The sequence below is a fragment of the Cetorhinus maximus genome, chromosome 15 (assembly GCF_964194155.1).
Source record: "Cetorhinus maximus chromosome 15, sCetMax3.hap1.1, whole genome shotgun sequence".
Taxonomy (NCBI): Eukaryota; Metazoa; Chordata; class Chondrichthyes; order Lamniformes; family Cetorhinidae; genus Cetorhinus; species Cetorhinus maximus.
The window spans coordinates 8,080-80,168 of record NC_135893.1 but is presented as its reverse complement, the minus strand read 5'-3'; the positions used below and the strand labels follow the sequence as shown (position 1 = coordinate 80,168).

Genomic DNA, 72,089 nt, shown 5'->3' with positions numbered 1-72,089 from the left:
ATAATGGACTCTAGAATTTTCCCCACTACCAACATCAGGCTGACTGGTCTATAATTCCCTTTTTTCTCTCTACATCCCTTTTTAAATAGTGGGGTTACATTAGCTACCCTCCAACCTGTAGGAACTGTTCCAGGGTCTATAGAATCTCAGAAGAGGACCCACCAATGCATTCACTATTTCTAGGGCCACTTCCTTAAGTACTCTGGAATGTATATTATCAGGCCCTGGGGATTTATTGGCCTTCAATCTCATCGATTTCCCCAACAGCATTTCCCTACTAATACTGATTTCTTTCAGTTCCTCCCTCTCACGAAACCCTGTGCTCCCCAACGTTTCTGGTATGTTATTAGTGTCCTCCTTTGTGAAGACAGAACCAAAGTATATATTTAGTTGGTCAGCCATTTCTCTGTTCCCCATTATAAATTCCCCTGTTTCTGACTGTAAGGGACCTACATTTGTCTTCACCAATCTTTTTCTCTTCACGTACCTATAGAAACTTTTACAGTCAGTTTTTATGTTCCTCGCAAGCTTACTCTCGTATTCTATTTTCCCCTTCTTAATCAATCCCTTGGTCCTCCTTTGCTGAATTCTAAACTGCTCCCAATCCTCAGGTCTGTTGTTTTTTCTGGCCAATTTGTATGCCTCTTTCTTGGATCTAATACTATCTCTAATTTCCCTTGTAAGCCATGGTTTGGCCACATTTCCTATTTTACTTTAGCGCCAGACAGTAATAAACAATTGTTGCAGTTCACCCATGTGCTCTTTGAATGTTTGCCATTGCCTATCCACCATCATCTCTTTAAGTAACATTTCCCAATCCATCATAGCCAACTCCTCCCCTGTGCAGCAGAGCCAACCGTGGTGCAATGAATTTGGCTGTTGCTGCTTTCCCCTGAGAGGCCATTCCCTCAACAGTATCCAAAGCGGTATATCTGTTTTGCAGGGGAATAGCCACAGGAGATTCCTGCACTGCCTGCCTAGTCCTCTTGCTCTGTCTAGTGGTCACCAATTCCCTTCCTGCCTGTGGACTCTTAGCCTGCGGTATGACCACCTATACATGTTATCCACAATACTCTCCACCTCATGGATGCTCCACAGTGCCCCCAGCCACTGCTCCAGCTCCAAAACCCAGGCTTCCAGTAGCTGCAGCTGGAGACACACATGTTGGCCTGGGGCACTGGAAATTTTCCCAGCTTCCCATATAGAGCAGGAGGAGCACACCATGGCTTTGAGCTCTCCTGCCATGACTTACCCCCTTAAATTAAATTAAACCTTTTGGAAGATACTTAATATCAAATAATATCAATTACTCTAGGGCCCTTCTTCCCTGCTCCTTGTTGTTACAGAATATAGCCCTTAAAAATGATGAACCATAAAATAAGACCTTAAAAACTATAAGCGATAAAAGTAGTAAATACTTACCTGACCGTACACACAGTACTCACAGGATCACCTCGTTCCCTCCTCACCAAACTCCCTCAGTCACCAAACTCAAACTTAAGCACTCTACTGCAACCCAAAGCAGCACTCCAGTGCAGACAAAGTCAGCACTGTAAGATGGTCTGTTTTTATACTCTCTAAATCTAGCCTCTGAAAACCTGTCTGAGCCAGTTATCTAATTAACTAGTTGTAGCTGCAAACAGAGCCTATATAAACCCTATTTTAAAGCTGGCCTAAAACTCACCTTCGTCCACCCCAAACAGCAACTTTTAGTTAATTACTAAATTAAAGAAAGACTAGACTTTAGATAGAAATTAACTCTTAAATTCCTTCAGTCACCAAACTCCAACTTAAGCACTCTACTGCAGCCCAAAGCAGCACTCCAGTATATAAAAGTAGGGAAGTTTTACTGCAGCTGTACAGGGCCTTGGTGAGACCACATCTGGAATACTGTTTGTAGTTTTCATCTCCTTATTTGAAAAAAATATATAATTAAATTATAAGCACTTCAGCAATGTTTTACTCAACTCAATCCTGGGATGAAGGGCTTATTTTATGAAGAAAGGTTGAACAGGTTGGGCCTGTACCCATTGGAGTTTGGAAGAATGAGAGGTGATCTTATTGAAACATATCAGATCCTGAGGGGACCTGATAGGGTAGATGCTGGGAGGATGTTTTCACTTGGGGGAGGCTAGAAATGGGGGACAGTTTAAGAATAAGAGGTCTACCATTAAAAATGGAGATGGGGAATTTTTTTTTCTGTTAAAAAGTTGTTAGTCTGTGGAATTCTCATCCCAGAAAGCAGTGGAGGCTGGGTGTCAAGGAAACAAGAAATTGTAACATTTTTCTTCTGGTAATAACCCTGGCATGTTTCCTTATGTGCTGGAAGTCCGTCTGTATTTGGATTAACAGCTGGAGTGATGGCAAGCCTAAAGTCAGCTGTAAGAAGTGGTTTTGATATGTTGATGAACCAGAGGAACTTTAATCAGAGTTTCACATAAAACAATAACAGAAATAGTTTGAATTGAGTTGTTTTAGTTGAAAGGAGGATATATGCAGGTTGTAAAAAGGTGTAAGGAAGTGAGGTAAAGATAGGGTAAGTTTGTTTTTGCAAATGTAAGAGCTAAAGTAAAGAACGATTTAATCTATTCTGGGAAGAAAGCATTTCTGAAGAGATTTGTTGAAACAATAGAGATATCTAAGGGAAGGAATGCATTGAAAGAAATACTGAAGCCTATGCGAAGGGGTAGCTGCTTAGATCTCCCAGAAGACAGCAGGGTAGTTGGTCAGAACTCCCAGAAGACAGTGTGAACAAGGCCAGACTGTAAGAACCAGTTGCTGTCGGCCTCAGAAGGCACCCAAAGGAAAAAGCACTGTGTGATAAAATTACTGGACTTCTAAAGATTTTAAATTCTGTAAGGATAGTTGCTGAACAGAAAAGGGAAAGGTTAGCTCTGAGGGCAGTTGAGATTTGTGGAATTGTTTTAAAGTATTATTTACTGTGTGAAGCCATCCTAGTGTTTAAATGTAATTGTTCTTTTTACTTTATTCTTTTAATAAATGCTTACTTTACTATAAACTCATCACAAGTAGTCAGAGAAATCATTTCCTGATTTCAGAACTGCTCCTCATCCTAAATAAATTGCAAAAACTGTTTTGGCAGCTGTTTCAAGTTTCGATCTGGGATTTGAGCAGTTTGGCATTTACCATCTGCCATGTTATAACGTGGTTCATTGAGCTTATTCAAGGCAGAGTTAGACAGAATTTTCATAGACAAGTAAGTCGAGGGTAATGGGGGCAGACATAGAGTTGAGACACAACCAGATCAGCCATGATCTTACTGAATGGTGGAGCAGGCTTGAAGGGCTGAATGGCCTCATTCCATTCCTAAGTCCTATATTTTTATGTCTCTCCAGCCATGCATTCATCAGGTCTAACCTCTTATTTCTGTGTTCATTAACACATAGCATTTGGAGTTATCCGTACATTACAACCTCTGACATTCTGCTTCATCGACAAAATGATGAAGATTTGAAGATAACAGGATTTTGTGCTATACAAAGGGTGTGTGTGTGAAGAGTCTGGGAGGCAAAGTCCCGCTACAGACAGTGATTCACAGAGCAGTGAAGACCTGATTGGGATTGGTGGTGAATCAGGCAGTCTATTTTGAAATGGGCTGTAGACTCTGAGTCAGACAGTATAAGCTGCAGGTTCATTGCAATGTCCTCAGGTGTCATTCCCACACAAAAGACAGAAAATGCGCAAAACAGTAAAATATACAAGCTCTAGCAAGTAATCAAAAGAAAGAGGAGGGAGAGAAAAAGAAAAACACGCAGCTGCTGCGTTGCTGAATCGCCCCACAGAGCAGAGAAGCTCTAATTCTCTGACACATCGACTGCTTTTATAAAATCCAGAAAACATCAGGGACATGCCCACTAAATTCCCCAGCATGAATTGGAATGCCACAAATGTCCTATCTAAATTTTGGTTTTTTAAACAAAGGATGGAGGTATTCTTTTTAGATTTACCCATCACAGAACTGAATAAATACACAGTAAAAACAATGATCGCCATTGGAAACGAGAGGGTGCACAGAGTGAACACTTCGGGCCTGCTTGACTAGGGTCAGAAGGACCCGGTTAAGCTGTGGAACATGCTGAAGAATTAAATTCATTAAAGGTGAACTTCAGAATATATTGTTTATATACAAGAGCCACAAGGATCAGTGGTTGACAGGTGCCATGATAAGGGCAAGGACTGTGAATTCTCAGAAGTTGAGCTGTCTGAACGAATAATGGAGCAGGTTATAGCCTCAACACCAATTGAAGCTTTCCAAAAAGATCTTTCGGAGAAAATGAAATTGACACACTGCTAAAAGCCATCATAGCTGGACAACACCTTCACACATTAGGTGCAACTACCAGTACTGGTGCAGTAACCAGGACGCAGAAAACAAGCAAGTCGTGTCAGAAGTGTGTTTTGCTGCATCAACAAGAAGCTGTCCTGTGTTCCAAGGTCTTTGTAAGTTATGCAGTGTAAAAGGACATTGGGCTTGGCAATGCAGGAAGTCTGGTTCTGGAGGTGTGACCTGAGATAAGATGCAACCAAACAAAATGTGTATACAGTGTACTGGCAGCAACAACAGGTGAGTCAGAGATCCACATAAGCACACATGCGTACACAAGATTAACATCATATGCCTAAGAAAAGTGGCAGACACAAGCCCACAGCAAAGGTCGACATGGGAGCAAGCATGAACATCTTACAGTCAAAATCCTGAAGACTATGTATCTGAATTGTTGGAAGTTAATGATACAACCTATGACTGACAAACTAACAGTATACAATGGATCACCCATTCATTAGATAGGTACATTGACATGGAAATGCAGCTCCAGCAATTCTGCATGGAAACCACAAGTATTCTACCTTTTCTTTATTCATTCATGGGATGTTGGGCATCGCTGGCTGGGCCAGCATTTATTGCCCATCCCTAATTGCCCTTGAGAAGGTGGTGGTGAGCTGCCTTCTTGAACCGCTGTAGTCCATGTGGTGTAGGTACACCCACAGTGCTGTTAGGGAGGGATTTTGACCCAGCAACAGTGAAGGAACGGTGATATAGTTTCAAGTCAGGGTGGTGAGTGGCTTGGAGGGGAACTTCCAGGTGGTGATGTCCCCGAGCATCTGCTGCCTTTATCTTTCTATTGTGTGTTTGGAAGGTGCTGTCTAAGGAGGCTTGGTGAGTTCCTGCAGTGCGTCTTGTCGATGGTACACACTGCTGCTACTGTGCACCGGTGGTGGAGGGAGTGAATGTTTGTGGATCTGGCGCCAATCAAGTGGGCTGCTTTGTCCTGGATGGTGTCAAGCTTCTTGAGTGTTGTGGGAGCTGCACTCATCCAGGCAAATGGGGAGTATTCCATCACACTCCTGACTTGTGACTTGTAAATGGTGAACAGGCTTTGGGGAGTCAGGAGGTGAGTTACTCACTGCAGGATTCCCAGCCTTTGACCTGCTCTAGTAGCCACAGTACTTATATGGCTAGTCCAGTTCAGTTTATGGTCAATGGTAACCCCCAGGGTGTTAATAGTGGGGGATTCAGTGATGGTAATGCCTTTGAATGTCAAGGGGCCATGGTTAGATTCTCTCTTGTTGGAGATATTCATTGCCTGGCACTTGTGTGGCGTGAATGTTATTTGCCACTTGTCAGCCCAAGCCTGGATATTGTCCAGGTCTTGCTGCATTTGGACATGGACTGCTTCAGTATCTGAGGAATCGCGAATGGTGCTGAACGTTGTGAAATCATCAGCGAACATCCCCACTTCCTATGATGGAAGGAAGGTCATTGATGAAGCAGCTAAAGATGGTTGGGCCTAGGACACTAGCCCGAGGAACTCCTACAGTGATGTCCTGGAGCTGAGATGACTGACCTCCAGCATTGATGTCCCCCCAACCCAGTGTACATTCTGTGCCCTTGCCTCCCTCAATGCTTCTAGCCAAGTGATGTTTAATATGGAGGAGCACTGATTCATTAGCTGAGGAAGGGCGGTATGTGGTAATCAGCAGGAGGTTTCCTTGCCCATGTTTGACCTGGTGCCATGAGACTTCATGGGGTCTGGAGTGGATGTTGAGGACTCCTAGGGCAACTCCCTCCCGACTGTATACTACTGTGCCGCTACCTCTGCTGGGCCTGTCCTGCCTTGGGACAGGACATACTCAGGGATGGTGACAGTGGTGTCTGGAACAGTATCTGTAAGTTATGATTCCGTAAGTATGACTATGTCAGGCTGTTGCTTGACTAGTCTGTGAGATAGCTCCCCAATTTTGGCACTAGCCCCCAGATGTTAGTAAGGAGGACTTTGCAGGGGTCTGCAGGACTAATTTTGCTGTTGTTGTTTCCTGTGCCTAGGTCGATGCCGGGTGCTCCCTCCAGTTTATTGCTTTTTATTGACTTTTTAGCAGCTTGTTACAACTGTGTGGCTTGCATGGCCATTTCAGAGGGCATTTAAGAATCATCTCTTTCCTGTGGCTCTGGAGCTACATGTAGGCCAGACCAGGTAAGGATAACTGATTTTCTCCCCTAAAGGACCAAGATACCAATTGCAGCACAAGAAGCCAAGAATAATTGCATTGAGTCGTCCATGACTTACAACAGATAATTGGATGGCATGGAAGATAAAAGCATTATCCATCATGTACATTAACATGCCGACTGGTGCAGTTCCATCATGTGCATGCTGAAAAAAGATGGCACAATCCAAGTATGCTTAGACCCAAGACATATAAATTTCACTCTAATGAGGTGCCCACACAAGATTCCAGCATTAGAGCAATTGAATCCCAAATTCACAGGAGCAAGGTTTTCCTCCAAGTTAAACACTAAACATGAATATTGGCCAGTTCACTTGGCAGAGGGATATCAAAAAATCTCTACTTTCAGGACACCATTCGGAAGGTACTGCTTCCAGAGATTACCCTTTGGTTTATCCATCAGTTAGGATTTGTTCCAGCAGCACACGGACAGAATCATAGAAAATATCCCTGGATGCGTATGCATTGCCGATGATGGGCAAAAACCAAAGAAGAAGATAACTGAAATCCACACTCACTGAAGGCAGTGGCTCAGCGTGAAGGACTCGTCTTCAACAGCAAAAAATGCCAGATGAATGTGGCTCAGATTAACTTTTTCAGTTCTTACCCACTTAAGTTCCAGGATCCATCCTCAGCCAGGAAAACTCAAAGATGAATGAGACATGCCTACTCCCAAGGACAAAGAGGAGATGCCTCGGATTTTTCAACTTCTTAGCGCCATTGATACCCAACTTTGCTGATAACTTTGCACATAGAGAGCTGCTGAGGAAGGATGCTCCATATCTAAGGCAGGAGGACCATCAACACATGTTCGAGTCACTTAAACAGACATTGTCAGGAGAGACATGTGTTTTACAATACTATGACCCAAGAAAGGAGACAATCTTAGAGGCTGATGTATCTCAAGATGGGTTAGGAGCACGCATTATGCATTTGGTATAAAAGTCTCTCACAAGCCCAATCAACTTATTCGAGCATAGAGAGTGAGACACTCGCTCTAGCATTTGGTATCACAAGGTCCCACACATATCTATTTGGTAAATGATTCATTGTGGAAACTGACCACAAACCACTGGAAATGATTTAGTGCAAACCACTGACCAGTGAGCCATTCAGACTACAATGACTTCTGATACAAACACTGAGCTATGACTTTGAAGCCCATTACAAACCCGGTAACAAAATGGTTACTTCAGACACACTGAGCAGATTATCCAGTCCAAAAAACACTGTAGATGTCTCGCTAGGCCTATCAGTAGATGGTCTAGAATTGATGTAGGGCATGTACTCAAGGTCAATCTGATGAATTTTGGTCAATACAACTGCAACCAACTTCAAGAGGGAACAGCAAATGATCCACAACAGAAGACACTACAGACAATCATTGGAGAAGGTTGGCCTGATAGGATACAAGACGTGCCAGATACCCTCAGATGTTTTTTTGGCTGAACAGAGATGAACTAGGTATTTCGAGAGGCATGATTTTCAAAGGAAAACAGGTGCTTGTACCTGAAGCTCTTCGCCAGGACATATTGTCACAGTTACACCAGGGGCATATTGACATAGAGTGAACAAGATACTTGGCAAGGTATACTGTGTATTGGCCAGGGATCAATATCAGGAAGACAGCAAAGATGTGTGAAGCATGACAAAGCAAAGAACTTTAACACTCTCACGAAGTTCCATTGTACCCTTGGCCTAAAGTCTCAACAGATTTATTCACTATCCATGATGACTACTTCTCCTAACCAATGACTACTTATCCAAGTTTCCAATCATAGAAGTGCGTCCGTGGCAGACGCAATGAGTTCAAGTTTCAGCTTGTTCGGTATGCCTTAAAAGATCTTATCGGACAATGGGCCAAGGCATACTGGCAGACCTTTTAGGGACATGTGTGCTAAATGGGGCATAAGCCACATGACATCCTTGCCACACTATCCCAGATCCAATGGTGTTGCCCAGTGAATGGTTCGCACTGATATATCATTAATCATAAAGTGCAGGGAAACAAAACAAGATCTCTGTATCATCGTGTTATATTTAAGATCAACACTTCTAAAGGTAGGCGCTGTGACTTGTGAGTCTCAATTGCACACTCGTGGGGTGATTGAGTTAGTACTTTAGATAGAGTAGTTCTGCAGACACTTCTTAGGTGGAACTCATTCTGTTTATTTACAAGATACTAAGTAGATACATGTGTGTTTCTACACCAAACTCTATCTACAAACTTCTGCTACTCACTTGCAGATTACTGATTTCCAACTAACTAAAGAGTTAGCCCACGCTACTCTGCTATTGGTTACACAAGATCATGTGATCTTCCTTTATAACGTTCTTCTTAAAGGTATGCTTCACACTTCTCGAGTAGAGAATGCAGGGGTGCCAGTTTTGTAGACAAATTGGGTACGAAACGCCCATAATAATTGATCATTCCCAAAAATGATTTGAGCTCTGAGTCGTTCTTTGGAGCAGGGTGGAGGCACTGTGAATCTACCCAGTGACCCAAATAGATTACCTCCCTCGCTTGGAAGAATTAAACGCACTCCAGCCTGTAAGAAACATTTTAAGACTTCTAAGTTCACCAAATGCTTCTTTTCAGTGAGTCCTGTTACCAGACCAATGTGGAGCAGTTCCTGCAGTAAACTTTCCATTGTTCTCTGGGGGATGCTACAAGCTGAGGAGATGCTGAAAGGTAATCGAGTATATTGGCACAACCCCTTGGGGTATTAATTGTGAAAAATTCCCAGCAGGTCCTTTCTAACTCTAATTGTTGATAAGCATGACTCATATCAAGCTTCATGTAGGTGGTTCCACCTGCCAGCTTGGTATACAGGGCTTTGATTTTTTTGTACGGGGTGTCTGACTAGCTTAGCCACTTTAAGTACAGGGACTATTGGCACTGCCCACTCCGAGAACTGCACAGGTTGTATAACGACCAGTTCCTCTAATCTGTCCAGTTTGGTGTCGACCTTTTCCTGCAATGCATAAGGTACTGGTCTTGCCTTCATGAATCGTGGGGTTGTCTCTGGGTCCACATGAATTTTTGCCTGCAGCCACTGGATCTTCCCAAGTTCATCCTTGAATACTGAGGCATTTTTTTGTAGCAGCTCTGGTATCCCACTTGCTCTCAGCTGGAAAATTTCAGCCCACTCTAGCTTAACCTCCTTTATCCAGTTTCATCCAGGAGACTTGGCGCTTCACCTGCTACCACCATCAAGGGTAGCTTTGCTGATTGGCTTCTGTAATGGACAGTTACTCTACTTATACCTTTGACTTCGATGTCGTCACCCGTGTAAGGTTTTAATTCAGTTTCTTCCAAATTTAATTTATGTTCACCATAATTCAGGTATTTGAAGGTGTGTTCACTAATCACTGTAGTGAAAGCTCCTGTGCCCATTTCCATCTGAATAGGTCTGCCATTCACTTTTACTGTTACATAAATTGGTTCTGTTTTCCCTATCTTCAAATTCAATAATGAATAAATGTCTGAATTTGTTGCTTCAGGTTCTTCTACAGTGTAAATCTCACGGGGTTTTCTCTTTTGTTTGAAAGTCTGCCTGATTCTTTCCTTGCATTGTCTCATTATGTGCCCATTTTGATGACAATAAAAATATTCAGTTTTTTTAGACTACCAATTGTTACTAGTCTGCTTATTTCCACCTCTGTTGCCATTAATCCTCATATTTTGCACTGAGTCAATTCTTATTATTTTTCTGCTAGCGATGGCTGTTTCTAGTTTCTTGCCAGTCTTGCATTTCCGTGCTCTTTTTGGCTGGGGCTTCCTGCCCAATGTGGAGGAGGAAACGCCATTTTGCACTCCCTGTATGGCTTTTGAATCCCTTATTGCACTTTCCATGGCCAGTGCTATTTCTAGTGCCTTCTTAAAATCCAGATTTGTTTCAGGAAGCAATCTCTTCTGAATCATGTCCTCATTCACACTGCACACTAAACGATCTCTGAGCATATCGTTTAAAGATGTACCAAACTCGCAATGTTCTGTTAACTGTTTCAAACTTGCCACAAAACAAGCAATTGTCTCCCTGGGGGATCTATTCCTTGAATTAAACTTGAAACATTGCATCATTACCGAGGGTTTTGGCTGGTAATCACCCTTCACGAGGCCTACCAATTCATTAAAATGTTTTGAATCTGGGGCACTGGGTGCCATCAAACTTGGAATTAAGCTGTAGGCTTTATTCCCACATGTAGATAAAAGGATTGCCTGCCTCTTCTCTATCTCCATAATGTCATTCGCTTGGAAATAGAACATTCAATATAATGAGACCAATCACCCGTGGTTGGAGCGAATGGATCAATTCTCCCGAATTGTGGCATGTTTTATGGGTATTGCGCGACAATTTGAATGAAAACTTCTTACCCGGACTGTGTGAGGTTTAGCCCGATTTTGATTCTTTTGATTTCCTCCATGATTTTACTCTTGACGTTAGTCTGTTGTATGTTTCTTCTAGCTTTGCTTTTTCCTTGTTGCCAGTTTGTTGGGTCTCTGCTTCATCCTTGTTTTATCCTCGCCTTATCCTTGTCGCCAGTTAGTTGTGACTTGTGAGTCCCAATTGCATGCTTGTTGCGGGGTGACTGAGTTGGTACTTTAGATAGAGTAATTCAGCAGACACTCCTTAGGTGGAGCACATTCTGTTTATTTACAAGGAACTCAGCAGCTAAACGCAATCTACCAACTTTTGCTGTTCACTTGCAGACTACTGACTTCCAACTAGCTACTAACTACAGTTAGCCCGCGCTACTCCACTACTGGTTACACAAGATCATGTGATCTTCCTTTATAACATTCTTCATAAAAGGTATACTACACATTAAATAAACCCATAGTTACCACAGTGGGCTTACCGTCACTAACAGAAATCATGTTTGGAAAGTTGATTAGTACAACCTTGCCAAGCTATCACCTGTCCTATTTCTCAGAAGTACAGGAAAAACTTCTTGAAAAACAAAGGGGAATGAAGTGGTGTACAACTGACATGCAGGTACAGAACTGCCTAGCCTGCATGCAGGGCAAAAGGTTTGAGTCATACATCCTACCCAGAGAACTTGGTTATATGCAGAAGTATTCAAAGTGCACCATGAGCCTAGGTCCTATGAAGTCACAACACGAAATGGAGTAATGTTAAGAAGGAACAGAAGCTGGCTAAGGGAATTGGAAAACTGTATAACACCTAACAATCCAGCTGTGTCTAGGACACATCCAAAAAGGACTTGGAGAGAAGACCACCATGAAAACAATCAGCACTCCGACAATGCACAAGATACCAACACACCTAGAAGTCAAGAACACCCAAGTGATAAGTCTAGATCTCAGGAAAGTCATACCATCACGAGAACCACCTATACATTACACAGACTCTTACATCCTTAAATCCTTAAATTCTTGAATAGAGATTTCTTTTTTTTTTGTAAATAGTTTTCACAGCAATCCTAGTGTATATGTATTTTTACTCTTAATGCATGCAATGCTATCTTGGAAAAAAAGGATGTTGTGATATCGCTTTAAGAGAATGTGCAATGAATAAGTAGCCAGGATGTAAACCATGTGACTAGCAGACATTGTGCAGAGTAACTTTTGTTTAGTTAGCAGCATCTGGTGAGAAGGAATTGAAGGAGTACTTTCCTGTTAACAATAGCTGTTGAATCTTTATAGTAAATCTGTCTGCTGAGCAATCTTTTACTAATTCATCAAATAAACTGAACCTAGGTTTAGGTTACAAGTCCTGTGTGAGATTGGTAAGTCTGTACTAAGCAAACATAGAACTACAACAGTGGCCATGAATCGATTGTCATAAAAACCCATCTGGTTCACTAATGTCCTTCAGGGAAGGAAATCTGCTGTCCTTACATAGACTGGCCTACATGTGACTCCAGACCTGGAGCAATCTGGTTGACTCTTAAATGCCCTCTGAAATGGCCTAGTTGTACCAGTTGCTATGAAGTCAAAAAGGAATGGAACTTCCTCCCTAACAGCACTGTGGGTGTACCTACATCTTGTTGACTGCAGCAGTTCAAGATGACAGCTCACCAAGAGCAATTAGGGATGGGCAACAAATGCTGGCCTAACCAGTGAGGGCCATATCCTGAGAAAGAATTTTTAAAAACTAACTGACCAAATGGATTTCACATTGGACTCTTGGCAAGTAGAGGAAAGAGAATTTTATCCTATTACTTGGCAGAAAGAAGTCATAGCGTTTTGCCTGTTGTGCCTTTTGATGCAATCACTTTGTTTTTTAGAAATTTTACCATTTTATTTCATTTCTTTGGCTGATACATTGAAACAGATCCCAAAAATAAAATTAAAAAATTATTCAAGCTGTAATGCATGGTTCCTGAACAGTGAATTTTAAAGGTAAGACAGAAAAAGTCAAATCATGTGTGCTTTTATTTTTTTGAAAAATGATTGGTTAAACCACAAACATCATTAAACCACTAGAAAAATAGCTGTACCAAATAGAAGTGTATCAGTTGAAACATGAGCTTAATTCCTAGTGACTTTTAGTTATATTTCAATAAAATTTGACTATTAATAAACAGGTGCTCAGATAATGGAGAATTCCTCTTGTTTTAGTAAATAAACTATATTACACAAATATGCAAATACAGCAGAAAGAAATTAAATGCAAAGCAACCAGGAAAGTTGCAGTAGATGCAGCATTAATCTTTAGTGTAATATTAAAAAAATTTAAGGTGATTTGCTGTTAGAACTGTTTCTCTAATGCGAATACTAGTCTGAGAGAGAGCCACGAGGAATAAATGTTTCTAATTAGCACTCCTGAGACCTTTTTTATTAAACAGGAGTTGAACTTAGCCAGAGATTATGGCTTGTCCACTCATATTTTGCCATCCCTAAGGACACAAATGCACAGATCATGAATTGAGTGTGCTGATCTCCACTGCAAATCCCAATAAACATTTGTGATGTAAATCTCAGCAATGGGACGTTAAATTATAAAATCTAGATCTGTGCTACAGCCTCTGACTTGTGTTTGTTTTGTTAAAATCTTAAGGCAAAGCTGGTCCATACAAGTGTATTCATAGAGGCTAATGCTAGAAACACACGTGCCTAACTAGGCAAACTTTATATAGGCAAGCTGGGGTTGGCTACCCTAGGCAAGAAAATAAAGCAGTGTAATCATAACCACAGCTTCAATTTTTCAACAGCACATGCTGGTAACTGTTCTATTGTTCCAAATTACAGCTCCTCTGGACCCATCTTTTGTTTTCTTGTCCTATTTACAACCCCAACTCCACATTTGCTTCATCGCTTTTGGTCAATAAATCTCTCTGGTTTTCCGTGCTATCACAGACCTACACTTTCTTCCCTTTGCTTCCACTGCCCCCCGCCCCCTCACCCATTCCCCTTTCTCTGTACTTGCTTAAAACCACATACGTGTCTAAATTTTTCCCGTTCCGATGAAAGTTATCAATTTGGAACATTAACTCTATTTCTCTTGCTGCTGTCTGACCTGCAGAGTACTTCCAATATTTTTCTGTTTATATTTCAATGTGATGAGTAAATTGGTTTTATTGTATACAGTTAGTCAGTATTTTATATGCATGCATAGTGCCTACATTAATGAAATCCAGAACCAATATTCTGAATGGATCAAAATTTTCAGTGGTATCACTATTTCTTGAGATGATACAACAGCTTCTAAAAATAGCTGCACACAAAAACATCACAAATAAAAATACCATAAAAGTGGAATATAACTTTTAGTTCAATCAGGAGCAGGCATGGAGAGTTTAATGAAAGTCTTTGAATTCAGGAATTAGAAGGTCAAGATCTCATTCGCTATGCTTGTGAGTGAAGGGTTTTAAAAGCTATTATGGGTTTGAACAGAAACTCCACCTAAATCAACACAACAAATGGAATTATTCAAAGTACAACCATTTTCCTAGTCCTGTTGTGTATTATGTATAACTCAGTGTTATTAGTAACACAAGCCATGTAAACGTGAAAAGGTCACACTATAACCATGCTGTCACCATATGATGAGTAGATTGAAAATATTGGCCAGGGTTTTCCAGCCCTGACGAGGTGGGTCACGCGGCAGTGGATGTGACAAGTCTTTCAAATGTCCATTCACTGTGGCAGGACCAGAAGATCCTGCTGGCAACAGGGGCTGGAAAATTCTGGCCATAGTCTTATTTCCTTCATTAAAAAATGTATTTTAAAAATCTATAAATGTTTCATTTGAAAGAATTAGAAATGCCATCCTTTAATTGTATACTTTTATAGTTTAAAAGCATTAAATACTCATTTGTCCATCTACATACTGACAAGGCCAAAGAAAAACCTTAAAACGATGAGGCACAGTCACCTGTCTGCATTAAATTAAAATCTAACTTTTTATTAATGGTGCTCCCTCTAAATGTTGGTGGGTGGGGGAGTCGGGCATGCGAGGTTGGGGGATTGGTGGGGAAAGAAGCAAGTGAGCCTATCCCAAAGTTTAAATGCCCCCCTCTGTCACAGACCCTTGCTGCAGCTGATCAAATCACATGTTTTGATCACTATTTCATTTAGCACCAATAATATGATCAGGTTGGACTTTGACTGCCCTGTGATTTGGTTAGAGCAAACATCAAAAATAATATAAAGGGAGTAGCTAATAAAATCATTGCTCCCTTAGAGGATTTGGGCCGAGGAATTAATAATGGAAACAAGGAATAAGCAGAGACTTTGAACAAGTATTTTGCATCTGTCTTCACAGAAGAAGACAGATTAATCCCATTAATGATAGAAGTTCAAGGGGCAAAAGGAAGGGAGGAACTTAAAGCAATCACTAGCAATAGAAATAAAGTACTAGGAAAACTAATGGGACTAAAGATTGCCAAATCCCCTGCACCCAATGGCCTCAAAACAAGTGGTTATAGAAACAGTGGATATATTAGTTATAACTTCCAAAATTCCCTAGATTCTGGAAAGATTCCAGTGGATTAGAAAACAAATTTAACCTCTCTTTTCAAGAAAAGAGGGAGACAGAATTCAGGAAACTATAGGCCAGTTAGCCTAACATCTGACATTGGGAAATCCTGGAATCCATTATTAAGGAAGTAGTAGCAGGACATTTAGAAAATCACAATCAGGCAGAGTCAATATGGGTTTGTGAAAGGGAAATCATGTTTGAGAAATTTATTAGACTTCTTTAAGGATGCAACAAGTGTCTTTGGATTTCCAAAAAGCAATCGATAAGATGCCAAACAAAAGGTTTCTATACAAGATAATAGCTCATATTGTTGGGGTAATACTGTGAATTAGTATGGATACAGGATTGGCTAACGAACACCTTGAATGACAAGGGAGTCAAAGAGGGTTGACAGGAAAATGGAGTTGAGGCCACAATCAATGGCAGGCTATGGGGTAGTGGTATTGTTGCTAGGCTAGTAATTCAGAGACCCAGGGTAATACTCTGGTGGACCTGGGTTCAAATCCTGCCATGGCAGATTGTGAAATTTGAATTCAATAAAAATCTGGAATTAAAAGCCTAATGATGACCATGAAACCATTGTTGTTGTAAAAACCCATCTGATTCACTAATGTCATCTGCTGTCCTCTGGCCTACATGTGACTCCAGATCTACAGCAATGAAGTTGACTCTTAAATTCCCCCTCAACTAGGGATGGGTAATAAGGAGGACATGAACAAATAAAAATAAAAATCAGATCAGCCCTTATCTCATCAAATGACAGAGAAAGCTCAAGGGGCTGAATGGCCTCCTCCTACTCCTATCTTGTATGTTTGTAACAGAAATTTGGGATAATGGTTCATTTTCAAGGTGACAAACAGCAACTAGTGGGGTGCTGGGGCCTTAACTATTTACAATCCATGTTTATGACTTGGATGTGCATTTAGCCAAATTTGCTGATGATACAAAATAGGTGGGAAACCAGTTGTGAGGAGGACACAAAGTCCGCAAAAGGATAGACATAGGTTAAATGAGTAGGCAAAAATTTGGCAGATGGCATATAATGTGGGAACATGTGTGGTTATGCATTTTGGTAGGAAGAATGGAAAAGCAAAATGTTATTTAAATGGAGAGAAACTACAGAATGCTGCCGTACAGAGGGATTTGGATGCCTTTGTACATAAATCACAAATTATTAGTATGCAGATACAGCAAGTCATTAGGAAAGCAAAAGGAAGGTTGGCATTTATTGCAAGCCAATGGAGTATAAGAGTAGGGAACTCTTGCTACAGCTGTACAGGGCATTGGTGGGAGCACACCTAGAGTATATATAGTCTTGGTCTCTTATTTAAGGAGGTATATACTTGCATTTCAGGTAGTTCAGAGAATGTATGCTAGGTTGATTCCTGGTGGTGTAGTAGTATTGTCACTGGACTAGTAATTCAAAGACCCAGAGTAATGCTCTGGGGATCCAGGTTCAAATCCCATCATGGCAGATAGTGAAATTTGAATTCAGTAAAGAAAATCTGCTGTTTAAAAAGTCCATCTGGTTCACTAATGCCCTTTAGGGAAGGAAATCTGCTGTCCTTACCTGGTCTGGCCTACATGTGACTTCAGACCCACAGGAGTGTGGCTAACTCTTAAATGCCCTCTGAAATGGCCTAGCAAGCACTCAGTCCTCAAGGAATGGGCAGTAAATACTGTCCTACCAAGTGATGCCCCATCCCATGAATACATACATTTTAGAAAAAGGGAGTGTCTTATGAGGCAAGTTTGAGCAGGTTCAACCTGTACTCATTGGAGTTTTGAAGAGGTGATCTTATTGAAACATAAGATTCTGAGAGGTCTTGACAGGGGAGATGCTGAGGAGATTCTTCCAATCAAGTGGAATGGGGGCAAAGTTTCTGAATAAGGGGTTGCCTGTTCAAGAAAGAGATGAGGAGGAATTCTTTTCTCAGAAGGTTATGAATTTTTTACCCAAAAAAGCTGTCGATTCTGAATAATTGAATATGTGTTAAATATATATTTATAAGGCTGAGTTAGACAGTTTTATTTAACTTTGGAGGAATCAAGGGGCTACTCTAAAGCTCTCCATTAAATTCATATTCAGCATTTGGGGTTGTAAATTATCTATGAGTTTTTCTTTTATTTGGGATTGCTTCACTCTCTCAATGAGCGTATAATTATTTTGCACCCATTGCACCTAAACACAAGTTATTAGGAAAGATTCAGGTTATAATCCTGTGTGTTATGTAACTCTTAACTATCCTTTTCTTTAGAATATAAGAAAAGACCATTTAAATCATTTAGCTTGGGCTCCTGCTCTGGAATCTTTAGTAATTAAACTGGAATTTTGACAAAAATGTGCAGTGGAATATATTTTTGACATCCTTTTTCGCTTCACAATAGAGAAAAAGGATGACTTGCTAACATGCATTAAGTACTAATCATCATCTTGTAGGATACAAAGAACTGATTTATTTTGAATTCCACATTCCTCCAGTGTCTTTGACAGGTCACTAAAGCTTCTCCTAGGCACATCCATGGTTTCAACCACAGAGTTAGCATAGTTGGCATTACTCTTCCATTCAGCCACTGACAGGATTGTTTGTAGTGTGTCTGAAGGCCTGAAGCAGCGTTCAAATCTCTGGCCTGACGGGTACCTCACAGCAAGTTGCAATCTTGGCTCGGATTCTGATGGTTCATCGGGTAAAGTGGCTGCTTGACTCTGGGACAATTGTATTTTTAAGGTTGCAGCGCTGGATTTAGAGAATGGCGGCTTCTGCTGCTTGCTTGATTTGAATTTTTGTTGAAGGTCAGTTTGCAGATTAAGTTTATTGGTTTGTTGTGCTATAGTCCTTATCCCACCATCACTGGATTCTCTCCTTCCAATGGATGGTAGAACTCTGTACCTATTTAAGGATGAGGATGGCCGAGATGGAATTTGATGGAGAAGTTCTGGAACATTCTCATTAGTCACTCGAGTGATCCTGGTGGGTGGATGTAACATAGAAGGTGAAGATGGAGGACTGTTGCCTGGGTTACTAAAAGCAGATGGAACTGGAATGGAATATGAACAAGTCTCTGGACTGTGAATATAAGCAGAGTTGGGACGACTACGACCTTTTGCAGATTTAGGCCTTGGAATATTCATGGTGCTTGTGTTGGGCTCTACAATGGGATGTACAGGAAGTTCAAAAGAAGAAATGCTTTTGGATCCTGAGGATGGCCGACTAGTTGGTTCTGCAGCTGCCATTTCATCCTTTTGTAACTGTAAAAAAATGCAAGAATGGATTAAGTATGGTACTTACAACTATTCAGTACTTTATCATATTCAAATGAACATGTAGATAAAATTCAAACCAACTAAATATGAAATGAAACATTTTTGTAGGAAAAATAGGGAGAGATATTACATCCTAAGTGGTACAATTTTAAAGGGATGCGAAAAGCAACAGCCAAGCCAGCCAGCAGAGCAAGCATGGCGATGCTGTGGAGCGAAGAGCCCCCACAGGCGAGATCAGTGTACTGCAATTTCAGCCCAACGCTTTCAGTGCAACAGGACTGAACACTGGCAAACTGTGCAGGACAAATACTCTGAAGTACACAGGAGGCTCAAAGATCATCCACATGGTCAAGACTGCAAGCCTGGATGACACACAGTCATGTTTCTTGGGTGAGGTCAGTGATCTTGGTTTCTCATTTTGGAATGTGGACATTTCAGTCAATGGCCAATTAACAAATTTTAAATTAGACACAGAAGCCAGCGTAACAGTCCTGTCAGACTACCTCTGCTGACCAGTTCGAGTGTTTGTGCTAAAATCTTTGAAGGTGGAAGCAGGTTAACAAAGCAAATAGAATTTTAAGCTTTATAAATAGAGGCATAGATTTGATGAGCTGAAAGGTCTCCATCTGCGCTGTACCATTCTATCATTGCAAAGCACTTCACTCAAATGTAATTATGTTTAGAATAATGACTATTGTTATTTAAGCAAAGCCCATAAATGTTCTGAAAATGGTTTAAATGAAGCTTTAATGTCAAATTTGAAGAATGGCATTTTTAACTACAAGACACTCCCTCAGTATTGAGGCTGAACTGGTTGCAACCTTGGTGTCATGCTTGATCTAGCAATGAGCCTCCAACCACATATCTGCGCCATCACCAAAAGACTGCCTATTTCCACCTCCATAACATTGCGTGATTCCAACTCTGCCTCAGCTCAACCACTGTTGAGACCCTCATCCTTGCCTCTGTTATTTCTTGACTGTTCCAGTGCATTTCTGGTCAGACACCTATTTCCACCCTCCATAAACTCTGATGATCATCTATGCTCATCCAAAACTCTGCTTTCCATATCCTAACTCACACCAAATTTTGTTCATCCATCATCCCTCACTAGCTAACCAACATTGGTTCCCAGTTCAGCAATGCTTCAATTTTAATATTTTCATTCTTGTTTTCAAATCCCTCCATGACCCTTCCCTATCTTTGTAAACTTCCCCAGCTCTACAACCCTTTCAGATAACTGCACCCCCTAATTCTGGCCTCCTGCACGTTCCCAGTTTTTATCATTCCACCCATTGATGGCTGTGCCTTCAGCTGTCAAGGACCTAAGATCTTGAATTCCCTTCCTCAGCTCCTCCACTTCTCCACTCCTCTTTTCTCTTTTAAGACACTCATAAAAATCTACCCCATTCATCCACCCTAAATCTTCCTTATATGGCTCTATGTCAAATTTTGACAATGCTCCTGTGAAATGCCTTAGGGTGTTTTGCTACTTTAAAGGTGTTGCATAAATGCAAGTTGTTATTGCATTTGAATGTCAGCCAGTGTACTCAAGTGTACAACCTTCCAAGGTTAAACAATGATCCTAACTGAGGCAAGGTGATACTCTAACAGTAAACAGGGACAACCCACACTCCACTCCACCTCAATAAAAAAGGGAAGTATCTGTTAGATTATTATTTAACGTGTATGACGTTGTAGGGTGTTAGTTACAGTTCAGTAGGTCTGAAGAAGCCTTTGCAGTCGTACTTGAGAAAAACTTAGGTTTAATAAGTAGTTTGTAGTATGCCTATTGTAACGGTCAAGTAATGGAAATATATTAATCAATTAACTCAACATGATATTTTGCTGAGTACAAAACTTGTCAGTACAGGACACTAGTATGTCACATGACTAGGCCCCTGTTAAAATTGTGTAAAGTAAAACAACTGCAAGATTCTATACAATTAGTCAGAACTAGCTTAGTCTTTTTAACTTGTACTATTGTAAATACGTAACCCCCTATGACAGTTCTGTCATCAGTTTTCGTAACTATATAGCTTTTGTGACTTGTATTCTTTGTCTGTAAAGTATTATTTTATATCTTGTATCTGTGTCTTGTCACCTGAGGTTTAACATACCTGTCATCTCTAGGCACTGATTTTTATATGTATTTAGGTAGGCTTTATATAGCCTCTGTAAGTTTGTAATTTTTGTAAGACTATGCACCACTCTGTACTCCTTTACTATATTTTAAATAACTTGCACAAAGTACAGGCAGACAAGAATTTTACAAGACACGAGACATCAATTAAACATTTGGGTTACGTCTAAATATTAATCAGTAGTGCTATACACCATATTCTCTTATCTCAAATAAGCAAACACCGGATCGTAGTTTGGAAAGAGTCAAAAAGCACCAGCTTTGAACTATCAGGTATGCCAAATTTGAAGATTGAACTGAAGACTGCTTTCCAGCTGGGAGCAGAAGCTCAGAAGACTACACAACTTGAGAGACAGAGAAAGTGAGAACACCATGAGTTTCTTCGCGCCCTAGGCTGAATTGGGAAGCAAGAACTGCGTTAAGCCAGTAAAGTCACTGCATAGGCTTTGCTATGTATTATTTTTGTTGCTTAATAAATGTTTCCTGAGTTACATCACTAGATTGTCCCCCCTTTGCCCGAATAGTCAAAGTCTTAAAAGAATAAATTAATATTAAGTAGATTTGGAGGTTAAGCATCCCCAAAAACTTACAATACCTAGGGGCTTGGAAACAATTATACATGGCCTGGTTTAGGTTTCATACTCATGCCCTAAAAGAATAATATTGCTATGGAAAATAATCACAATTGTAAATGACTGGATCCTGTTCAGAACTCTTATGTAGCTAAGGACAGGATGAAGACACTGTCTGACTTGGTTTGCTATAAATTTTTATAACATATATAAATAGGCAATGAAACAATACTACTATATTGTGCTCAGGGTGACCTTAACAGGCACAATATTAAAATACTTTTGCTTTTTCACAATGACATGCTACACTGGTTAGTTATCTGTCTAAAACAGAGGTTTCAAACTAAGATACTGACAGTACTGGGTGGGAAGAGTTAATATATTTCATTTCTGATAAAGGATTACACCCAAAAAGTGAACTTGATTTTCTTCTTTGCAGATGTTGACTAATTTGCTTGTGTTAAATATTCTTGGTGTCCCACGATAAAGCATTATTGTTAATTAGCTGTAACAAAAACAAATACAAAATCTTGGCCTTCTGTCAAGCCTCTGAGCTGAACTCATCTGATATATAAAGCACATCTGATAAGCCAGCAGTCAGCATGTACGTGCAAGCCCCAACAATAAAAATTTCAGTGAAAGAGGAAAAAGAGTACTTGGACAATAATGATTAACCATCCCATTGAAAAATGCTAAGAATAAGGTGGTGCATTAAAAGTGAATACTGGTCAAGATGAAGACTGGACTGGTTGAAATGTTTCTTTCCACCAGTCAGTAAACAAAGAAAATAAGTAAATTACAAAACTGAAAAATTATTTTTAAATAAAATTCTTTTTGTGAGAAATTGGTTATAATAAACAAATGTCATAAAAACAAAAATTGGTTAAACAATAGCAAAGACAAAGGTGGATGTAGATATGGCAGAAACATGGCTTGAAGAGGGACAGGAATGTCAGCTCAACATTCCTAAATACAGGGTTTTCAGATGAGATAGAGAGGGGGATGAAAGTGGAGGGGGTGGCAATTTTGGTCAAAGAAAAAATTGCAGCTGTGCAGAGGGATGATATTTTAGAAGGATCATCAATTGAGGTCATATGGATTAAGCTAAGGAACAAAAAAGGGACAGACACACTGCTAGGGATGTACTATAGACCCCAAACTGCCAGAAGGAGATAGAAGAGAAAATATGTGGGTGAATCTCTCAGAAATGCAAAATCAATAGCACAGTAGTAGTAGGGGATTTTAACAACCCTAATATTAACTGGAATAGTTTTAGTTTGAAAGGAATGGAAGGAATAGAATTATTGCATCGCATTCAGGAGGACTTTTTTGCCAGTATGTAGCAAATCCAATGAGAGAGGGCCGGAAAGATTGGTAGTGGGGGAGTATTTTGGTGGTAGTGATCATAATTCAGTTAGTTTTAACATAATTCTGGAAAAGAACAAAGATAGGACAGGAGTTAAAATTATAAATTAGGGTAAGGCCAATTTTACTAAACAGGGTTGTAGTTTAGCAGAAGTGGACTGCAAACAGCTATTTGAAGGTAAATCAGTGTTAGAGAGGTGGGAGGCAATCAAAGGGAGATTCAAGGAGTTCAGAGGAAACATTCCCACAAAGAATGAGTGGGATGGCCAAATCTAGAGCCTCCTGGATATCAAGGAGCATATAGGGTAAGATAAGGCAGAAAAGGAAAGCTGTGTCAGATACTGGGAACTCAATACTACAGAAAGCAAAGAGGAGTATAGAAAGTGCAGGGGTAAAATCTAAAAGAAAATACAAAAAACAAAGAGCGGGCATGAAAGAATATTGTCACGTAAGATCAAGGAGAACCCAAAGATGTTTTATGAGGGACTAAGACCTCACACTGCATATTTTTATAAAATGCATATAGATATGCTCATTGTCATTTCTAAAATTTTGAAACTGAATGAAGTCCTTTAAAATGGCTAAAACTGTGTCTGTCTGTGACTCCTGAACAATAGAAGCCATGTTGCAGTGTCAGGGAAATTCACACCTTGTTATCTCTGAGGAGCTACTAATGACCACATGCAGACTGCACAGCCCAACTTCAAAGGGAATAATTTTTCACCCCTTTCCTATTTCTACTTAGTTCTGTTGAAGGGTCATGGGGACTTGAAACGTCAACTTTGCTCTTCTCCGCCGATGCTGCCAGACCTGCTGAATTTTTCCAAGGTATTTCTGTTTTTGTTTTGGATTTCCAGCATCCGCAGTTTTTTGTTTTTAACTCCATAAAGGACTTTGATTCTGGCCTCTGGAACACATGTGAAACAATATTTATTTTCTCAGTACTGTACTGTAAATCTTTCTTTTCTTTATCCCTCTTTTTATTATCTGAATATGAGGGGCCGTTGTGAACCTTCTTCCATGTTTTGAGTGTATGTAAATAAACTAACCTTTTGAGTTCATCCTATCTTGCGTTTTCAGTGGGATTATTAATATAAAATTGGATCACACAAAAACCAAGGGGTTGGGAAATACGCCACCACTAATAAAGAGAGAATAAAATCAAAACACCTTTCTGTTTCCGGATGGGTGGTGAGAGGAGAAACTAGTGCTGTTTAAATTAACCACACACCTCCCCTAACCACAACCCCCCCGCCCCCCCCTCGACCCCCACCTGTCTGTAACAACATTAAGAGGATAACTAAGGAAAGAATAGGGCCCGTAAAAGGCCTATAAGGTAACCTTTGTGTAGAGGTGGAAGATGTAGGTAAGGATCTTAATGAATGCTTTGCCTTTGTCTTCACAAATGAGGGCAATAATGCAGACATTGTCATTAAGGGAGAGGAGTGTGGAATATTGGAGGTGGTAAACATAGGGAGAGAGGAAGTATTAAGAGGAGTAGCATCCTTGAAAGTGGGTAAGTCACCAAGTCAGGATGAAATGTACTCCAGGCTATTAAAAGAAGCCAGGGAGGAAATAGCGGCTGCTCTGACCATCAGTTTCTAATCCTCATTGGATGCAGGGGTGGTTTCGTAGGGTTGGAGGACTGCTAACATCATACCTTTGTTTAAAACTGGAGCAAACACAGATAGTCAGAATAATTATAGGCCAGTCAGTCTAACCTCAGTAGTGGGCAAATTATTGGCATCAATTCTGAGAGACAGGAAAACCACGGTTTTTGTGTGATCCAATTTTCTATTAATAATCCCACAGAAAACTCGAGATAGGATGGACTCAAAGGGTTAGTTTATTTGCACACACTCAAAACATGGAAAAGGGTTCACAATGGCACCCTTATATTCAGATAGTAAAGGGAAGGATAAAGAAAGATTTACAGTACAGAGACCACAGAGAAAAGAAATATTGTTTCACATGTGTTCCAGAGGCCAGAATCAAAGTCCTTTATGGAGTTCAATGAGCTGCAAACTGATGCTGGATAATTCACTTTCCATTAGTGTTTACTTCATACAATGAATCAGTCTTGTAGTCACTTAGAAAGGCACGGATTAATCAAGAACAGTCAGTGTGGATTTGTTAAAGATTGTGTCAAACTTGATTGAATTTTTTGAGACAATAACGAGGAGAATACTTTTTATTCTTTCACGGGATGTGGGCATCGCTGACTAGGCATTTTATGGCCTACCTCTAAATTCCCTCGAGAAGGTGGCAATGAGCTGTCTTCTAGAACCGCTGCAGCCCATGTGGTGTAGGTGCACTCACAGTTCTATTAGAGAGGGAATTCCGGGATTTTGACCCAGTGACAGTGAAGGAACGGCGATATATTTCCAAGTTAGGATGACGAGTGGCTTAGAGGGGAGTTTGCAGGTGGTGATGTTCCCACACATCTGCTCTCCTTATCCTTCTACGTGGTAGAGTTCACAAGTTTGCTATTGAAGGAGCCTTGGTGAGTTACAGCAGTGCGTCTTGTAGATGGTACACACTGCTGCTACTGTGCGTTGGTGGTGGAAAAAGTGAATGTTGAAGGTGGTGAATGGGGTGCCAATAAAGTGGGCTGCTTTGTCCTGAATGGTGTCAAACTTCTTGAGTGTTGTTGGAGCTGTATTCATCTAGGCAAATTGAGAGTATTCCATCACAGTTCTGACTTGTGCATTGTAGATGGTGAGCAGGCTTTGGGGAGTCAGGAGATGAGTCACTCCCCACAGGATTCACAGCTTCTGACCTGCTCTTGCAGCTACAATATTTATATTCCTGGTCCAGTTCATTTTCTGATCAATGGTAAACCCCAGGATGTTGATAGTAGGGGATTCAGTGGTGGTAATGCCATTGAATGTCAAGGGGTGCTGGTTGAATTCTTTCTTGTTGGTCATTGCCTGGCACTTGTGTGGTGTAAATGTTACTTGCCACTTAATTAGTCCAAACCTGAATGTTGGTCGTATCTTGCTGCGTATGGGCACAGACTGCTTCAGTATCTGAGCCTTGAATGGTGCTGAACATTGTGCAATCATCAGCAAACATCCCCACTTCTGACATTAGGATGGAGGAAAGGTCATTAGTGAAGCAGCTGAAGATGGTTGGGCCTAGGACACTACTCAGGAACTCCTGCAGTGATGTCCTGGGACTGAGATGAACAACAACCTTTGTGCTAGGTATGACTCCAACCAGTGGAGAGTTTTCCACCAGATTCCCATTGATGCCAGTTTTGCTAGGGCTCCTTGATGCCACACTTGGTCAGATGCTGTCTTGATGTCAAGGGCAGTCACTCTCACCTCACCGTCTGAATTCAACTCTTTTGTCCATGTATGGACCAAGACTGTAATGAGGTCAGGAGCCGAATGGCACTTGTGCAGTTGATGTGGTCTACATGGATTTTAACAAGGCTTTTGGCAAGGTCCCATATGGCTGACTGGCTAAAAAAATAAAAGATAAAAGCCCATGGGGTCCAGGGGAATGTCGCAATCTTGATACAAAATTGGCTCAGTGACAGGAAACAAAGGGTAATTGTTGATGGGTGTTTTTGTGACTGGAAGGCTGTTTCCAGTGGGGTTCCATTGGCATTCCACAGGGTTCAATACTAGGTCCCCTGCTTTTTTGGTATATCACAGAATCTTTACAGTGCAAAAGGAAGCCATTCGGCCCATCGAGTCTGCACTGGTTCACTGAAAGAGCATTCTACCTAATCCCACTCCCCTGCCTTATTCCTGTAACCTTGCACAATCTTTCTTTTCAGATAACAATCCAATTCCCTTTTGAATACCTTGATCAAACCTGCCTCCATCACCCTCTCAGGAAGGGAACTCTAACCCAACCTCTCCAATCTATCCACATAGTTACAGTTGTTTATCCCAGGAATCATTCTTGCAAATCTTCTATGTACTCTCTCCAATGCCTTCATATCCTTCCTCAAGTATGGTGCCCAGAACTGGATGCAGCACTCCAGATGAAGCCTAATTAGTATCTTATACAAGTTTAACATGACCTCCTTAGTTTTGTACTCAATGCCCCTATTAATAAAACCTAGGATACCATATGCTTTATTAATTGCCTTCTCAACATGCCCTGTCACCTTCAATGAGTTATGTACATATACACCAAGGTCCCTTTGTTCCTGCACCTCCGTTAGAGTTTCTTCCTTTATTTTATACTGTCTCACCATATTCTTCCCGCCAAAATGAATCACCTCACACTTCTCTGCATTGAACCTCATTTGCCATTTGTTTGCCCAATCCACCAATATGGGCAGAATTTAGCCCTTGTCGGGCGGGCTGGGCAGGGGAGGTCAGGAAGCCGATCGCTATCCGTGATCGAGGCCGGAAGGTGATTTCACGCTGGTGGGCCAATTGAGGCCTGCCCAGCTTGATACGTGAGCAGCAGCGCTCAGCGCTGCCCATGTGGGCTGATGGGGGGGGGAGGGGGGGAGGAGCGGGGCGAACACAAAATTTGTGCATACGCGTAAATGCGCGCTTGAGAATCTCCTAGAAGCACAGAGCTGCCTCTGGCAGATGAAGAATTTTTAAAAAAAATAATAATGATTCGAAAAATGTTATAAAACATGTCTCCTCATGAGTAGGGACATGTTATAAGTGAAATCTGAAAAAATTTATTTCATTTTTGTTTGATGTTGGAAATCTCATCCCGTCTGTGGATGAGGTTTCTAAAAAAATGCAAAGGCTGCTTGGCCTTTTTGCCTGTGCGCCAATCATTCGGTTGAATGGGCAGCGAAAATTTCCATTTTAATTGATCCTTTAAAGGCCTTAATAGGCTTTTTAATTGTCGGCGGGCATGCTGCTGACTCCAGTGCGCGCCTGCCGAAATATCGCGCGACTGCGCGTTGACATTGGGACGATCGCCCCACATCAACTCGCGTCATTTTCCGCTTGAGCGGGTCAGGTCCGCGTCTGCCTGTTGAGGTAAAAATTTTGCCGTATGTCTATGTCCTTTTAAAGTTCAAGACTATCCTCATCACAGAATCACAGAATTTTAACAGTACAGGAGGCCATTCAGCCCATCATGTTGGCACCGGTTCTCCAAATGAGCATTATGACCTAGTGCCAATGCCCTGTCTTTTCCCCGTACCCCTGCACATTGTTTCTAACCAAATAATCATTTTATGCCCTTTTCAATGCCTCGATTGCACCTGCCTCCACCACACTTCTAGGCAGTGCATTGTAGACCTGAACCATTCGTTGTGTGAAAAAGTTTTTTCTCGTGTCACATTTGCTTCTTTTGCAAGTCACTTTAAATCTGTGCCCTCTCGTTCTTAATCCTTTTACGAGCGGGAAAAGCTTCTCCCTATTACTCTGTCCAACCGCCTCATGATTTTGAACATCTCTATCAAGTCTCCTCTTAGCCTTCTTCTCTCCAAGGAGAACAGTCCCAATCTCTCCAACCTTATTTTTTATTCATTCATGGGACGTGGGCTTCGCTGGCTGGGCCAGCATTTATTGCCCATCCCTAGTTGCCCTTGAGAAGGTGGCGGTGAGCTGCCTTCTTGAACCGCTGCAGTCCATGTGGTGTAGGTACACCCACAGTGCGGTTAGGGAGGGAGTTCCAGGATTTTGACCCAGCGACAGTGAAGGAACGGTGATATATTTCCAAGTCAGGATGGTGAGTGACTTGGGGGGAACTTCAAGGTGGTGGTGTTCCCATCTATCTGCTGCCCTTGTCTTTCTAAATGGTAGTGGTTGTGGGTTTGGAAGGTGCTGTCAAAGGAGCCTTGGTGAATTCCTGCAGTGCATCTTGCAGATGTTACACACTGCTGCTACTGTGTTTTGGTAGTGGAGGAAATGAATGTTTGTGGATTTGATGCCAATCAAATGGACTGCTTTGTCCTGGGTGGTGTCAAGATTCTTGAGTGTTGTGGGAGCTGCACTCATCCAGGCAAGTGGGGAGTATTCCATCACACTCCTGACTTGTGCCTTGTAGATAGTGGACAGGCTTTGGGGAGTCAGGAGATGGGTTACTCGTCACACTATTCCGAGCCTCTGACCTGCTCTTGTAGCCACAGTATTTATATGACTAGTCCAGTTCAGTTTCTGGTCAATGGTAACCCCCCACAGGATGTTAATAGTGGGGGATTCAATTGAATGGTAATGCAATTGAATGTCAAGGGGCGATGGTTGGATTCTCTCTTGTTGGAAATGGTCATTGCCTGACAATTGTGTGGTGTGAATGTTACTTGCCACTTGTCAGCCCAAGCCTAGATGTTGTCCAGGTCTTGCTGCATTTGGACATGGATTGCTTCAGTATCTGAGGAGTCAAGAATGGTGCTGAACATTGTGCAATCATCAGCAAACATCCCCACTTCTGACCTTATGTTGGAAGGAACGTCATTGATGAAGCAGCTGAAGATGGTTGGGCCGAGGACACTACCTTGAGGAACTCCTGCAGTGATGTCCTGGAGCTGAGATGACTGGCCTTCAACAACCACAACCATCTTCCTTTGTGCTAGGTATGTCTCCAACCAGTGGAGAGTTTTGCCAGGGCTCCTTGATGCCACACTCTGTCAAATGCTGTCTTGATGTCAAGGGCAGTTACTCTCACTTCACCTCTGGTGTTCAGCTCTTTTGTCCATGTTTGAACCAAGGCTGTCATGAGGTCAGGAGCTGAGTGCCCCTGGCGGAACCCAAACTGGATGTCAGTGAGCAGGTTAATGCTAAGCAAGTGCCACTTAATAGCACTGTTGATGACTCCTTTCATTACTTGGCTGATGATCGAGAGTAGACTGATTGGGCAGTAATTGGTCGGGTTCGATTTGTCCTGCTTTTTGTGTACAGGACATACCTGGGCAATTTTCCACATTGCCGGGTAGATGCCAGTGTTGTGCTGTACTGGAACAGCTTGGCTAGTGGTGTGGCAAGTTCTGGAGCACAAGTCTTCACTACTATTGCCAGAATATTGTCAGGGCCCATAGTCTTTGCAGTATCCAGTGCCTTCAGCCATTTCTTGATATCACGTGGAGTGAAGGCTGCCATCTGTGATGCTGGGGACCTCCGGAGGAGGCCGAGATGGATCATCCAGTCGGCACTTCTGGCTGAAGATTGTAGCAAATGCTTTTGCACTGATGTGCTGGGCTCCTTCAGGATTGAGGATGGGGATGTTTGTGGAGCCTCCTCCTCCAGTGAGCTGTTTAATTGTCCACCACCATTTACGACTGGATGTGGCAGGACCGTAGAGCTTAGATCTGATCCATTGGTTGTGGGATCGCTTAGCCCTGTCTATCACTTGCTGCTTATGCTGTTTGGTATGCAAGTAGTCCTGTGTTATAACTTCACCAGGCTGACACCTCATTTTCAGGTATCCTTGGTGCTGCTCCTGGCATGCCCTCTTGCACTCTTCATTGAGCCAGGATTGATTCCCTGACTTGATGGTAATGGTAGAGTGGGCCATGAGGTTACGGATTGTGTTCAAGTACAATTCTGCTGCTGCTGATGGCCTGCAGCGCCTCATGGATGCCCGATTTCTGTTCGAAATCTATCCCAAATCGATGCAGGGTATCCTCAACATGAAGGTGTGACTTCGTCTCCACAACGACTGTGTGGTGGTCACTCCTCCTCATGGAGGGATGCATTTGTAGGTTGGTTAGGATGAGGTCAAGTATGTTTTTCCCTCTTGTTGGTTCCCTCACCACCTGCCCAGTCTAGCAGCTATGTCCTTTAGGACACGGCCAGCTTGGTCATTGAAGAGAGTACATTCTGTGTCCTTGCCACCTTCAGTGCTTCCTCCAAGTGATGTTCAACATGGAGGGGCACTGATTCATCAGCTGAGGAAGGGCGGTATGTGGTAATCAGCAGGAGGTTTCCTTGCCCATGTTTGACCTGATGCGATGAAACTTCATGGGGTCCAGAGTCGATGTTGAGGACTCCCAGGACAACTCCCTCCTGACTGTGTACTACTGTGTCACCACCTCTGCCGGGTCTGTCCTGCCAGTGGGACAGGTGATGGTGGTGTCTGGGGCATTATCTGTAAGGTATGATTCCATGAGGATGACTATTGGGCTGTTGTTTCACTAGTCTGTGAGACAGCTCTCCCAATTCTAGCCCAGATGTTAGTAAGGAGGACTTTGCTGAGATTGCCACTTTTTCCAGTCGATGCCAGGTGGTCCATCCGGTTTCATTCCTTTTTTTTGTGACTTTGTAGCGGTTTGTTACAACTGAGTGTCTTGCTAGACCATTTCAGAGTTAACCACATTGCTGTGGGGGTTTTGGAGTCATGTGTAGGCCAGATAAGGACGACAGGTTTCCTTTTTAGGACAATCAACAATGGTTTCAGGGTTATCATTAGACTTTTAATTCAAATTCTACCATCTGCCGTGGCAGGATTTGAACCCAAGTCCCCCACGGATTATCTGGATCTGGGTCACTAACCCAGCGACAATACCACTACACCATCACCTCACCTCCCATCTATCCTCATAGCTGAAGTTTCTCATCCCTGGAACCATTCTTGTAAACTGCTTCTGCACTCTCTCCAATGTGTTCACATCCTTCCTATAATGTGGCATCCAGAACTATACACAATACTCAGGCTGAGGTCTTATATAAATTCAGCATAACCTTCCTGCTCTTGTACTCTATGCCCCTATTAATAAAGCCCAGGATACAATATGCTTTATTAATTACTCTCTCCACCTGTCCTGCCACCTTCAATGATCTATGCACATATACACCCAAATCTTTCTGGTCCTGCACCCCTTCAAAATTTTACCCTTATTTTATATTTTCTGTCCATGTTCTTCGGACCAAAATGCATCACCTCACACTTCTCCACATTGAACTCCATCTGCCACCTATCTACCCACTCCACCAACTTGTCTATGTCCTCTTGAAGTTCCACACCATCCTCCTCACAGTTTACAACACTCCCAAGCTTTGTATCATCCGCAAACTTTGAAATTGTCCCCTGCACACCAAGATCTAGATCATTAATATATATCAGGAAAAGCAAGGGTCCCAATACTGACCCCTGGGGAACTCCACTACAAACCTTCCTCCAGCCCGAAAAATATCCATTGACCATTACTCTCTGCTTCCTATTTTTCAGCCAATTTTGTATCCACGTTGCTACTGTCCCTTTTACCCCATGAGCAATAACCTTTCTCACAAGTCTGTTGTGTGGCACTGTGTCAAATGCCTTTAGAAAGTCCATGTACACCACATCAACAGCATTACCCTCATCGACCTTTTCTGTTACCTCTTCAAAAAACTCCAGCAAGTTAGTTAAACATGATTTCCCCTTTATAAATCAATGCTGGCTCTTCCTTATCAACCTGCATTTTTCCATGTCACTACTAATTCTATCCCAAATAATTGTTTCTAGAATCCTGCCCACCACTGAAGTTATACTGACTGGTCTGTAATTGCTGGGCTTATCTTTACAACCTTTTTTGAACAAGGGCATAATGTTTGCAACTCTCCAGCCCTCTGGCACTTCCCCTGAGTCTAGGGAAGACTGAAAGATTATGGCCAGTGCCCCTCCAATTTCTACTCTCACTTCCTTCAACATCCTTGGATGCATCTCATCCGGTCCCAGTGCCTTGTCAATTTTAAATACCAACAATCTATTCAACACTTCCTCCTCATCAATTTTGAACCCTTCCAGTGACAGAGTTTCCTCATTTATCACCATGGCCTGGGTAGCATCTAACTCCTTGGTAAAGACGGAAGCAAAGTATTCATTTAATACCTCAGACATGGCCCCTTTGTTCATGTGTAGATTCCCTTTTAGGTCCCTAATTGGCCCTACTCCTTTTATCACCCTTTTGCTATTTATATGTCTATAGAAGACTTTGGGATTCCCCTTTATGCTGGCTGCCAGTCTTTTGTCATAATCCCTCTTCGCTTCTCTAATATGCTTTTTCACGTCTCCGCCGAACCTTCTATATTCCTCCTGGTTCTCAATTGTATTTTCTACCTGACATCTGTCATAAGTGCACTTTTTCTTCTTTATCTTAATTTCAATCTCCTTTTTCATCCACGGAGCTCTGGTTATGTTTGCCCTACATTTCCCTTTCTATGGAATGTACCTTGGTTGTGCCCAAACTAATTCTTTTTTGAAGACGGCCCATTGTTCAGCTATAGTTTTTCCTGCCAATCTTTCGTTCTACCCAGCTACGTCTTGCCCCATCAAAGTTGGCTCTTTTCCAGCTAATTATTCTTACTCTGGATGCCTATCGTCCTTTTCTATCATCACCCTAAAACGTACAATACAATGATCGCTGCCTCCTAAATGTTCCCCCTTTGACACTTCATCAACTCGGCCCACCTCATTTCCAAGAACCAGGTCAATTGGACACATACTGCTGTGAAAAATTCTCCTGAACACAATCTAGGAACTTTTGCCTCTCTCCACCCTTAATTAAAGTCCCCCATTATAATAATAATAACTCTATAATACTTGCATCTGTCTGTAATTCCCCTGCAGATTTGTTCTTCTACATCCTTCTTGCTATTTGGTGATCTATAGACTACACTGAACAATGTAATAAACAATGTTGACAGTGTTTCCAATCTTCATATCATCCGCAAATTTTGAAATCATGCCCTGCACACCACAGTCAAGATCATTAATACATATCAAGAAGAGCAAGGGTCCCAACACTGACTTCTGGGGAACTCCACTACAGACCTTCCTCCAATCCTAATCATTACTCTCTGTTTCCTGTCACTCAGCCAATTTCTTATCCAGGTGCCTACTTTCCCTTTTATTCCACGAGCTAGAATTTTGCTCACAAGTCTATTGTGTGGCACTGTATCAAATGCCTTTTGAAAATCCATATACAGCACATCATCAGCATTGCTCTGATCAACCTTCTCTGTTACATCCTCAAAAACCTCCAGCAAGTTAGTTAAATGAATCCATGCTGGCTTTCCTTAATTATCTGGCACCTGTCTAAGTGACTATTGATTTTGTCCAGAACTATAGTTTCCAGGTCAGAATTTTTCCCTCGTTGGGCGGGCTCGGCAGGGGCAAGTTGGAGCAGTCAGGAAGCCAACCACCGCCCGTGACCATCGTTTTGTGCTGGCAGGCCAATTAAGGCCTGCCCAGCGTGAAATGCGTGCTGCAGTGCTGCCTTTGTGGGGGCGGGATGAGGGCGAGCGGGGAAGTTCGCGCATATGCGCAGGTGCACACAATGAAAGCTCCCTGAGGCACAGAGCTATCTCAAGGAGCTGAAGATTTAAAAAATTAAAAATGAAGAATTTTGAAATGTTAAAAAACATGTCCCCCTCATGTGACTCTGTCACATTAGCAAAGGCATGATATGAATGAAATTTAAACATTTTTATTTGCTGTTGGAAACCTCATCCTGTCTGTGGATGAGGTTTCCTAAAAAATCCAAAGGCCGCTTGGCCTTTTCACCTGCCCGCCGACTTTAAGGTTGGATAGGCAGTGAAAAATTGAACTTAATTATTACTTTAATGACCTTAATAGGCCTTTTAATTGTCGGCGGGCGTGCTGCCATCTCCTGTGCGCGCCCGCAGACCGAAATATCGTGCGATTGCGTGATGATGTCAATGCACTCACCTGATGTCATCATGCATCATTTTACGCACGTTCAGGTCGGGCACGCGCCTGCCTGACAAAAAAATTCTGGCCCAGAAGTTTCCTTACTACTGAAGTGAAACTGACTGGTCTGTAGTTGCTGGCATTATCCTTGCACCCCTTTTTGAACATAGGTGTAACATTTGCAATTCTCCAGTCCTCCAGCACCACCCCCGTGTCTAAGGAAGACTGGAAGATTATCACTAGTGCCTCTGAAATTTCCACTCTCACCTCCCTCAGTATCCTCGGATGCATCTCATCCAGTCCTGGAACCTTATCAATTTTAAGCAAAGATAACCTTTCTAATACCCCCTCCTTCTCAATTACAAATTCCTTCACTGTACCAGTTACCTCCTCTCTCACCTTGGCCTAGGTAGCATCTTCTTCCTTTGTAAAGACAGATACAAAGTATTAGTTTAATACTTCCGTTGCTTCTCCTTGGGCTGCAGGAAGATATTAATGGACTGGTCAGGTGGGCAGAAAAGTGGCAAATGGAATTCAGCCTAGAGAAGTGTGAGTTTTGCATTTGGGAAGGTAAAACAAGGCTATTGAATACACAATAAATGGGAGGATGCAGAAAGGTGTAGAGGAAGTGAGGGACCTTGGGCTGCAAGTCCTGAAATAAGCAAAACAATTAAGAAGGCATGTGGAATATTTTCCTTCATTGGCTGAGGCATAGAATATAAGGGCAAGGAGGTTTTGCTGGAACGATACAAAACACTAGTTAGGCCACAACTTGAGTAGTGTGTGCAGTTCTGGTTACCTCATTAAAGGAAGGATGTAATTGCACTGGAGAGGGTACAGAGGAGATTTACGAGGATGTTGCTAGGACTGGAAAAATTGCATCATTAAGCTTGGAACATAGGAGTCTGAGGGGAGATTTGATTGAGCTGTACAAGGTTGTGAGGGGCCTGGATAGGGCCCTAGCAGAGTGTTTCCCCTAGCAGAGTGGTCAGTGACTAGAGGGCATAGATTTAAAGTGATTGGTAGAAGTTTTAGAGGGGAGATGAGGAAAACATTTTTCAGCAGGAGGGTGGTAGAGGTCTGGAACTCACTGCCTGAAAGGGTAATAGAGGCAGAAGCCCTCAACTCATTTAAAAGATGTCTGGATGTGCATCCGAAGTCCTGAAATCTCCAGATATAGATCAAGTACTGGAGAATGGGATTAGGTTGGGTGGTTTTTTTTCAGTTGGTGCAGACATGATGAGCAGGGTGGCCTTCTTATCTACTGTAAATTTTTCTACGTTTTCTGAATTTTCTAAATATCTGAAAGGGAGGAATGTGCCATAATCTCACCTGTGATCCAATATGCATTACAAGTAAAAACAAAAAATCCTGGAAATACTCAGAATACATTAGGTAGATCATCAGTCTGAAACAATAATTGTTTCTCTTGCCACAGATGCTGCATACCAGCTGAATATTTTCAGCATTTCCTGTTTTTATTTCAGGTTTCCAACATTCACGTATTTTGCTTTTACATTGCAATTATGTTGGAGGATGACAGATTGTCTTTGCTTGTTCTGTAATTTTTCATTACAAAATGGTTGCATGCAATAATTCCACTCCTTCTACAGATCATGTACACCCTACCCCAGCAAGAATTCTATTCCACTCATTTAACCTTGAGTGCAAGTTTTACAATTTTTTTGTCACATGAAGATGAACAAAATTTCTGAATACCCTTTATCTCCATTATTCAAGCCTGACTGTTTACCATCGATAACAAATATTTGATTGTATTTCCCATGCCTCTCTATATTTAGAACTTAGTCGTGTAACCTGCCAAAAAATTATTTTCTCTAAATAAAAAGTTCAACAGTGAGTGTTTATTTTCCAATAGCTTGAACTTGATTGCCTGCAATCATCATTGTTCCTGGAATGAATGACAGTGAGGTCTGAACACAGTTCAAAATGTCTCCAACGTCCTTAAGACTATTTTATAATGTGCTTTATTAATGTCGTCCCAAATATTTATTTCAACTTTACAACATATTACATTTCCTCACTATATTTGGCAAACTGTAGCTTGTGCCATATGAATCAGCCCTATAAAGAATTATGGTGGCATTTTCCTCCTCCAAGCCTCCAAATTGAATTGCACCAAAAAAAGGAAAAGGAAAAGGAATCAACAAAATGCTCTCTTTTCTTCTCCTGATAGCTAATGAGAGAACCTCAAGAAATGTTACTAATCAAGCACTACAGATTTGAAAGAGTATAGCTCATAGAATATTGTTTCAGCAATGACTGACATTGAATGAAAAACATATGAATCCATTTACCTTGCTTGGTTGATCAGCACATATTTATTAAAAATAGCCCCCAGCTGAAATGTTGTCTTTACTACTAGTTTCAGAGACACCATTCATCACACTTCTGCTTGATTGGTTCTTTCTGTACAAATATTTACTCATTTCATACTGTTTACAAATCCAAGTTGCATATTGACACAAACCTGAGCTATTTATTCATTCTGCTCCATTGTTCTAAATGGCAAACACAACAGCCTGAATCCTGGAAACACTTATTAAACATTCTTTTGTGTCACCAGTGATTGAGTGCCTCTTGCTTAATGCTGTAAATGTATTGCAGCATGCATTATTTCATTTTAAAATCTTAGTTTTACTATTTGATGACCTTTCTGCTGCCTGCCTTCCATCCCACCTCAAGTTGATAAAACAGAGAGGTGGATAGGAGTTGTAGTTTTAGCGAAAGTCCTCATTTGCGCCACTTTTCAGTGGCCAATAAAAGATGTTTTCATACAGGCCCATCAAGGTCCAGACAGAGCCTGTCGGAGCAGAGTGAACCTTGGGGCAAACAGCGCCAGCAGAACTGCTTGATAAAAGCCTGAGGATCGAGGTCCAGATAGAGTCAGTCGGAGCATCAGCAGAGGTGGAGCAGTGCGAACCTGGGGGTGAACAGCGCTGGCAGAGCTTCTCAATAAAAGCCTGAGGGTTGAAGTCCATATAGAGCTAGTCAGGGCAGTAGCTAACTCCAACAGGAACCTCGCCAGAATTCGAAAAAGCTAATGAAAGTGTCATCAGCGCAAAGTAGAGAGCTGATTGCTAGGTAGCGGGTAAGTTGTTTTTCTCCACTTTAAAGCTACATTAAGGAAAGGTAAGAGTTCTAGCTTCTTTTTTAAAAAAACTTGGCTTAAATTTAGGGTAAGAACATTTTATCGAAAGGTATGGCAGGGGAACTCAGTCCCGTGTGTTGCACGGCCTGAAGTATGTGGGGAGTCTTAGATGCTCTTCGCAGTCTGGATGACTACATATGCAGGAAGTGCCACCAGTTTGATCTGCTGCAGTGTCAGCTGGAGGCACAGCAGTGTATCTGCGAGGCTGAGTTACATGGATAGCACGTTTTTAGACATGGTCACCCCGCAGCTTAAGGGGGTACAGTCAGATTGGGAATGGGTGACCACCAGTCAGAAGAAGGGCGGCAAGCAGGCAGTCAGGAAAGCCCCAGAGTGCATCTCACTCAAGAACAGTTTTTCTGTGTTGGAAAACGCTGAGAGTGACGGTTCCTCTGTGGAGTGCAGTCAGGACCCAGCTGTACAAGGCTGGAGGAGAAAGAGAGGAAGTGCAATAGTGATAGGAGACTCAACAGTGAGGGGTACAGACAGGTGTTTCTGAGGCTGCAAATGTGACTCCAGGGTGGTGTGTTGCCTCCCTGGGGCCAGGGTCAAGGATGTCACTGAATGGCTACAGGACATTCTGAAGGGGGAGGGCAAACAGTCAGAGATCGTGATACACATTGGTACCAACAACATCGGTAGAAAGAGGGATGAGGTCCTGCAAGAAGAATTTAGGGAGCTAGGTAGCAGATTGAAAATCAGGACCTCAAAGGATGTAATCTCTGGGGCTGAATCTTTGGCTTGGTGAGTGGGGGTGGGACCCGCTTGCCGAGGCGTAAAATGATGCGGGATGACATCGGGCATGTGTCCCGACGTCATCCCGCGTCATTTAGATTTTCAGTTTGGCGGGTGCGCAGCTGAATCGGCTGTGCGCCTGCCGAACTGTCAAAGGCCTGTTAAGGTCATTAATAAACTAATGAAGCCGAGTGAGAAAGCTGCCCGTCCAATCTTATGGATGGCGGCAGGTGAAGAGCCCAGGCGGCCTTCGCAGTTTTCATGGAACCTCATCCACGGGTGGGATGAGGTTTCATGAAGTGTTTATAAATGAAATAATTTTTTTCATTAAAGTTCATTGACATGTCCCAGCTCATATGACACTGTCACATGAGGGAACATGTCTTAAATTTTTTTTTCTTTATTAAAAGTTTTGGAACTTAAACTAATCTCCCTGGGGCAGCTCTGTGCCTCAGGGAGATTTCTGCGCTTTTTCATGAGCATGTGTGAAAAAGCATAGGCCCTGACTCAGGGAACTCTGCCGCCCCACCCCGCCCACACAGGGAGCGCACAGCGCTTCTGAATGCATGTCATGCTGGGCAGGCCTTAATTGGCCCGCCCATGTAAAATGGCAGCGTGGACCTGATCGGGGGCGCCAATTGGGTCCACGCCCACCCCCGCACAACCCCCCCAATGGGGGAAAATTCTACCCCTGGATTGCCACGTGTTAGTGAGTATAGGAATAGATGGGTGGAGCAGATGAATGTGTGGCTGAAGAGTTGGTGAGGGGGGAGGGCTTTAGATTTCTGGATTACTGGGTCCATTTCTGGGGAAACGGATTGCACCTGAACTGGAAGTGGACCAACATCCTTACGGGAGGGGGTTTGCTAGTGCTATTGATGGGGGTTTGAACGAATTTGGCAGGGTGATGGGATACGGAGTGGAGGTATAGTGGGCGTGGTGTGCAGATAAGGATAGAAGAAAAATCACGTCAGTCTGGAAAGCAGAGCGTATATAGTGTTATGACACAACAGTTTGTAAAGGCGGAGTTATTTAAAATCACAGGGGGAAACTTTAAACAACTGTCATAACCTAGATTTTCAATTGGTATGTTCTGAGTTGCAGCTCTAAATTCAGGAATAAGACCACCAGTTCTCAAGAGGTTTTTATATAAAACTAAATGAAACATTTATTAAGTTACAACAAATTAAACACATACGCATGGCTACAAATGACTATCATAACTTTTTAACAAATTCCCAAATTAATCTCCATTAAGACAACAATAACCAATAGACTTAACCAGACACCAGGCAAAGCATTTTCACCTTACAAATTCAAAAGAGGTTCTTTTCAATTTGGTTCCTTTGCAGGCAGTTATAGGCTTTTGGGCTTTGATCTTACATGCCTCTGTTGTACACACACAAACTCCCTTCTGTTATACCCAGCACTCCCCTTTGAATGTAAATTGTTATTATATGACCAGGTCCTTTAGTACCAATTTTATTAGTAATATAAACATTGCTTGGTATCTCCTAGCTAGGTGCAAGATTTCACCCCCAGTTTTGAATGCTCTATTCAACAAAATGCAAATGTCCTCTCTACCTACTGCTTACAGCTCAAAACTACTATACCTCAAAGCACCCAGGCTAGCTGGCTTTAATCCAATTAAGACACACAGAGACTAAACCTCTATTTTTAAAAAAAATTCAATAACATTATATACATTAATATCTCTTTCTGACAATAGTCAAGTTAAGGCACAAGGGAGCATAGTAAGGTTGGATGGCATTTATTTTAATGCAAGGGATCATGTGAGTAAGGCAGATGAGTTGAGGGTCTTGATTAAAACGTGGGGTTATGATATCATTGCTGTCATGGAGAAATGGTTGTGGGAGGGGCAGGACTGGCAGCTCAATATTCTGGGATATAGAATGTGCAGGGGGGTGGGGGGTGTGTAAAAGAGGAGGTGGTGTTGCAATATTGATCAAGGAATCAATTACTGCAATAAGGAGGGCTGGTATCTTAAAAGGTACCTCAAATGAGGCCATTTGGGTAGAACTTAAAAACAAAAAGGGGGCAATCACATTGCTGGGTGTGTACTAAAGGCCCCCAAACAGTCAGGGAGAGATAGAATGCAGATATGTAGGCAAATCTCAGAGAAGTGTAAAAATAATAGGGTAATAATTGTAGGGGATTTCAACTTCCCCAATATTAACTGGGATAGACAAAGTGTGAAACACTTAGAGGGGGGCTGGGATTCTTAAAGTGTATCCAGGAGAGCTTTTTAAGTGAACACGTAGAAAGTCCTACAAGAGAAGGGGCGGTGCTGGAACTAGTTTTAGGAAACAAAGCTGGGCAAGTGGTAGAAGTGTCAGTGGGGGAGCATTTCGGTGATAGTGACCATAACTCAGTAAGATTTTAGGTAATTATGGGAAAGGACATAGATGGACTGGAAATGAAGGTTCTGAATTGAGGGAAGGTGGATTTTAATATGATAATACATGATCTGGCCAAAGTGGACTGGGAGCAGCTGCTTGTAGGAAGATCTACATCAGAGCAGTGGGAGTCATTCAAAAAGGAAACAGCGAGAGTGCAGAGCCAACATGTTCCCGTAAAGTTGAAGGGTAGGGCCAACAAGTCCAGAGAACCCTGGATGTCAAGGAATGTACAGGATTGGATAAGGAAAAAAAGGGAAACTTATGGTAGATACTGAGGGCTCAAAACAGCAGAAGCCCTACAGGAGTACAGAAAGTGCAGGGGGTTACTTGAAAAAGAAATTAGGAGAGCGAAGAGAGGGCATAAAAAACACTGGCAGGTAAAATAAGGGTAAATCCAAAGGCCTTTTCTAAGTGTATTAGGGTCAAGAGGATAACCAGGGTAAGTGTAGGGCCCATTAGAGACCAGAGTGGCAATCTATGTGAGGAGCCGGAAGACGTAGTAAGGTTTTAAAAGACTACTTTGCATCTGTATTCACTATAGAGAAGGACAATGTATCTATAGAAATCAGGGGGAGGGACTGTGATATACTTGAACAAATTAGCATTGAGAGGGAGGAGGTATTAGCAATTTTTAGCGGGCTTAAAAGTGGATAAATCCCCAGGACCAGAAGTGATGAATCCCAGGCTGCTGTGAGAGGCAAACAAGGAGATTGCAGGGGCTCTGACACTAATTTTCAAATCCTATCTGGCCACAGGAGAGGTGCCAGAGGACTGGAGGACAGCTAATGTGGTACCATTATTCAAGAAGGGTGGTAGGGATAAACCGGGGCACCATAGGCTAGTGGGTCTAACATCAGTGGTAGGGAAACTTTTGGAAAAAATTTTGAGGGACGGGATTAACCTCCATTTGGAAAGGCAAGGATTGATCAAGGATAGACAGCATGGCTTTGTCAGGGGGAGATCATGTTTGACAAATTTGATTAAATTTTTCGAAGAGGTGACTAGGCATGTAGATGAGGCTAGTGCAGTTGATGTAGTCTACATGGACTTCTGCAAGGCTTTTGACAAGGTCTCATATGGGAGACTGGTCAAGAAGGTAAGAGCCCATGGGATCCTGGGCAATTTGGCAAATTGGATCCAAAATTGGCTTAGTAGCAGGAAGCAGAGGGTGATGGTCGAAGGTTGTTTTTGTGACTGGAAGCCTGTGTCTAGTTGCATACTGCAAGATTCGGTGCTGGGTCCCTTGCTGTTTGTAGTGCACGTTAATGATCTAGACTTGAATGTAGGAGGTATGATCAGTAAGTTCACAGATGACACAAAAATTGGTGGTGTGGTAAATTGTGAGTGTTATGGCCGAGCAGTTGGTAAAGCTGAGTTATTTTAAAATTCCAGAGGGAATCTTTAAACAACTGTCATAACCTATGTTTTTAAGTGTTATGTTTGAGATGCGGCTCTAAATTCAGGAATCAGACCACCAGTTCTTGGGATGTTTTATATGAAACTAAATGAAACATTTTATTAAGTTGCAACACATTAAACACATATGTATGGCTACAAACTACTACTATCATAACTTTTAACAAATTCCCAACATAATCTCCATAAAGGCAACAGCAACCCATAGACTTAAACAAACACCAGGCAAAGCATTTTCACCTTACGAATTCAAAATGAGGTTCTTTTCACTTTGGTTCCTGTACAGACAGTGGTAGGTTCACAGCTGCTTTGATGTTACATTGCCTCTGCCCTGCACACACAAAACTGCTGAAGTTATACCTAGCACCGCTCACTGAATGAAAATTCTCATTGATTCATCAGCCTCTTTGAATTCCACCTTTTAACAATAAAACCCCACTCATAGTACCAATTTTATTAGTAATATAAACATATTACTTGGTATCTGCTAGGTAGGTGTCAGTTTTCATCCCACTTCTTGAATATTCTATTCAAAAAATGCAAATACACTCTCTCTCTCTTACATATCAAAACTAGTACACATCAAAGCACCCAGACTAGATAGCTTTAATCCAATTCAGACACACCCACAGGCTAAACCTCTATTTTAAAAGAAAAAATATTTTCCCATAATATTATATACATTAATAGTGTAGGAGGAAAGCCTTAGACTACAGGATCAAAAACAAAAATAGCTGGAAAAACTCAGCAGGTTTGACAGCATCTGCGGAGAGGAACACAGTTAACGTTTCGAGTCCGTATGACTCTTCATCAGAACTAAGAAATATAGAAATGAGGTGAAATATAAGCTGGTTGAGGGGGGCGGGACAGGTACAGCTGGATAGAGGGCGAGTGATAGGTGGAGGCAAAGAAGAGATTGCCAAAGATGTCATAGTCAAAAGGACAAAGAGGGGTTGACAGTGGTGATATTAGCTGAGGAATGTGCCAATATCACCACCGTCAATACCCATTTGTCCTTTTGTCTATGACATCTTTGGCAATCTCTTCTTTGCCTCCATCTATCACTGGCCCTCTATCCAGCTCTACCTGTCCCATCTCCCTCAACCAGCTTATATTTCAAAAGCAAAAAACTGCGGATGCTGGAAATCCAAAACAAAAATAAAAATACCTGGAAAAACTCAGCAGGTCTGACAACATCTGCGGAGAGGAACACAGTTAACGTTTCAAGTCCGTATGACCCTCCTAGAGAACAGAACAAGGATGAACAAGGCAAGGGAGTACACGGTGAATGGTAGGACCCAAGGAAGTACAGAGGATCAGAGGGACCTCGGTGTGCATGTCCACAGATCCTTGAAGGCAGCGGGACAGGTAGATAAGGTGGTTAAGAAGGCATATGGGATATTTGCCTGTATTAGTCGAGGCACAGAATATAAGAGCAGGGATATTATGTTGGAGCTGTATAAAGCACTAGTTAGGCCAAATCTGGAGTACTGTGTGCATTTCTGGTTACCACACTATAAGAATAATGTGATTGTAATAGAGAGGGTGCAGAGGAGATTCACCAGGATGTTGCCTGGACTGGAGCGTTTCAGCTATGAAGAGAGACTAGATAGGCTGGGGTTGTTTTCCTTAGAGCAGAGAAGGCTGAGGGGGGACCTGGTTGAGATGTACAAAATTATGAGGGGCGTAGATAGGAAAAATCTTTTCCCCTTAGTGGAGGGGTCAATAACTAGGAGGCATAGATTTAAGTTAGGGGGCAGGAGGTTTAGAGGGGGTTTGGAAAAACCTTTTTCACCCAGAGGGTGGGGGTATCTGGAAATCACTGCCTGAAAGAGTGGTAGAGGCAGGAACCCTCACAACATTTAAGAAATATTTAGATGGACATTTGAAAAGTCATAGCATACAAGGCCATGGGCTAAGTGCAGAAAAATGGGATTAGAGTAGATAAGGGCTTGATGACCAGCCCGGACACGATGGCCTGAAGGCTGTAAAACTTTATGACTACAGGAACATAGGACTTAGGAGCAAGGGTAGGCCATTCATCCCTTCAAGCCTGCTCTACCATTCATTAAGATCATGGCTGATCTGGTTGTGGTCTTAAGTCCAATTTCCTGTCTGCTTCCCATAACCCTTGACTCCCTTGTCTATCCAAATTTTGTCTAATTCTGCCTTGAATAAATTCAATTACCCAGCCTCCACTGCTTTCTAGGGAAGAGAATTCGACAATATAATGATCCTGAGAGAAAAACAAAATTCTGTTCATCTCAAGGGAGACCTCTTATTCTTAAACTTTGTCTCCTAGTTCTAGTTTCCCTCACAAGTGGAAACGTCCTCCCAGTATCTATGTCATCATGTCCCCTCAGGATCAGCTCTCATTCTTCTAAGCTCCAATGGGTATAGGCCCAACCTGTTCAACCATTCTTCATTAGGTAAGCCCCTCTTCCCAGGAATTACTGGAGCGAACCATTGCTGAGCTGCTTCTAATGCAAAGGAGACCAAAACTGTACACAGTATTCCAGATGTGGTCTCACCAAGGTAAAACTTCCCTACTTTTATATTTTGTTCCTCTTCAACATTCCATTTGCTTTCCTAATCACTTGCTCTACCTGCATACTAACTTTTTGTGATTCATGTACCAGTACACCTAGATCCCTCGGTACCACTGAATTCTGCAAGCTTTCTCCATTTAAGCAGTATATTGCTTTCTATTCTTCTTGTCAAAGGGACAAGTTCACATTTCCCACATTATACTCCATCTGCCAATTTTTGCTCACTCATTTAACATGTCTATATCCCTTTGCAGACTCTCTACTTTCTCTTGATAACTTAGTTTCCAATCTAAGTGTCATCAACAAATTTAGCTACCATATCTTTGGACACTTCATCCAATTATTCATGTAAATAGCTGAGGCCTCAGAACTGATCTCTGTGGCATTCCATTAGTTAAAGCTTGCCAACCTGAAAAAGACCCACTTATCCCTAATCTCAGCTTCCTGTTAGCTAACCACTGCTTTATTAATGCTGATATGTTATGCATGACACCAAGTTGTCTGAAACAAAAACGAAAATACCTGGAAAAACTCAGCAGGTCTGGCAGCATCTGCGGAGAGGAACACAGTTAACGTTTCGAGTCCGAATGACCCTTCAACAGAACCCTTCTGTTGAAGGGTAATTCGGACTCGAAACGTTAATTGTGTTCCTCTCCGCAGATGCTGCCAGACCTGCTGAGTTTTTCCAGGTATTTTTGTTTTTGTTTTGGATTTCCAGCATCCGCAGTTTTTTGCTTTTATCACCATGTTGTCTGATCTTGTGTAATAATCTTTGATGTGGCACCTTATCAAATGCCTTTTGGAAATCCAAATACACCACATCTGCAGGCTCCCACCTTGCTTGTTACTTCTTCAAAGATCTCTAATAAGTTTATCAAACACAATTTCCCTTTCACACATTGACTCTGCCTGATCACATTACGGTTTTCTAAATGTCCTGCTATAACCACCTTAATAATGGATTCCAGCATTTTTCCTATGACAGATGTTAAGCTAACTGACCTGCAGTTTCCTGCTTTCTGTCTCCCTCCTTTGTTGAATAAAGGTTTTACATTTGCTATTTTCCAATCCACTGGGACACTTCCAGAACCTAAGGAGTTTTGGAAGATTATAGCTAATGTATTTACCATCTGATCCTAGGATGCAGGCCATGTGGTCCTCGGGACTTATCAGGCTTTAGGTCTAATAGTTTTCCCAGCACCTATGCTCTAGTAATGGTGATTGTTTTAAGTTCATTCCACCCATTCACATCTTGATTTTCAAGTATCCTTGGAAAGTTTTCTAAGTCTTCTACAGTGAAGACAGACAACTGTTCAACGCCTCTTCTATTTCCTTGTTTTTCGTTATCAATTCCCCAGACTCACCTTCGAAAGGGCCAATGCTTTAGTTACTATTTTTTCCTGTGTACTCCATCCTACAATGTAACTACTGTTAAGGGCCAACAAACTACTACCACAAGTGACATCACTACTACCACAAGTGACATCTCTACTCCAACTGATTTTATCTCTTGTGTGAGAATGGATTTTGAAATAAATATTTTTGGGGAATATTGTGTTATTCTGTAAAGAAGGCTGAGTGTCTGTGTATGTGACTTAATTAAGCTAGGCAAGAAATTTATAGGAGTCAGGGTGTCTGGGTGGTTTAAAACATAAAGAGGAGAGAAGTGTTAAGTTTGAGGTATAAATAAGTAAGTTACATCTAACATTTGCATTTTTAGATAAGTTGAAAGTTTGTTGAATATCAAAGGGAGTCAGAGGTGGCAAGAAACACGTTTGCATCTTGCAGGAGTTCCATAGGTAAACAAGTAGTGGGGATATTATAGTTTATTGACCTGAAAGCAAAGACAAGATAGAGACATAAAAGATTTTATATTTGGAAGGATTTGAATTTCAAAGAGGTGTGAGAACAATGGAACAGGAGATGAAAGGAAAAAATGTATTTTAAAGTTGCTGTGGAGAGCTCAGGAAGAGATAGTTAGCGTTGTTTGAGCTGTTGAGCTATTGTTGGAGCTCTGGGTTGGGCAAGGATGCTGTTTGAACCAGTCATCCAGTCAAGCCAGAAAAGTCTTGGGCTGCAACAAGCAGTTTTATTCTGAAATAAATTCCACCACAGAGTGGAAGAGGATAGAAATCACGTGGTATGCCTTTATTGCAGCTACACCAGTTTGCCTTGTGCAATATTACTGGATTTTAGTTATACTTAACATCTATAAGGGCGTATTACCTGGAGATGTTATCTGTGGGTCTAACCAAGTAGAGTGTCTTTTTGGTGAATGTTTTGTAAGACTAACCTTAATTGTGCAACTGTAATCTTGTGTGCTTAAGTTTTCTTTTATTCTGGTTAATAAACCTTTTACTTTTAATTTTTAAAATCCCAAGTGTTACTGGACCTCTTACTTCTGAAATCGGTACATCATCTTCTCGTTTTCAAAATACAAAAGAAAGGGTATGGCCTGTAAGCCAAGTTTCCCTCTGGGATTTGGTTTGCACAGAAATTAACACAGGCTATGGTCATAACATGTGCTTTTTCGAGGTAAGGTCATCTCTCACTACTGTACTAATGGCATCCTTACAACAGAGCTACCCTACCTTCTTTCCAAGCTTCCCACCTTTTCAAAATGTTAAATACCCTTCAATATTCAGGTCCCAGCCTTGGTCACCCTACACCCATGTCTCTGTGGTGGCTATCAGGTCATACATATTTGTTTCTATCTGTGTTAACAATTTATCCATTTCATTACGAATGCTGCGTACATTCAGATATAAAGCATTTAACTCTGTCTTTTTACAATTTTTGGCCTTATCTGCTGGTGTAATCTTAAGTTTGCATTTTCTGTCCCTTCCTGAAACACTCTGGTTATCATTACCTAAATTGCTACCCAGCTCTACTACCTTGTTGTTTCCCTTTGGTTTACTACACCTCCTCTTGCATGATCCCTTCTCCCCACTATTTAGTTTAAAGCCCTCTCTTCCACCCTAGTTACATGACTCGACAGAACACTGGTCTCAGCACGGTTCAGGTGAAGCCCATTCCAAAGGTACAGCTCCTACTTTCCCCAGTACTGCTACCAATGCCCCATGAATCAAAACCCATTTCTCCCACAGCAGTCTTTGAGCCACACATTCATCTCTCTATCTTATTTACCTACGCCAATTTGCTCGTGGCTCAGGTAATAATCCAGAGGTTATGACCTTTGGTTCTGCTTTTCAATTTAGCCCTTAGCTGCTCATAATCCACAAGCAGAACCACTTTCCTGGTCCTGCAATAATTGGATCCGCTCCATCCCACTGCAAATTCTTCCCCAACCCTGAGCATATGTCCCAAACCCTGGCACCGGGCAGGAAATACAGCTGGCTGGACTCATGCTCTCAGCTGCTTTGTCTATTTCGCTGACTATATTGTCTGCTACTACCACTACATTCCTTTTTTACTCTCCCTGTTTGAATGGTTTCCTGTACCATGGTGCCATGGTAAGTTTTCTCATCCAACTTGCAGCCCCTGCTTTCATCCACACAAGCTGCAAGAACCTTGTGGATAATTGCAAGGGCTGAGGCTCCTCCATTTCTACATTCTTGATCCCCTTACCTGCCTCACTTGCAGTCAGATGACCCTAGCCTAAGAGGTGTGACCGCCTCCTCAATAAAGTGTCCTAACAACTCCCCCCCAATCCCCAATACATTGTAGTGTCCACAGCTCGGCCACCAGCTCAATGAATCTGAGCCGCAGCTCCTGAAGCCACACTTATTGCAGACGTGTTTGTCCTGGATCATACTGGCATCCAGAACTCCCACATTCTGCAGTCGCAACACATCAACTGCCCTGCCATCTTTGTTATGTATTAATTCATTTATTATTCTTAATTTGCAATGAATAAACGCAGCAACTAATAGCTTTACTGCAAATAGGAGACCTCTACCACTAATAAAGCTTTACAATTAGTTCAGGAAGCAGCAGCAGCAGCAGGGCTTTAGCAGCAGGAAGTGAGAGTTTAACACGGGAATCAGAGAGAGCTGCAGGGCTTCAAAAGGAGGAGCAGAGAGCGAGAGTTCACCTTGAGAAACAGTGAGAGCAGCTGGGCTATTGTAACTAGTTTTTAGTCAGAACCAGCATTTAAAAAGAAAAATTGAGGTGTGATACCAGAAGGAGGCAGGTAGGTGATTGATTGGTGAGTATACATTGGGTTTATTCATTTATCTTTCAAAACTGGTAAGTTATTAGTAATTGAAAGGTTTTGTTAGTGGTAGTAAGGATAACAAATAGTAGTAAATGTTATTGAGAGCAGTGGAGCTCATTAATAATAAATTGATTAAGGTAAATAATAGCAATAACAAGGTTATTAATCAATAAATATCAGAATACCAGGGTTGCTTCAGCCTCAAGTGTGCACATACTGTGCAAAGTGGGAACTCCATGTCATTTCCTATGTCCTGGATAACCATTTGTACAGCAAGTGTCATCAGTTGTAACAGCCGGAGCTCCAGGTTTCAGATCTTGAGCAGCAGCTATTGGCACTCCATGAGGTTGACAGCTTTGTGGATAGCACATTTATAGATGTGGTCACCTCGCAGTTTAAGAGTATACAGGGAGACAGGGAAGGGTCAGCACGTGATAGTCAAAAAAGAACAGGCAGGAGAGTACAGGAGTCCCGAGTGCTTCCCACTCTCTGACCAGTATTCAGTTATAAATACTGATGAGAGTGATGGTTTCACTTGGCAAGTGCAGCCAGGGCCAAGTCCATGGCATCAAAGGTGGCTCAACTGTACAGGAAGGGGTATAAGGAAGTCTGGAAGAGTAATAATAAGTTATTTGATGGTTAGGGGAATAGATTGGCTTTTCTGTGGCCATTGACATGAATCTAGAATGGTGGGTTGCCTCCCTGATGCCAGGGTCCAAGGATGTCACTGAGCAGCTGCAAAGCACCCTGAGAGGGGAATGTGAACAGCCAGCAGTCGTGGTCCATATTGGTACAAATGACATAGGTAGAAAGAGGGATGTGGTCCTACAGTCAGAAGTTAGGAAGCTAGGTTTGGAATTAGCAAGCAGGGCCTCAAAACTCGTCATTTCTGGATTACTCCCAGTGCCATGCACTAGTGAGCATAGAAATAGCAGGTTGGAGCAGATGAATATGTGGCTGGAGAGATGGTGCAGGAAGGAGGGTTCCTGGGGTATTGGAATCAGTTCTGGGGGAGGTGTGATCTGCACAAGCCGGATGGTTTGCACCTCAAAAAGAACAGGAGGAATGTTCTTGCTGGGGGGTTTGTTAGTGCTGTTGGGCAGGGCTTAAGCTAGTTTGGCAGGGGTGGGGGGTAGGATGAGGGTGAATTCAGATGAGACAAAATCAGAAGTGGAAATGGAAGGCAGAAGGTAAGTGAATGAGTCTGGAAGGCAGAGGGAACAAAGGTTAGAAAACTTAAAAGAAAGCTTGGCAGTGCTCAAGGGTATATACTTCAATGCAAGGAGTATAGCAAATAAAACAGATGAGCTGAGAGCACAGATGGAAATGTGGCAGTATGGTATCATAGCTATCACAGAAACATGGCTTAAAGAGTTATGGAGAGGAGAGTTACAGTGATTCACTAGAACAGATCAGATCTAAGTTCAGCAGTCCTGCCACATCCAGCTATGAATGGTGGTGGACAATTAAACAACTCACTGGAGGAGGTGGCTCCACAAATATTCCATTCCTAAATGATGGAGGAGCCCAGCATATTAGTGCAAAAGATAAGGCTGAAACATTCGCAACAATCTTCAGCCAGAAGTGCCGAGTGAATGATCCATCTCAGTCTCCTCCGGGGGTCCTCAGCATCACAGATGCCAGCTATCAGCCAATTCAATTCACTTCACATGATATTAAGAAAAGGCTGAGGACCCTGACAATATTCTGACAATAGTGCTGAAGACTTGTGCTCCAGAGCTTGCCGTGCCTCTAGCCAAGCTGTTCCAGTACAGCTACAACACTGGCATCTACCGGCTATGTGGAAAATTGCCCAGGTATGTCCTGTACACAAAAAGCAGGACAAGTCCAACATGGCCAGTTATTGTCCCATTGGTCTACTCATGATCATCAGTAAAATGATGGAAAGGGTCATCAACAGTGCTATCAAGCGGCACTTGTTTAGCAATAACCTGCTCACTGATGCTCAGTTTGGGTTCCATCTGGGTCACTCAGCTCCTGACCTCATTACAGTCTTGGTTCAAAAATGGATAAAAGAGCTGAACTCCCGAGGTGAGGTGAGAGTGACTGCCCTTGACATCAAGGCAGCATTTGACTGAATGTGGCATCAGGAGCCCTGGCAAAACTGAAGTCAGTGGGAATCAGGGGGGAAACTCTCCACTGGTTGGAGTCATACCTAGCACAAAGGAAGACAGTTGTGGTTGTTAGAGGTCAATCATCTCAGCTCCAGGACATCACTGCTGGAGTTCCTCAAGGTAGTGTGTGAGGCCCAACCATCTTCAGCTGCTTCATCATGACCTTCCTTCCATCATAAGGTCAGAAGTGGAGATATTCGCTGCTGATTGCAGTGCTCAGCCACATTCATGACTCCTCAGATACTGAAGCAGTCCATATCCAAATGCAGCAAGACATGGACAATATCCAGGCTTGGGATGACAAATGGCAAGTAACATTCATGCCACACAAGTGTCAGGCAATGACCATCTCCAAGAAGAGAGAATCCGACCATTGCCCCTTGACGTTCAATTGCAACACCATCACTGAATACCCCACTATCAACATCCTGGGGGTTACCATTGACCAGAAACTGAACTGGACTAGCCATATAAATACTGTGGCTACAAAAGCAGGTCAGAGCCTAGGGATCCTGCGGCAAGTAACTCACCTCCTGACCCCCCAAAGCCTGTCCGCCATCTACAAGTCACAAATCAGGAGTGTGATGGAATATGAGGGGGATCTCATAGAAACCTATAAAATTCTAACAGGACTAGACAGGGTAGATGCAGGAAGGATGTTCCCGATGGTGGGGGAGTCCAGAACCAAGGGTTACAGTCTGAGGATATGGGGTAGACTATTTAGGACTGAGATGAAGAGAAATTTCTTCACCCAGAATGTGGTGAGCCTGTGGAATTCGTTACTACAGAAAATAGTTGAGACCAAAACATTGTATGTTTTCAAGAAGGAGTTAGATATAGCTCTTGGGGTGAAAGGGATCAAAGGCTGTGGGGAGAAAGTGGGAGCAGGCTATTGAGTTGGATGATCAGCCATGATCATAATGAATGGCGGAGCAGGCTTGAAGGGCCGAATGGCCTACGCCTGCTCCTAGTTTCTATGTTTCTAATGTGCTCCACTTGCCTGGATGAGTGCAGCTCTAACAACACTCAAGAAGCTTGACACCATCCAGGTCAAAGCAGCCGCTAGATTGGCACCCCTTGCACAAGCATTCACTCCCTGCACCACTGACTCACAGTAGCAGCAGTGTGTACCATCTATAAGATGCACTGCAGGAACTCACCAAGGTTCTAAGATAGAACCTTCCAAACCCAAGACCGCCACCATCTAGGACAAGGGCAGTAGATACATAGGGTCACCATCACCTGAAAGTTGCCCTTTAAGGCACTCACCACCCTGACTTGGAAATATATCACCATTACTTCGCTGTTGCTGGGTCAAAATCCTGGAACTTCCTCACTAACAGCACTGTGGGTATACCTACACCACATGGACTGCAGCGGTTCACTACCACCTTCTCAAGGGCAATTAGGGATGGGCAATAAATGCTGGCCCAGCCAGCAACACATCACGTAAATGAATTTAAAAAACATCTGTAAACACACATTTTCTGCTTCATCTTACTCTCTTTCTTTCAACTTCCAGTCAACTCCAGCCGTGATGTTACGTGTCAATATTTTTTTCATACTCGCTCTTTGCTTTCCTAATTTCCTTTTTAATTCCACCCCTGCGCTTTAGATACTCCTCATGGCTCTCTGCACTATTGAGTTCTCTGACATTAGCTTGCCTTCTTTGACTTACTCTACTCTATATGCTTTTTGACATCCTAATTTGGGTGTCCCATACTTGGGAGCATATTTGTTCTGAACTCTTTCTATCCCTTCTTTGAACTTCTCCCATTGCTCTGACACTGGCTATGGAAATAGTGGATGCGTTGGTTGTCATCTTCCAAAATTCTGTGGATTTTGGAACAGTCCCGGCAGATTGGAGGGTGGCAAATGTAACCCCACTATTTAAAAAAGGAGGGAGAAAACAGCGAATTACAGACTGGTTAGCCTAACATCAGTAGTAGGGAAAATGCTAGAGCCTATTTTAAAGGATGTGATAACAGGACACTTAGAAAATATTAATGGGATTAGACAAAGTCAGCATGGATATATGAAAGGGAAATCATGTTTGACAAATCTAATGGAGTTTTTTTGAGGACGTAACTAGCAGAATAGATAAGAGAGAACCAGTGGATGAGGTGTATTTTGATTTTCAGAAAGTTTTGATAAAGTCCCACAAAAGAGCTTAGTGTGTAAAATTAAAGCACATGGGATTGGGGGTAATATATTGGCATGGATTGAGAATTGGTTAGCAGACAGGAAACAGAGAGTAGGAATAAATAGGTCTATTTCAGAGTGGCAGGGACTAGTGGGGTACCGCAGAGATCAGTGCTTGGGTCCCAGCTATTCACAATATATATCAATGACTTGGATGAAGGAACCAAATGTAATATTTCCAAGTTTGCTGATGACAGCAAACTTGGTGGAAATGTGAACAATGGGGAGGACATTAAGAGGCTGAAGGCGTTTTAGACAAGTTGAGCGAGTGGCAAATACATGGCAGATGCAGTATAACGTGGATAAGTGTGAAGTTATCCACTTTGGTAGGAAAAACAGAATGGCAGAGTATTATGTAAATGGTGATAGATTGGGAAATGTTGATGTACAAAGGGACCTGCGTGTCCTTGTACACCAATCACTAAAAGCAAGTATGCAGATGCAACAAGCAGTTAAGGTGGCAAATGGTATGTTGGCCTTAATTGCAAGATTACAGGGGCAAAGATGTCTTACTGCAGCTGTACAGGGCCTTGGTGACACCATACCCGGAGTATTGTGTGCAGTTTAGGTCTCCTTACCTCAGAAAGGATATACTTGCCATAGAGGGAGTGCAGCGAAGGTTCACCAGACTGATTCCTGGGATGGCAGGATTGTTGTATGAGGAGAGATTGGGTCGACTATCCCTGTATTCACTAGAGTTTAGAAGAATGAGAGGGGATCTCATTGAAACATATAAAATTCTGACAGGGTTGGATAGACTGGATGCAGGGATGATGTTTCCTCTGGCTGGGGGATCTGGAACAAGGGGTCACAGTCTGAAGATACAGGGTAGGCCATTTAGGAGAGATGAGGACAAACCTTTTTACTCAGAGGGTGGTGAACCTGTGGAATTCTCTACCAGAAGGCTGTGGAGGCCAAGTCACTGAATATATTTAAGAAGGAAATAAATAGATTTCTAAACTCTAAAGGGTTACGGAGAGAGAGAGGGAGTATGGCGTTGAGATAGAGGATCAGCCATGTTCATATTGAATGGTGGAGCAGGCTCGAAGGGCCGAATGACCTACTCCTGCTCATATTTTCTATGTTTCTATCTTTTGTTGGGCTTGGTAGGTAGCAGCTAAAAAATATTCTCACCAATGCATTCTAAGAATTTTGCAGACTTTGTACCTTTTCCACTGATTTTATTCCAGCTAATATTAGGTCGTTGAAATCCCCTGCTATTGCATTCCTTTTGTTTCCCCATTTCTGTCTCCCTTTCACTGTTTGGTAGTCTTTTGTACACTCTCAGCAATGACTGCCCCCTCTTTATTCCTTAGTTCAACACATATGGTTGGTTCTAATGAAATATTAACTCTGCTTCTTCTTCCAGAGATGCTGCCACACCTGCTGAGTATTTCCAGCATTTTCTGTTTTATTTCAACCCTTAAAGCATCTTTTGATAGTCCTTCTAGCAAATTGTTCACCCTCAACTGTGACTGTTACACTGCACAAAGCCCTGCACTTAGATCCATGAGACTGGGATGGACCTCCATAGCTTGGCCACCCGAGCTGCTGGGTTTGGTAGAAAGACCATCACCCTGTCTGCTGAGGGAGGGGGAGAGGGGGCTGACCCTCACTCTGTCCGCTCAGGGGATGGGGCTGACCCTCACTCTGTCCACTCAGAGGATGGGGGCTGACCTTCACTCTGCCCACTCAGGGGATGGGGGCTGACCCTCACTGTCCACTCAGGGGATGGGGGCTGACTCTCACTCTGTCCACTCAGGGGATGGGGGCTGACCCTCACTCTGTCCACTCAGGGGATGGGGGCTGACTCTCACTCTGTCCACTCAGGGGACGGGGGCTGACCCTCACTCTGTCCACTCAGGGGATGGGGGCTGACCCTCACTCTGTCCACTCAGGGGACGGGGGCTGACCCTCACTCTGTCCACTCAGGGGATGGGGGCTGACCCTCACTCTGTCCACTCAGGGGATGGGGGCTGACCCTCACTCTGTCCACTCAGGGGATGGGGGCTGACCCTCGCCCTGTCCACTCAGGGAACGGGGGCTGACCCTCGCCCTGTCCACTCAGGGGACGGGGGCTGACCCTCACTCTGTACCGAGGTGGGGCTGGGCTCACCCAGAACACTTGCTGGGTTGTTGGGAAAGAGCAGCTGTTTGACGGAGTCGACACAGACGCGCTGAGCCGGGCGGCCTCCCCGCCCCCCTGGCCCCCTCCCCAGCCCCTGCGCCATATCCTTGTGGAGCCGTCAGGCCTCAGCCTCAGGGGCCGCACCGCAACCAAACCTGATGGTGAGGCCCCGCCCATAACCCGCAACTAGAAACAGAACCTCGCTCTCTGATTGGTCCACGCAGCTGTCAATCACTGCCCAGCATCAAGTTCGGTTGAGGCTCCATTTATTTCTCAACAAGAAGCTTCCCCGCCAGCAGCGCTTACCTCTCAATGACATTGCAGTCCGGACACACCCTTTACAAAGTGGGACATATTAAGCTTTCTTCCCTCTCATCCTTGAATTGATTTTGGAAACAGTCGGAGTTTAAACCCCACCCCCAGCCGCGACGTGGTTCCCAAGGCGACCAATGACGCAAAGCGAGTGATATATCACGTGCCACCACTGGCGGAATGCGCATGCGTGATACCTGGCAGCAAGTTGGGTTGTTGAGTGAGGATTGGTTGAGAGCCAGCGTTGCTGCAGCAACTGGATGGCTGGAGGCCCAAAAATTGGATGTAATGGACGGTGCAAAGTTCCAGCACATACATAACTGATGCATTACCTTTCTGCTTTTGTATCCTTTTGCAATAAACCATAACATTTTATTAGCTTTCCTAATTACTTGCTGTAACTGTACTAGGACACCCAGATCCCTCTGCATCTTAGAGCTCTGCAATCTCTCACCATTTAGATAATAGGTTTTTTTTATTCTTCCTGTCAAAATGGTTAATTTCACATTTCGGACATTAATTTCCATTTGCCAGATCTTTGTCCACTCACCTAACCTCTATGTCCCTTTGCAGCCTCCTTATGACTTCTTCACAACTTACTTTCCTAATTTTCTTTGTAACATCAGTAAATTTAGCAACTATACCCTTGGTCCCTTCATCCAAGTCATTTATATAAATTGTAAAAAATTGAGGCCCCAGCACTGATCCCTGTGGCACACCACTCGTTACATCTTACCAACCAGAAAATGACCCATTTATGTCCACCCTTAGTTTCCTGTTAGTTAGCCAATCTCCTATCCATACCAATATGTTACCCACTACACCATGAGCTTTTAATTTTCCAGAATAACCTTTGATATGGCACCTTCTCAATCGCCTTTTTGAAATCTAAGTACAGTATATCCACCAGTTCCCCTTTATCCACAGCACATGTTACTTCTTCAAAGAACTCCAACAAATTGGTTAAACATGATTTCCCTTTCAGAAAACCATGTTGACTCTGCCTGATTACCTTGAATTTTTCTAAGCATACTGTTATAACATCTTTAGTAATAGCTTCTAACATTTTCCCTATGACAGATGTTAAGCTAAGTGGCCTGTAGTTTCTTGCCTTCTGTCTCCTTCCCTTTGTCAATAAAGGAATTACATTTGCTATTTTCCAATCTAATGGAACCTTCCCCGAATCTAGGGAAGTTTGGAAAATTAAAATCAACGTATCAACTATCTCACTAGCCACTTTGGTTAAGATTCTAGGATTAGGTCTGTCAGGACCTGGGGACTTGTCAGCCCGCAGCTCCAACAATGTGCTCAATACCAATTCCCTGGTGATTGTTGTCGCGGAAAAAACAGAGTGAACTCTCAGACCCTGGAGGCTTATCTAGGAAGTCTTTATTAAAGTCGTGATATCACGGAGAGCCTAGTCGCATACAATGGAGTGAACCAGTCTCTGACTAACACCTCTTTACACACATAGACATAGCAAAAGGTTCATGACAGAAACTTGGGCAATTACAATAGTTTCAAATGGCTTCAAAGGATAGCAATCAGTGTTAATGATTTAACAGTTAGACAGGACAATGTCAATGGTTTAGCAAATAGACAGGACAATGACGATGGTTCAGCAAATAGATAGTGCTAATTGGTTACATATCTTGGGCAATGCACACACAATAGTTTTTTTTAGGTTTTGCCACCGTATCTGACATCCGGAGCCCCTTAGTCTGGGAAGGTAGCTCTGGCCCTTTGATTTGCTAATTTATGTGCTGGCTGCGTGACTGTTTGGGGACATTCTACAATAATTTCATTATACATGTATTTTAAGTTTATTTCTCTCACAAGTATAGGTATATTTTATTTAACAATTGTACGTGTATTTTATTTCATTCAGAATTGTACGTGTATATTATTTCATTCATAATTATACGTGTATTTTATTTCATTCACAATTATACGTGTATTTCATTTCATTCACAATTATACATGTATTTTATTCCTTCATAGTTTGCCTCTGTTTTGCTCTGTTTGGCTCTGTTTGGCTCTGTTTTGCTCTGCTTGGCTCTGTTTGGCTCTGTTGGGCTTTGTTTGGCTCTGTTCAGCATTGTTTGGCTCTGTTTTGCTCTGTTTGGCTCTCTTTGGCTCTGTCTGGCTTTGTTTTATTTTGTTTGGCTCTGTTTTGCTGTGTTTGGCTATGTTTGGCTCTGTTTGGCTCTGTTCGGCTCTGTTTTGCTTTGTTTGGCTCTGTTTTGCTCTGTTTGGCTCTCTTTGGCTCTGTCTGGCTCTGTTTTGACCTGTTTGGCTTTCTTTGGCTCTGTCTGGCTCTGTTTTGCACTGTTTGGCTCTGTTGGGCTTTGTTTGGCTCTGTTTTGCTCTGTTTGCCTCTAATTTGCTCTGGTTGGCTCTGTATTGCTCTGGTTGGCTCTGTATTGCTCTGTTTGGCTCTGTTTGGTTCTGTTTTGCTCTGTTTTGCTCTGTTTGGCTCTGTTTTGCCCTCTATGGCTCTGTTTGGCTCTGTTCTGCTATGTTTGGCCTTGTTTTGCTCTGTTTTGCTCTGTTCAGCTCTCGTTGGCTCTGTTTGGCTCTGTTTGTGTCTGGTTGGAACTGTTCAGCTCTGTTTTGCTCTGCTTGACTCTGTGTTGCCCTGCTGTGCTCTATTTGGCTCTGTTCGGCTCTGATTGGCTCTCTTTGGCTCTGTTTTGCTTTGTTCGGCTCTGTTAGGCTATGTGTCGCTCTGTTAGGCTCTGTTTGGCTGTGTTTGGCTCTGTTTTGCTCTGTTCAGTTCTGTTTGGCTCTGTTTTGCTCTGCTTTGCTTTGTTTGGCTCTGTTGGGCTTTGTTTGGATCCGTTTGACTCTGTTTGGCTCTGTTGTGCTCTGACTGGCTCTGATTTGCTCTGTTTGTCTCTGTTTGGCTCTGATTTGCTCTGTTTGGCTCTGTTCTGCTCTGTTTGTCTCTGTTTGGCTCTGTTTTGCTCTGTTTGGCTCTGTTTGCATCTGTTTTGCTCTGCCTGGCTCTGTTGTGCTCTGTTTGGCTCTGTTTTGCCTTGTTTGGCTCTGTTTCGCTTTGTTCTGCTCTGTTAGGCTCTGTTTGGCTATGGTTTCTTCTTTTTGGTTCTGTTTGGCTCTGTTTGGCTCTGTTTGGCTCTGTTTTGCTCTGTTTCACTCTGTTTTGCTCTGTTATGCTCTGTTTCACTCTGTCTGGCTCTGTTTACAAAAACAGAACTACCTGGAAAAACTCAGCAGGTCTGGCAGCATCAGTGGAGAAGAAATCAGTTAACGTTTCGAGTCTTCATGACTCTTCGGCAGAACTGAGTGTAGTTAGGAAAGGGGTGAAATATAAGCTGGTCTAAGGTGGGGGGATGGGGGGAGAGAGAAGTTGAGGATGTGGTGATTGTGGAGATAAGCAAGCAGTGATAGGAGCAGATAATCAAAAGATGTCACAGACAAAAGGATCAAAGAGGTGTTGAAGGTGGTGATATTGTCTAAGAAAAGTGCTAATTAAGAATGGAAGACAGGATACTCAAGGTACAGCTCTAGTGGGGGTGGGATGGAAAGACTAACAAAGTTTTAGTTTTAGATTAAAAAATAATAGAAATAGGTGGGAAAAGAAGAATCTATATAAATTATTGAAAAAAAGGGAGGGGGGAGAAACGGGATGGGGATGGGGGGAGGGGGAGTTTAAGATCTAAAGTCGTTGAATTCAATATTCAGCCCGGAAGGCTGTAAAGTGCCTAGTTGGAAGATGAGGTGCTGTTCCTCCAGTTTGCGTTGGGCTTCACTGGAACAATGCAGCAAGCCAAGGACAGATATGTGGGCAAGAGAACAGGGTGGAGTGTTAAAATGGCAAGCGACAGGAAGGTTTGGGTCTTTCTTGCAGACAAACCGCAGGTGTTCTGCAAAGCGGTCGCGCAGTTTGCGTTTGGTCTCTCCAATGTAGAGGAGACTGCATTGGGAGCAACGAATGCAGTAGACTAAGTTAGAGGAAATGCAAGTAAAATGCTGCTTCACTTGAAAGGAGTGTTTGGGCCCTTGGACGGTGAGGAGAGAGGAAGTGAAGGGGCAGGTGTTGCATCTTCTGCGTGGGCATGGGGAGGTGCCATAGGTGGGGGTTGAGGAGTAGGGGGTGATGGAGGAGTGGACCAGGGTGTCCCGGAGGGAATGATCCCTAAGGAATGCCGTCAGGGGGGGTGAAGGGAAGATGTGTTTGGTGGTGGCATCATGCTGGAGTTGGCGGAAATGGCGGAGGATGATCCTTTGAATGCGGAGGCTGGTGGGGTGATAAGTGAAGACAAGGGGGACCCTATCATGTTTCTGGGAAGGAGGAGAAGGCGTGAGGGAAGATGCGCGGGATATGGGCCGGACACGGTTGAGGGCCCTGTCAACGACCGTGGGTGGAAAACCTCGGTTAAGGAAGAAGGAGGACATGTCAGAGGAGCTGTTTTTGAAGGTAGCGTCATCAGAACAGATGCGACGGAGGCGAAGGAACTGAGAGAATGGGATGGAGTCCTTACAGGAAGCAGGGTGTGAGGAGCTGTAGTCGAGGTAGCTGTGGGAGTCGGTAGGCTTGTAATGGATATTGGTGGACAGTCTATCACCAGAAATTGAGACAGAGAGGTCAAGGAAGGGAAGAGAAGTGTCAGAAATGGACCATGTGAAAATGATGGAGGGGTGGAGATTGGAAACAAAATTAATAAATTTTTCCAGGTCCCGACGAGAGCATGAAGCAGCACCGAAGTAATCATCGATGTACCGGAGAAAGAGTTGTGGGAGGGGGCCGGAGTAGGACTGGAACAAGGAATGTTCCACATACCCCATAAAGAGACAGGCATAGCTGGGGCCCATGCGGGTACCCATAGCCACAACTTTTATTTGGAGGAAGTGAGAGGAGTTAAAGGAGAAATTGTTCAGTGTGAGAACAAATTCAGCCAGACGGAGGAGAGTAGTGGTGGATGGGGATTGTTCGGGCCTCTGTTCAAGGAAGAAGCTAAGGGCCCTCAGACCATCCTGGTGGGGGATGGAGGTGTACATGGATTGGACATCCATGGTGAAGAGGAAGTGGTTGGGGCCAGGGAACTGGAAATTGTTGATGTGACGTAAGGTGTCAGAGGAATCACGGATGTAGGTGGGAAGGTACTGGACAAGGGGAGAGAGAAGGGAGTCAAGATAACAAGAAATGAGTTCTATGGGGCAGGAACAGGCTGACACGATCGGTTGCCAGGACAGTTCTGTTTGTGGATTTTGGGTAGGAGGTAGAAGCCTCCTAGTCCGAGGTTGGGCGACTATCAAGTTGGAAGCTGTGGGAGGAAGATCTCTAGAGGAGATGAGGTCAGTGACAGTCCTGGAAACAATGGCTTGATGTTCAGTGGTGGGGTCATGGTCCAGGGAGAGGTAGGAGGAAGTGTCTGCTACAGGAAGTGTCTCTGTTTAGTTCTGTTTGGCTCTGTTTGGCGCTGGTTTGCTCTGTCTTGCTCTGTTTGGCTCTGCTCTGCTCTGTTTGGCCCTGTTTATCTCTGTTGTGCTCTGTTTGGCTCTGTTCTGCTTTGTCTGGCTCTGTTGCGCTCTGTTTGGCACTGTTTGGCTCTGTTTGGCTCTGTTTGGCTCTTTTTGGCAATCCAAACAGAGCCAAACAGAGCCAAACAGGGCACAACAGAGCCAGACTGAGCAAAACACAGGCAAACAGAGCCAAACAGAGGAGAAGAGAGCCAAACAGAGCAAACCAGAGCCAAACAAAGCACAACACCGGCTGGCAGAGCGAAACAGAGCAAGACAGAGCAAAACAGAGCCAAACAGAACAAACAGAGCAAAACAGAGCCAAGCAGAGCCATAGAGAGCCAAACAGAGCAAAACAGCGGCAAGCAGAGCCAAACAGAGTAGAACAGAGTGAAACAGAGCAAAACAGAGCCAAACAGAGCCAAACAGAGCAAAGCAGAGCCAAACAGAGCAGAACATAGCCTAACAGGGCCAAACAGAGCTTAACAGAGCAAAACAGAGTAAAACAGAGTCCAACAGAGTCAGAAAAATCCCAGCAGAGCCACACAGAGCAAAACAGAGCCAGACAGAGCAGAACAGAGCCAAACAGAGCAAAACAGAGCCATACAGAGCAAAACATAGGCAAATAGAGCCAAACGGAACAGAACAGAGCCAAACAGAGCCAAGTAGAGCCACACAGAGCAAAACAGAGCCAAACAGAGCAAAACAGAGCAAAACAGAGCTAAACAGAGCCACACAGAGCAAAACAGAGCCAAACAGAGCAAAATAGAGCAAAACAGAGCAAAACAGAGTCCAACAGAGCCAACAAATCCCAACAGAGCCAAACAGAGCAAAACAGAGCCAGACAGAGCAGAACAGAGCCAAACAGGGCAAAACAGAGCCAGACAGAGCAAAACAGAGCAACACGGAGCCAAGCAGAACAAGAAAGAGCTGAACAGATCCAAACAGACATCAAACAGAGCCAAACAAAGCCCAACAGAGCCAAACAGATCAAAACAGAGCCATACAGAGCAAAACATAGGCAAACAGAGCCAAACGGAGCAGAACAGAGCCAAACAGAGACAAATAGTGCTGAACAGAGCCAAACAAAGCCCAACAGAGCTAAACAGAGCAGAACAGAGCCAAACAGAGCCAAACAGAGCAAAACAGAGCCAAACAGAGACAAACAGAGCAAAACAGAGGCAAGCAGAGCCAAACAGAGCAGAACAGAGGGAAACAGAGCAAAACAGAGCCAAAGAGAACTAAACAGAGTGAAACAGAGAAAAGCAGTGCCAAACAGAGCAGAACATAGCCTAACAGGGCCAAACAGAGCCTAACAGAGCAAAACAGAGTCCAACAGAGCTAAACAAAGGCCAACAGAGCCAAACAGAGCAAAACAGAGCCAGACAGAGCGAAAGAGAGCCAAACAGAGCGGAACAGCGCCAAACAGAGCCAGACAGAGCAAAACAGAGCAACACAGAGCCAAGCAGAACAAAACGGAGCTGAACAGATACAAACAGACATCAAACAGAGCCAAACAAAGCCCAACAGATCCAAAGAGAGCAAAACAGAGCCAGACAGAGCAAAACATAGGCAAACAGAGCCAAACGGAGCAGAACAGAGCCAAACAGAGCCAAATAGTGCTGAACAGAGGTAAACAATGCCCAACAGAGCCAGACAGAGCCAAACAGAGCAAAACAGAGCGAAACAGAGATAAACAGGGCAAAACAGAGGAAAGCAGAGCCAAACAGAGCAGAATAGAGGGAAACAGAGCAAAACAGAGCCAAACAGAGCCAAAGAGAACCAAACAGAGCCAAACAGAGCAGAACAGAGATAAACAGAGCCAAACAGAGCCAAAGGGAGCTAAACAGAGGGAAATAGAGCCTGGCAGAGCCAAACAGAGCCAAAGAGCGCTGAACGGAGCCAAACAAAGCCCAACAGCTCTGTTTGGCTCTGTTTGTGTCTGTTTGGATCTGTTCAGATCTGCATTGCTCTGCTTGGGTCTGTTTTGCTCTGTGTGGCTCTGTTCTGCTCTGTTTGGCTCTGTGCTGCGCTGCTTGGCACTGTTTGGCTCTGTTTGGCTCTGTTTTGCTCTTTTGGCTCTGTCTGGCTTTGTGTGGCTCTGTTCAGCACTGTTTGGCTCTTTTTGCACTGATTAGCTCTGTTTGACTCTGCCATGCTCTGTTTTGCTCTGTTTAGCTCTCTTTCGCTCTGTTTGTCTCTGTTTGGATCTGTTCAGCTCTGTTTTGCTCTGTTTGGCTCTGTTTGGCTCTGTTGTACTCTGTTTGGCGCTGGTTTGCTCTGTTTGGCTCTGTTTTGCTCAGTTTAGCTCACTTTCGCTCTGTTTGTCTCTGTTTGGATGTGTTCAGCTCTGTTTTGCTCTGTTCGGCTCTGTTTGGCTCTGTCTTGCTCTGTATGGCTCTGTTAGGCTATGTTTTGCTCTGTTTGGATCTGTTTGGCTCTGTTTTTGCTCTGTTTGGCTCTGTTTGGTTCTGTTTGGTTCTGCTTTGCTCTGTTTTGCTCTGTTTGGCTCTGTTAGGCTATGTTTTGCTCTGTTTGGATCTGTTTGGCTCTGTTTTTGCTCTGTTTGGCTCTGTTTGGCTCTGTTTGGTTCTGCTTTGCTCTGTTTTGCTCTGTTTGGCTCTGTTCCACTCTGTTTGGCTCTGCTGTGCTCTCTATGGCTCCGCTGGGCTCTTTTGGGCATTGTTTGGCTCTGTCCAGCACTGTTTGGCTCAGTTTTGCTTTGTTTTGCTCTGTTTGGCTCTTCCAGGCTCTGCTTTGCTCTGTTTAGCTCTCCTTGGCTCTGTTTGCCTCTGTTTGTCTCTGTTTGGATCCGTTCAGCTCTGTTTTGCTCTGTTTGGCTCGGTTCCACTCTGTTTTGCTCTGTTTACCTCCATTTTGCTCTGGTTGGCTCTGTATTGCTCTGTTTGGTTCTGTTTGGCTCTGTTTGGTTCTGCTTTGCTCTGTTTTGTTCTGTTTGGCTCTGTTTTGCCCTCTATGGCTCTGTTTGGCTCTGTTTTGCTCTGTTCGGCTCTCGTTGGCTCTGTTTGGCTCTGTTTGTGTCTGGTTGGAAATGTTCAGCTCTGTTTTACTCTGCTTGTCTCTGTGCTGCCCTGCTGTGCTCTATTTGGCTCTGTTCAGCTCTGTTTGGTCTCTTTGGCTCTGTTTTGCTTTGTCCGGCTCTGTTGGGCTTTGTTTGGCTCTGTTTGACTCTGTTTGGCTCTGTTTTGCTTTCTTTGGCTCTGTTAGGCTATGTGTCACTCTGTTTGGCTCTGTCTGGCTGTGTTGGGCTCTGTTCTGCTCTGTTCAGCTCTGTTTGGCTCTGTTTCGCTCTGCTTGGCTTTGTTTGGCTCTGTTGGGCTTTGTTTGGCTCTGTTTGACTCTGTTTGGCTCTGTTCTGCTCTGTTTGGCTCTGGTTTGCTCTGTTTGTCTCTGTTTGGCTCTGTTTTGCTCTGTTTGGCTCTGTCCTGCTCTGCTTGTCTCTGTTTGGCTCTGTTTTGCTCTGTCTGGCTCTGTTTGGCTCTGTATTGGGTCTGTTTCGCTTTGTTTTGCTCTGTTAGGCTCTGTTTCACTCTGTCTGGCTCTGTTTAGTTCTGTTTGGCGCTGGTTTGCTCTGTCTTGCTCTGTGTGGCTATGTTCTGCTCTGTTTGGCCCTGTTTATCTCTGTTGTGCTGTGTTTGGCTCTGTTCTGCTTTGTCTGGCTCTGTTGTGAACTGTTTGGCACTGTTTGGCTCTGTATGGCTCTGTTTGGCTCTTTTTGGCAATCCAAACACAGCCAGACAGAGCCAAACAGAGCACAACAGAGCCAGACAGAGCAAAACACAGGCATACAGAGGAGAACAGAGCCAAACAAAGCAAACCAGAGCCAAACAAAGCACAACACCGGCTGGCAGAGCGAAACAAAGCAAAACAGAGCAAAACAGAGCAAGACAGAGCCAAACAGAGCCGAACAGAGCATAACAGAGCCAAAAACAGCCAAGCAGAGCCAAACAGAGCAGAACAGAGCCAAACAGAGCAAAACAGAGCATGACAGAGCCAAACGGAGCCCTGGAGAGCAAAACAGAGCCACACAGAGCACAACAGAGGCAAGCAGCACCAAACAGAGCAGAACGGAGCCAAACAGAGCAAAACAGAGCAAGACAGAGCCAAACAGAGCCAAACAGAGCATAACAGAGCCAAACACAGCCAAGCAGAGCCAAACAGAGCAGAACAGAGCCAAACAGAGCAAAACAATGCTAGACAAAGCCGAGCCGAGCAACACAGAGCCAAACACAGCCAGGCCGGGCTAAACAGAGCAGAACAGAACCAAACAGAGCCAAACAGAGCAAGGCAGAGCCAAACAGAGCCGAACAGAGCAAAACAGAGCTGAATAGATCCAAACAGACACAAACAGAGCCAAACAGAGCCAAAGAGAGCCACGCAGAGCCAAAAAGAGCCAAACAGAGCATAACAGAGTGAAATGGAGCCGTAGAGAGCAAAACAGAGTCAAACAGAGCAAAACAGAGGCAAGCAGAGCCAAACAGAGCAGAATGGAGCCAAACAAAGCAAAACAGAGCAAAACAGTGCTAGACAAAGCCGAGCCGAGCAACACAGAGCCAAACACAGCCAGGCCGAGCCAAACAGAGCAGAACAGAACCAAACAGATCCAAACAGAGCAAGGCAGAGTCAAACAGAGCCGAACAGAGCAAAACAGAGCAGAACAGTTCCAAACAGAGCCAAACAGAGCCAAACAGAGCCAAAGAGAGCCAGGCAGAGCCAAACAGAGCCAAACAGAGCAAAACAGAGGGAAACGGAGCCTTAGAGAGCAAAACAGAGCCAAATAGAGCAAAACAGAGGCAAGCAGAGCGAAACAGAGCAGAGCGGAGCCAAACAAAGCAAAACAGAGCAAGACAGAGCCAAGCAGAGCCGAACAGAGCCAAACAGAGCCAAACACAGACAAGCAGAGCCAAATAGAGCAGAACAGAGCCAAACAGAGCAGAACAGAGCAAGACAGAGCCAAACAGAGCCAAACAGAGCAAAACAGAGTCAAACAGAAGCAAACAGTTCACAACAGAGCCAGACAGAGCAAAATAGTGGCAAACAGAGCCAAACGGAGTGGAACAGAGCCAGAGTAACGCAGAGCCAAATAGAGCCAAACAGAGCAAACTTGTCCCAGACAGAGCACAACAGAGCCTGGCATCTCCAAACAGAGCGAACCAGAACAAAACGGAGCACAACAGGGACAAACAGAGCCAAACAGAGCAGACAGGAGCCATGCAGAGCCAAACAGAGCAAATGAGAGCCGAACGGAGCCATAGAAAGGAAAACAGAGCCAAACAGAGCAAAACAGAGGAAAGTAGAGCCAAACAGAGCAGAACAGAGCCAAACAGAGTGAAACAGAGCAAGACAGAGCCAAACAGAGCCGAACAGAGCAAAACAGAGTCAAACATAGCCAAGCAGAGCCAAACAGAGCAGAACAGAACCAAACAGAGCAAAAGAGAGCAAGACAGAGCCAAACAGAGCCGAACAGAGCAAAACAGAGCCGAACAGATCCAAACAAGACACAAACAGAGCCAAACAGAGCCTAAGAGAGCTAGGCAGAGCCAAACAGAGCCAAGCAGAGCAAAACAGAGCCAAACAGAGCAAAACAGAGCCAAACAGAGCAAAACAGAGTCAAGCAGAGCCAACCAGAGCAAAACAGAGCCAAACAGAGCAAAACAGAGCTAGGCAGAGCCAAGCAGAGTCGAACATAGCAAAACAGAGCCAAACACAGCCAAGTAGAGCCAAACAGAGCAAAACGAAGCGGAACAGTGCGAAATAAGGTAAAACAAAGCCAAACAAAGCCAAACAGCACACCAGAGCCAAAAAGAGAACAACCGAGCCTGGCAGAGCCAAACACAGCGACACAGAACAAAACGGAGCACAACAGAGACAAACAGAGCCAAACAGAGCCAAACAGAGCACGACAGAGCCAAACGGAGCCCTGGAGAGCAAAACAGAGCCACACAGAGCGAAACAGTGCAAGACAGTGCAAACACAGCGAAACAGAACAAAACGGAGCACAACAGGGACAAACAGAGCGAAACAGAGCCAAACAGAGCACGACAGAGCCAAACGGAGCCCTGGAGAGCAAAACAGAGCCACACAGAGCAAAACAGAGGCAAGCAGAGCCAAACAGAGCAGAACGGAGCCAAACAGGGCAAAACAGAGCAAGACAGAGCCAAACTGAGCCGAACAGAGCATAACAGAGCCAAACAGAGCACAACAGAGCCAAACAGAGCCCTGGAGAGCAAAAGAGAGCCACACAGAGCAACACAGAGGCAAGCAGAGCCAAACAGAGCAGAACGGAGCCAAACTGAGCAAAACAGAGCCAAACGGAGCGATAGAGAGCAAAGCAGAGCAAACAGAGCAAAACAGGGGCAAACAGAGCCAAACAGAGCAGAACGGAGCCAAACAAAGCAAAACAGAGCAAGACAGAGCCAAGCAGAGCCAAACAGAGCCAAACAGAGCCAAACACAGACAAGCAGAGCCAAATAGAGCAGAACAGAGCCAAACAGAGCAAAACAGAGCAAGACAGAGCCAAACAGAGCCAAACAGAGCAAAACAGAGTCAAACAGAAGCAAACAGTTCACAACAGAGCCAGACAGAGCAAAATAGAGGCAAACAGAGCCAAACAGATCGGAACAGAGCGAAACAGAGCAACGCAGAGCCAAATAGAGCCAAACAGAGCAAACTTGTCCCAGACAGAGCACAACAGAGCCTGGCATCTCTAAACAGAGTGAACCAGAACAAAACGGAGCACAACAGGGAAAAACAGAGCCAAACAGAGCAGACAACAGCCATGCAGAGCCAAACAGAGCAAATGAGAGCCGAACGGAGCCATAGAAAGGAAAACAGAGCCAAACAGAGTCAAGCAGAACAAAACAGAGCCGAATAGAGCAAAACAGAGCCAAACAGAGCAATACAGAGTCAAGCAGAGCCAAACAGAGCAAAACAGAGCCAAACAGAGCAAAACAGAGCAAGACAGAGCCAAGCAGAGCCGAACATAGCAAAACAGAGCTAAACACAACCAGGCAAAGCCAAACAGAGCAAAACAAAGCGAAACTGTGCGAAATAAGGTAATACAAAGCCAAACAGGGCCAAACAGAGCACACCAGCGCCAAAAAGAGCACAACAGAGCTTGGCAGAGCCAAACACAGTGAAACAGAACAAAACGGATCACAACAGGGACAAATAAAGCCAAACAGAGCCAAACGGAGCCATAGAGAGCAAAACAGATCCAAACACAGTGAAACAGAAAAAAACGGAGCACTACAGGGACAAACAGAGCCAAACAGAGCCAAACCGAGCCAGACGGAGCCATAGAGAGCAGAACAGAGCCGTACAGAGCAAAATAGAGGCAAGCAGAGCCAAACAGAGCAGAACGGTGCCTAACAGAGCAAAACAGAGGGAAACGGAGCCTTAGAGAGCAAAACAGAGCCAAACAGAGCAAAACAGAGGCAAGCAGAGTGAAATAGAGCAGAACAGAGCCAAACAGAGCAAAACAGAGCAAGACAGAGCCAAGCAGAGCCGAACATAGCAAAACAGAGCCAAACGCAGCCAAGCAGAGCCAAACAGAGCCAAACAGAGCGCACCAGCGCCAAACAGAGCAGAACAGAGCCTGGCAGAGCCAAACACAGCCAAACAGAGCAAAACGGAGCCAAACGGAGCCGCAGAGAGCAAAACAGAGCCAAACAGAGCAAAACAGAGGCAAACAGAGCCAAACCGAGCAGACAGGAGCCATGCAGAGCCAAACAGAGCAAATGTGAGTCGAACGGAGCCATAGAAAGGAAAACAGAGCCAAACAGAGCAAAACAGACAAAAGTAGAGCCAAGCAAAGCAGAACGCAGCCAAACAGAGCGAAACAGAGCAAGACAGAGCCAAACAGAGACAAACTGAGCAAAAAAGAGTCAAACATAGCCAAGCAGAGCCAAACAGAGCAGAACAGAACCAAACAGAGCAAAAGAGAGCAAGACAGAACCAAACAGAGCCAAACAGAGCAAAACAGAGCCGAACAGATCCAAACAGACATAAGCAGAGCAAAACAGAGCCAAACAGAGCAAACCAGAGGCAAACAGAGCCAAACAGAGCAGACAGGAGCCATGCAGAGCCAAACAGAGCAAATGAGAGCTGAACGGAGCCATAGAAAGGAAAACAGAGCCAAACAGAGCAAAACAGACAAAAGTAGAGCCAAGCAAAGCAGAACGCAGCCAAACAGAGTGAAACAGAGCAAGACAGAGCCAAACAGAGCCGAACTGAGGAAAAAAGAGTCAAACATAGCCAAGCAGAGCCAAACAGAGCAGAACAGAACCAAACAGAGCAAAAGAGAGCAAGACAGAACCAAACAGAGCCAAACAGAGCAAAACAGAGCCGAACAGATCCAAACAGACATAAGCAGAGCAAAACAGAGCCAAACAGAGCAAAGCAGAGCCAAACAGAGCAAAACAGAGTCAAGCAGAACCAAACAGAGCAAAACAGAGCCAAACAGAGCAAAACAGAGCAAGACAGAGCCAAGCAGAGCCGAACAGAGCAAAACAAAGCGGAACAGTGCGATATAACGTAAAACAAAGCAAAACAGAGCACAGAAGCGCCAAAAAGAGCACAACAGAGCCTGGCAGAGCCAAACAGAGCGAAACAGAACAAAACCGAGCAAAACAGGGAGAAACAGAGCCAAACAGAGCAAAACAGAGCATGACAGAACCAAACGGAGCCCTGGAGAGCAAAACAGAGCCACACAGAGCACAACAGAGGCAAGCAGAGCCAAACAGAGCAGAACGGAGCCAAACAGAGCAAAACAGAGCAAGACAGAGCCAAACAGAGCCGAACAGAGCATAGTAGAGCCAAACACAGCCAAGCAGAACCAAACAGAGCAGAACAGAGCCAAACAGAGCAAAACAGTGCTAGACAAAGCCGAGCCGAGCAACACAGAGTCAAACACAGCCAGGCCGAGCCAAACAGAGCAGAACAGAACCAAACAGAGGCAAACAGAGCACGGCAAAGCCAAACAGAGGCGAACAGAGCAAAACAGAGCTGAACAGATCCAAACAGACACAAACAGAGCCAAGCAGAGCTAAACAGAGCCAAAGAGAGCCAAGCAGAGCCAGAAAGAGCCAAACAGAGCAAAACAGATGGAAACAGAGCCTTAGAGAGCAAAAGAGAGCCAAACAGAGCAAAACAGAGGCAAGCAGAGCCGAACATAGCAAAACAGAGCCAAGCGCAGCCAAGCAGAGCCAAACAGAGCCAAACAGAGCACACCAGCGCCAAACAGAGCAGAACAGAGCCAAACACAGCCAAGCAGAGCCAAACAGAATAAAATGGAGCAAAACAGTGACAAACAGAGCACGACAGAGCCAAACGGAGCCCTGGAGAGAAAATCAGAGCCACACAGAGTACAACAGAGGCAAGCAGAGCCAAACAGAGCAGAACGGAGCCAAACAGAGTAAAACAGAGCAAGACGGAGCCAAACAGAGCCGAACAGAGAACAACAGAGCCAAACACAGCCAGGCAGAGCCAAACAGAGCAAAACAGAGCCAAACAGTGCAAAGCAGAGCAAGACAGAGCCAAGCAGAGCCGAAAATAGCAAAACAGAACCAAACACAACCAAGCAGAGCCAAACAGAGCAAAACGAAGCGGAACAGTGCCAAATAAGGCAAAACAGAGCCAAACAGAGCCAAACAGAGCACACCAGCGCCAAACAGAGCACAACAGAGCCTGGCAGAGCCAAACACAGCGAAACAGTACAAAACGGAGCACAACAGGGACAAACAGAGCGAAACAGAGCCAAACAGAGCACGACAGAGCCAAACGGAGCCCTGGAGAGCAAAACAGAGCCACACAGAGCAAAACAGAGGCCAGCAGAACCAAACAGAGCAGAACGGAGCCAAACAGAGCAAGACAGAGCCAAACAGAGCCGAACAGAGCATAACAGAGCCAAACAGAGCACGACAGAGCCAAACGGAGCCCTGGAGAGCAAAAGAGAGCCACACAGAGCAACACAGAGGCAAGCAGAGCCAAACAGAGCAGGACGGAGCCAAACAGACCAAACAGAGCCAACCGGAGCCGCAGAGAGCAAAACAGAGCAAAACAGAGGCAAACAGAGCAGACAGGAGCCATGCAGAGCTAAACAGAGCAAATGTGAGCCGAACGGAGCCATAGAAAGGAAAACAGAGCCAAACAGAGCAAAACAGACAAAAGTAGAGCCAAGCAAAGCAGAACGCAGCCAAACAGAGCGAAACAGAGCAAGACAGAGCCAAACAGAGCCGAACTGAGCAAAAAAGAGTCAAACATAGCCAAGCAGAGCCAAACAGAGCAGAACAGAACCAAACAGAGCAAAAGAGAGCAAGACAGAACCAAACAGAGCCAAACAGAGCAAAACAGAGCCGAACAGATCCAAACAGACATAAGCAGAGCAAAACAGAGCCAAACAGAGCAAAACAGAGGCAAACAGAGCAAAACAGAGTCAAGCAGAACCAAACAGAGCAAAACAGAGCCAAACAGAGCAAAACAGAGCAAGACAGAGCCAAGCAGAGCCAAACATAGCAAAACAGAGCCAAAAACAGCCAAGCAGAGCCGAACAGAGCAAAACCAAGTGGAACAGTGCGATATAAGGTAAAACAAAGCCAAACAGAGCCAAACAGAGCACACCAGCGCCAAAAAGAGCACAACAGAGCCTGGCAGAGCCAAACAGAGCGAAACAGAACAAAACCAAGCAGAACAGGGAGAAACAGAGCCAAACAGAGCAAAACAGAGCATGACAGAACCAAACGGAGCCCTGGAGAGCAAAACAGAGCCACACAGAGCACAACAGAGGCAAGCAGAGCCAAACAGAGCAGAACGGAGCCAAACAGAGCAAAACAGAGCAAGACAGAGCCAAACAGAGCCGAACAGAGCATAATAGAGCCACACACAGCCAAGCAGAACCAAACAGAGCAGAACAGAGCCAAACAGAGCAAAACAGTGCTAGACAAAGCCGAGCC

General features: G+C 43.7%; 1 protein-coding gene across 1 annotated transcript; it reads right to left on the bottom strand.

Annotated features, from left to right (window-relative positions):
- Window positions 1-17,615: 17,615 nt before the first annotated feature.
- On the bottom strand, window positions 17,616-55,753 carry ubxn10 (UBX domain protein 10). Its single transcript, XM_078559221.1, has 2 exons — window positions 55,627-55,753; window positions 17,616-18,729 (listed from the first exon to the last, which is right to left on the bottom strand). The coding sequence occupies exon 2, from the start codon at window positions 18,712-18,714 to the stop codon at window positions 17,902-17,904; it is 813 nt and encodes a 270-aa protein (XP_078415347.1). The 5' UTR covers window positions 18,715-18,729; window positions 55,627-55,753; the 3' UTR covers window positions 17,616-17,901.
- Between the last annotated feature and the right edge of the window lie 16,336 nt (window positions 55,754-72,089).

Coding starts and splice junctions, on each gene's coding strand:
- ubxn10 (XM_078559221.1), bottom strand. CDS start 18,714: ATGGCAGCTGCAGAACCAACTAGTCGGCCATCCTCAGGATCCAAAAGC.